The sequence below is a fragment of the Pseudophryne corroboree genome, chromosome 4, assembly GCF_028390025.1.
Source record: "Pseudophryne corroboree isolate aPseCor3 chromosome 4, aPseCor3.hap2, whole genome shotgun sequence".
NCBI classification, from domain to species: domain Eukaryota; kingdom Metazoa; phylum Chordata; class Amphibia; order Anura; family Myobatrachidae; genus Pseudophryne; species Pseudophryne corroboree.
The window spans coordinates 727,278,345-727,350,433 of record NC_086447.1 but is presented as its reverse complement, the minus strand read 5'-3'; positions in this window follow the sequence as shown (position 1 = coordinate 727,350,433).

Below are 72,089 nucleotides of genomic sequence, written 5' to 3'. Positions count from 1 at the left end.
GTTGCTTATCTTACTCACACAGCGACCTCGGTGCAAATTTTAGGACTAAAAATAATATTGTGAGGTGTGAGGTATTCAGAATAGACTGAAAATGAGTGTAAATTATGGTTTTTGAGGTTAATAATACTTTGGGATCAAAATGACCCCCAAATTCTATGATTTAAGCTGTTTTTTAGTGTTTTTTGAAAAAAACACCCGAATCCAAAACACACCCGAATCCGACAAAAAAAATTTGGTGAGGTTTTGCCAAAACGCGTTCGAACCCAAAACACGGCCGCGGAACCGAACCCAAAACCAAAACACAAAACCCGAAAAATTTCAGGCGCTCATCTCTAATATATAGATGATGCAGCACACTGGCCTGAGCCTGAGCAGTGCACACAGATATGGTATGTGACTGACTGAGTCACTGTGTGTATCGCTTTTTTCAGGCAGAGAACGGATATATTAAATAAACTGCACTGTGTGTCTGGTGGTCACTCACTATATAATATATTATGTACTCCTGGCTCCTGCTATAACCTATAACTGGCACTGCAGTAGTGCTCCCCAGTCTCCCCCACAATTATAAGCTGTGTGAGCTGAGCAGTCAGACAGATATATATAATATTATATATAGATAATAGATGATGCAGCACACTGGCCTGAGCCTGAGCAGTGCACACAGATATGGTATGTGACTGACTGAGTCACTGTGTGTATCGCTTTTTTCAGGCAGAGAACGGATATATTAAATAAACTGCACTGTGTGTCTGGTGGTCACTCACTATATAATATATTATGTACTCCTGGCTCCTGCTATAACCTATAACTGGCACTGCAGTAGTGCTCCCCAGTCTCCCCCACAATTATAAGCTGTGTGAGCTGAGCAGTCAGACAGATATATATAATATTATATATAGATAATAGATGATGCAGCACACTGGCCTGAGCCTGAGCAGTGCACACAGATATGGTATGTGACTGACTGAGTCACTGTGTGTATCGCTTTTTTCAGGCAGAGAACGGATATATTAAATAAACTGCACTGTGTGTCTGGTGGTCACTCACTATATAATATATTATGTACTCCTGGCTCCTGCTATAACCTATAACTGGCACTGCAGTAGTGCTCCCCAGTCTCCCCCACAATTATAAGCTGTGTGAGCTGAGCAGTCAGACAGATATATATAATATTATATATAGATAATAGATGATGCAGCACACTGGCCTGAGCCTGAGCAGTGCACACAGATATGGTATGTGACTGACTGAGTCACTGTGTGTATCGCTTTTTTCAGGCAGAGAACGGATATATTAAATAAACTGCACTGTGTGTCTGGTGGTCACTCACTATATAATATATTATGTACTCCTGGCTCCTGCTATAACCTATAACTGGCACTGCAGTAGTGCTCCCCAGTCTCCCCCACAATTATAAGCTGTGTGAGCTGAGCAGTCAGACAGATATATATAATATTATATATAGATAATAGATGATGCAGCACACTGGCCTGAGCCTGAGCAGTGCACACAGATATGGTATGTGACTGAGTCACTGTGTGCTGTGTATCGCTTTTTTCAGGCAGAGAACGGATTATAAAGTAAACTGCACTGTCCTCACTAGTAAACTCTCTCCACTCAGTCTCTACACTTCTACAGTAACAGTACTCCTCCTAGTCAGCTCCAGTAAATCTCTCTCAGTCTCTTATAATCTAAATGGAGAGGACGCCAGCCACGTCCTCTCCCTATCAATCTCAATGCACGTGTGAAAATGGCGGCGACGCGCGGCTCCTTATATAGAATCCGAGTCTCGCGATAGAATCCGAGCCTCGCGAGAATCCGACAGCGTCATGATGACGTTCGGGCGCGCTCGGGTTAACCGAGCAAGGCGGGAAGATCCGAGTCGCTCGGACCCGTGAAAAAAAACATGAAGTTCTGGCGGGTTCGGATTCAGAGAAACCGAACCCGCTCATCTCTAGTTCAAAGAACTGCTGGTGACAAAATTGTCAAGTCAAGCGGAACGCGACCTGTCAACATCTCCTCCTTCACATTCTCCCGCAACTGGGGGTGCGAGGAAAAGGCTCAGAATTCCGAGCCCACCCGCTGGCGGTGATGCAGGGCAGTCTGGAGCGACTGCTGATGCTGACATCTGGTCCGGACTGAAGGACCTGACAACGATTACGGACATGTCGTCTACTGTCACTGCATATGATTCTCTCCCCATTGAAAGAATGGTGGAGGATTATATGAGTGACCGCATCCAAGTAGGCACGTCAGACAGTCCGTACTTATACTGGCAGGAAAAAGAGGCAATTTGGAGGCCCTTGCACAAACTGGCTTTATTCTACCTAAGTTGCCCTCCCACAAGTGTGTACTCCGAAAGAGTGTTTAGTGCCGCCGCTCACCTTGTCAGCAATCGGCGTACGAGGTTACATCCAGAAAATGTGGAGAAGATGATGTTCATTAAAATGAATTATAATCAATTCCTCCGTGGAGACATTCACCAGCAGCAATTGCCTCCACAAAGTACACAGGGAGCTGAGATGGTGGATTCCAGTGGGGACGAATTGATAATCTGTGAGGAGGGGGATGTACACGGTGATATATCGGAGGATGATGATGAGGTGGACATCTTGCCTCTGTAGAGCCAGTTTGTGCAAGGAGAGATTAATTGCTTCTTTTTTGGTGGGGGTCCAAACCAACCCGTCATTTCAGTCACAGTCGTGTGGCAGACCCTGTCACTGAAATGATGGGTTGGTTAAAGTGTGCATGTCCTGTTTATACAACATAAGGATGGGTGGGAGGGCCCAAGGACAATTCCATCTTGCACCTCTTTTTTCTTTCATTTTTCTTTGCGTCATGTGCTGTTTGGGGGGTGTTTTTTGGAAGGGCCATCCTGCGTGACACTGCAGTGCGACTCCTAGATGTGCCAGGTGTTTGTGTCGGCCACTAGGGTCGCTTAGCTTACTCACACAGCTACCTCATTGCGCCTCTTTTTTTCTTTGCGTCATGTGCTGTTTGGGGAGTGTTTTTTGGAAGGGCCATCCTGCGTGACACTGCAGTGCCACTCCTAGATGGGCCAGGTGTTTGTGTCGGCCACTAGGGTCGCTTAGCTTACTCACACAGCTACCTCATTGCGCCTCTTTTTTTCTTTGCGTCATGTGCTGTTTGGGGAGTGTTTTTTGGAAGGGCCATCCTGCGTGACACTGCAGTGCCACTCCTAGATGGGCCAGGTGTTTGTGTCGGCCACTAGGGTCGCTTAGCTTACTCACACAGCTACCTCATTGCGCCTCTTTTTTTCTTTGCGTCATGTGCTGTTTGGGGAGTATTTTTTGGAAGGGCCATCCTGCCTGACACTGCAGTGCCACTCCTAGATAGGCCAGGTGTTTGTGTCGGCCACTTGGGTCGCTTAGCTTAGCCATCCAGCGACCTCGGTGCAAATTTTAGGACTAAAAATAATATTGTGAGGTGTGAGGTGTTCAGAATAGACTGAAAATGAGTGGAAATTATGGTTATTGAGGTTAATAATACTTTGGGATCAAAATGACCCCCAAATTCTATGATTTAAGCTGTTTTTTAGGGTTTTTTGAAAAAAACACCCGAATCCAAAACACACCCGAATCCGACAAAAAAAATTTGGTGAGGTTTTGCCAAAACGCGTTCGAACCCAAAACACGGCCGCGGAACCGAACCCAAAACCAAAACACAAAACCCGAAAAATTTCCGGTGCTCATCACTAGTAAAAACCAGTGGTTCTGATGGTTGACACCTGCGGTATTGTAGCATACATACTGGACACCAGTGCTGATTTAAGGTTGGAAGCCTTCCTGTAAATACACCTGGGTTTGTCCGGCAGTAATGGTCCAAGGATAGTGTCTTTTTTTAGAACATGCCAATGTTTACGCAATATCTTTTCTACATCCTTGTGTTCCTTGGAATATTGTGTAATAAATGCAAACTCATAGCCTTTGTTTATAATAATAATAATTTTATTTATATAGCGCTCTTTCTCCAATAGGACTCAAGGCGCTTAACAGATACATAGCATAATATAGTACAGAAAATAATGAAGTACATTTTCATAAAATACAGAAGCATGAAGATACTAAAAGGGACATTATGGAAATGCTTGAGTAAACAGAAAAGTCTTGAATCTACTTTTGAAGGATTCTATAGTTGGGGCCTCTCGCACTGTGCGGGGAAGTGAGTTCCATAGAGTCGGAGCCGCATGACTAAAAGCTCGACCCCCAGATGAATTACGGTAGATTCTAGGTACTGCTAAAAGTCCTTCATCTACAGATCGCAGTAATCGAGTGGGGCAGTATGGGGTCAGAAGCTGTTTCAGGTACCTTGGGCCTTGGTCATGTAATGCTTTGAAACTCAGTAAGCCAATCTTGAAGATGATTCGCCATCGTACAGGCAGCCAGTGAAGGGAGTAGAGGATGGGTGTTATGTGGCTAGAACGGGGCTGGTTGGTTAATAGCCTGGCAGCTGTGTTTTGCACCAGCTGTAAGCGCTGCAATTCTTTTGCTGGTAGACCAAGGTAGAGGGCATTACAGTAGTCTAAACGAGATGATACAAATGCATGTATGACTTTTGGCATATCATCTGAGGGAATTAAGTGCTTGATTCTGGCTATGTTCCTCAGGTGAAAGAATGAGGATTTGATTGTGGCTGATATCTGATGTTTAAGTGTCAAGCCACCATCCAGGACAACGCCAAGATTCCGCACATGATCACTGGTCTGTAATTCTGAATCCCCGAGTGTAAGTCCAGTTGGTTGGCTACGCTGCAGTCTTGTCCTTTGATGTTGCGGTCGTATCATAAGGACCTCTGTTTTATCCAGGTTCAGTCGCAGCCAACTGGCGCTCATCCACTCCTGTAGTTCAGCTAGACAGCCATTTAGGGTTGCTATTGGGTTATCAGTGCCAGGAGCAAAGGACAAATACAGTTGTGTATCATCTGCATAGCAGTGGTAGACCAGGCCATGGCGCCTGATTATTTCGCCCAATGGGAGCATGTATACTGCAAAAAGCATGGGGGATAGTATAGAACCTTGTGGGACACCACATGGCAATGGCACTGGTGGTGATGAGTATAATCCAGATGATACTCTCTGTGACCTGCCTGTGAGAAATTATTTGAACCAGCTTAGGACTGTGCCATCCAGACCACAGAAATGTATCAGTCGCTCAATCAGAAGCCCATGGTCCACGGTATCAAATGCTGCCGAGAGATCCAGAAGGATTAATATTGAACAGTCACCTCTGTCTTTTGCCATCAGAAGATCATTTAACACACACACCAGGGCTGTTTCAGTGCTATGTCTTCTCCTGAATCCTGATTGAAATGGATCATAAATATCATGGGTTGTCAGGCGGGTTTCCAGTTGATTTGCAACGACTTTCTCAATAACCTTTCCTAGGAAAGGAAGGTTTGATACCGGTCTGTAGTTGGTCATGCAGTCGGGATCTAAATTAGGTTTTTTAAGAAGCGGTCTAACAATTGCTTCCTTTAGGGGTTCAGGAAAAATGCCTGTCTGCAAAGAGCATTGAACAATTTTTGTAAAGACAGGACCAATTATATCCATACAACCTATTAGAAGCTTGGTTGAGGCTGGGTCCAGATCACAGGTGGTGGGACGCAAAATCCGAGCAATTTCAGCAGTGTCCTTTACATCCACTGGATCAAAGCTGGTCCATGAAGGCAGGTAGCTTATATTGGCAGGCTTTGTAGTTTGGTATTCCTTTGATGGCACTGTGGAGATTCCAGCCCGGATGGTGGATATTTTATCTGCAAAGAAGTTTGCAAACTCGTTGCATCTTGCCTGGGAGAGGGTCTCATCAGTCTGCAGGCATGCTGGCTTGCAAAGCATCTCCACTGTGCGGAAAAGTTGAGCTGGCCTATTGTTTGCTGCTGTGATCTCATTTGACAGGAACTGTGCTTTCTTACGAGTGATTGTCGATTTATATTCTTCGTTATGCTTTATTAGTTTTATTTTGTCATGTTTGGTTCATTCCCCAAGTGATCCCTTGGTGGAATGATGGGTTTCGCTACTCTTGGACTTCAAGGCTTTCTCAATCTTATTTTATCGTATCCACTGGAAGCTAAATGGATCCATTGTTTAGGGGTTGTTCATCTGAATGGTCTTAATGATAACGTACCTTATGCATGCTTTAGATGATGATTTTGGGCTCTCTATTATTCTAATCACTAAAGCATGATTATATGATATGATACTAACAGGATTTATTTATAGTTGCCTTAGTTTGTATTATGATTCATTTTTCCGTCATATATTTTTTGTGTATATATTTTGTGTTGTATCTTTTTTTTGGTTTGGTTTTGTGTAATAGATATTGTGCTGTATGTAATATTATACTCTTATCTTCTGAATGTGTTCTGCCTGGTGATATATTACAGGTGCTGCTAGTCTGTATAATCAGTGTTTCCACGGTGACAGATAAATACTTGTTACTAACTTACTATGGTGTCTGGCCATTATGATGTAAGCATTGTGTGCAGTGAGGGGACGGGAGTCTGGTTCCGGCCGCCTGACCGGCATTTCCATGTGGGTGATGATGTATATATATGGTATGTAACTCACCGTTTGTTTTATCCTGATGACAATACACAGCAATTGAAATGTTGAAGTTAACCTTCCGCCTCTGTGCCTTTTATTGAAAGTATGCTTTGAGTGCCGCACCTGCAATGCCACTATCTACTCCCTTGTGAGGGCACCGGCAGCAGCTAGAGTGATTTGTGTGGAATGCCTGACCCCCGGACACACACACACACACACACACACACACACACACACACACACACACACACACACACACACACACACACACACACGGCCAGATGCATCATCGCTTGAAAAGTGATAAAATGGAGACTGAAAAAGTAACAGCCAATCAGCTCCTAACTAACATTTTTCAAACACAGCCTGTCACATGGCAGTTAGGACCTGATTGGCTGGCACTTTTTAACTCTCCATTTTATCACTTTCCAAGCAATGATGTATCTAGCATAGTCACACACATCTGTAGTGATCACAATATAAAGAACAGGAGTTGGGCATGTTATAAACAGAATACGCCATAAGCCATAACTTACAGTAGCAGCACTACTTTCTGCAGTGACCAGTCCAGGTCTGAAGTTTCTTGCCTCTGCATCCACGTGGGTCCTCTAAGGGTGGCTCCTCTTCCCACTGCAGGAGAGAGTCAGAGAGAGACGTGTGATGAACGTCTCATTCCTGCCATCACCAGAGGAGGTAGACTGGAAGAGGTGCGCCGCCCACTTATCACGTCTATTGATATGGGCGATGCTTAGCAGGGCAGCCAGCCTAGGCCTCCAGGTTCTTCATAATCATGCAGAAGCCGCAGCTCCTGTACTAAGCTGGGCAAGATGGGTGGGCAGAGGCGGAACGCTTTCCACCTCCAATTACAACTGACGGAATGCAGTTCTGCCCTGTTCTGGCCCACTTTAACCCCTGCTTAAAGTACTAATTCTATATTGCTAGCTATTAGTTATATCCATGAAGTGTGCCTGACTTTTGGTTATGCCACACATGTACAGTAGATTAAGAATGTGGGGTCAATACAGAGTTGTTCACAGTTCACCCACAATTGTATGCAGACTGTAAGCATTTTTGCTACAGCACCTTCCCTATCCATACAGTTGGTTAAATAGCCATCATCCACTTGCACCAGCTCTATACTACTGTAGATACAGGAGGTGTGTTTGAATTCAGAATGATATCTGAATACACACAATTCTGCATAACTCACAATTGCGTCTACACACCCTTGACACAATCTCTCAAAATGTTGCTTATGTGTGTGTGAGCACCCCATTGCTGTCCATTTATGTCCATTCAGCTCCAAGTGGAGTTGGGAGTGAGACGCATATGAATTGTGCGTAGAACCCAGGGGCAGATTAAGGGGTCTATGCACTAAGCCTTGGAGAGTGATAAAGTGAACGGTGATAAAGTACCAGCCAATCAGCTCCTAACTGCCGTGGTACCTTGTCTCTGTCCACGTTATCTCTCTCCAAGGCTTAGTACATAGACCCCTAAGGGGGAAATGGACTAAGCAGGGAAAAGAGTGGAAAAGTGAGCCAGTGGAGGAGTTGCCCATGGCAACCAATCAGCACTGAAGTAACATTTATAATTTGCATACTATAAAATTATACAGAGCAGCTGATTGGTCGCCATGGGCAACTTCTACAGTGGCTCACTTCTCCACACTTTTCACTGCTTAGTACATCTCCCCCTTAGAGAAGAGAGGGCTTTGTGCCAGAGTCTACTGTGCACAAGATCCATCCATGGAACCGACTTCTGTTCTTCTCTGAATTGGCCCTTTTGTGCCTTTTGACAGCATGACTGACACATTTTGAGGTGGTATCCGGTCAGATGGTCGACAGTAATAATGTTGACATTCGTAATGGAATGTTGACATTGTACAACATGTTCACAATGTCAGCAAATGAAATGGCGCAATGTGAAATGTTTACATTCTCATAATACCAAAGGTTAGGTTTAAGTGCTGCCGAGAGGGTTGGGGTTAGGCTACTGGGGGAGGTTAGGGTACAGGCACTAAGAGGAGGGTAAGGGGAGAAATACTTACTAGGACCACCACTCATCACCGGTCTACAGCCGAAATGCTGCATACATCGCCGCCAGGACTCAGTAGATGACGTTGATGACACCACTGCCACTGGGAAGAGGGTGTCCTGATGCATGTAAACCTACCATACCACAACCTTTTGAGGTAGCGTGTTACTTTATGGTTGATTTTATATTAATTTATGATAGCATTTACAATTGTTTTTTATATGTCCTAGTAAAATTGTATTTCTCTGTAGAGCCAGCTCTCTGTTAGGCATATTTATTAAACTATTTTTAATCCATTTGTTTTCAGACATAGCAAAAAGTAGGCATCCTCAGGATGTATGACTGGAGTCTTAGAGATTCTGCTATGGTCCCTCCATTTTGCAATAGCTGCCATATACATGGTCAAGTCACGTTATCATTTCCACCAGCTAATAGCCAGAGTAACCGCCGTGTGCAGCACAGACAGCAGCTAGACGGGCTGAACTGTCATTTTAGACACATGTCTGGTAGCTCCCAGGTTCATTTTGATGGTGAGATTCTCCACTGTCGGACCTCACGCACCTTCGTAGCTGATGTTAACGCTCACATCAATGGCACATGGTACTCTGCAGTTTCCATGTCAGTTATTTGCAATGGTGCCATTTGTCCAGTAACGATACGCCTTCATCACAGCTGCACGCGAACAGTTGAGAACACTGTGTCAGAAATACTGCCATCCTTGGCCTGAAAGCCGATAATCATCCCTTTTTGCAACTCAGATAAATCGCCTCTTACCCATGACCGCAACAAGTGATATGTGTGCAGACAGCCTATCGCACACCTTACATACCCACCAAGCCTGAACACAACACGTGACGTACTTCATGGGCTAAGCGCTGCCGGCGTCAAATGTAGGAGGTAGTCATAATAATGTGAACCGACCGTGTATGTTTCTATAGCGGCAGCCATATTGTGAGCTTTACCAAGCAGCGTGGCTCCAACTGCTAACTCCATCTTTAGATGGCACATTTTACTGATAGATGGATCTTCCCCGGTAATGGCTGCTCGCACATGCACAGTCTGATGGCCGCACTTCAGGGGCGTTTTAACAGAGGAGGGGGCTCATGTGCAGACTCCAGGTGGGCCCCCTCCTCTTCATGAAGCCATAGTGTACTGCGCATGTGTAGGTCTCCGGAAAACATGACGCACACCATGTTTGGAGACTAAATTCCTACTTCACATGCACGGCTGACATTTTGCCAGTGATTTTTTAACCATGGCTGCAGCTCCGGTGTGGGACTCTGGAAAGGTAAGTAATGAACATGGGTGCAGTGTGTGAGGTGTGGGTCCCCCTGGACCCATGGGCTTTTGTGCTCTGCACACATTACACCCATTATAGAAACAGCAATGCCGCTCATGCACAGTCTGACAGCCACACATGCACAGTCTGATTGCCCCACATAAACAGTCTGATAGCCACACATGCACAGTCATGAACGCTTATGGCCACACATGCACAGTCTGATGGCCCCACATGCACAGTCTGATGGGCGCACATAAACAGTCTGATAGCCACACACGTACAGTCATGAACGCCCATCGCCGCACATGCACAGCCTGATTGCCGCACATAAACAGTCTGATAGCCACACATAAACAGTCTGATAGCCACACATGCACAGTCATGAACGCTTATGGCCACACATGCACAGTCTGATGGCCCCACATGCACAGTCTGATGGCCCCACATGCACAGTCTGATGGCCGCACATGCACAGTCTGATGGCCGCACATGCACAGTCTGATAGCCACACATGCACAGTCTGATGGTCGCACATGCACAGTCTGATGGTCGCACATGCACAGTCTGATAGCCACACATGCACAGTCTGATGGTCGCACATGCACAGTCTGATGGCCACACATGCACAGTCTGATGGTCGCACATGCACAGTCTGATGGCCAAACATGCACAGTCTGATGGTCGCACATGCACAGTCTGATGGTCGCACATGCAGTCTGATAGCCACACATGCACAGTCTGATAGCCACACATGCACAGTCTGATAGCCACACATGCACAGTCTGATGTTCGCACATGCACAGTCTGATAGCCACACATGCACAGTCTGATGGTCGCACATGCACAGTCTGATGGTCGCACATGCACAGTCTGATAGCCACACATGCACAGTCTGATGGTCGCACATGCACAGTCTGATAGCCACACATGCACAGTCTGATGGTCGCACATGCACAGTCTGATAGCCACACATGCACAGTCTGATGGTCGCACATGCACAGCTATGACCGCACATGTGCAGTAGCACACCAGGAGTTCCACAGCAGAAAATAACGTAATTGCAGGAATCCTGTCCCTAGAAGTCTTTCTTAATACATCCCAGCAGTACATAACTTCTTATAGCTGCGAAAAAGTGGTGGTAAGATATTCTAATTATTGGGTCTAAAACGCGATAATAAATTGCTCTCTGTATAAAAGAGCATAGTAACAAATATATTTTGAAAAAGAATATGCTGAATATACTCAGTGGCAAACGCAGGATTTTCATTGGGGGGGGGGGGGGGGGGGGTGTTTCCGACCATATACAATATTGATATCTATAACTATATTTATATATATCTATATATCTATATATCTATATATACACATACACACACAGCACAGTATATATATATATATATATATATATATATATATACATACACACACACACACACAGCACACTGCACGAGTTATGTATGTGTGTGTATATACTGTGTGTGTGTATATATGTATATATATATATGTACACACATATAGTACATACTGTACAGTAGCATACTTACAAACACAACATACATACATATATACATGCACACAGCATACGTACTTGCACAGCATACATGCAAGCAGCATACATACATACATGCAGAGACACACAGTATACATGCACACACAGTATACATACATGCACACACAGTATACATACATGCATAGACACACAGTATACATGCACACATACATAAACACAGCTTACATACATACATACATAAACATAGTATACATGCACATAGCATACATACACAGTATACATGCACACAGCACACATATATACACACAATATACAGTACATGCACACATACATACATACATACATACATACATACACAATATACATGCACACATGACATACATATGGGTCCATGGTTATCTTGGCTAGTTTGCTGCCCTAGGCACAACATGGTTTATTAACATAAACCCTTCATCTATTGTTCTCAGATGCAGTACAATACAATACAGAGAACAGTACAGCAGGGGATTAATGTCTTTACAGCAGGGGATTAAGTCCGATTTCCCAGTCTCAGTTAATCCTATTAAAGGTCAAGATAAACATGGACCCATCTGTATACTGATAAAGCTAATTATTTACCTTTTAACATAAGCTATATACTTATTATAGACAATGTACGCAATAGGCGCATGAGGTGCCGTAATGGTACGCACTTAGAGTAGCAGACGCTAGGCCGTGGTCGAGACGCACGAGCGGCACGTTCGCTCACAGTTTACGCTTAGTATCGAGCACGCTATAGGCGGCCCGAGTACCGTAATGCTACGCTATTGGCGTTGCGGACGCTGTACCGCGAGAGTGGGATACGAGCGGCGCTGACGCTCACTGAATTACACACAGAAAACCTTATTAACAACACACTGAAAGGGTATGCTTATGCTGTAAGCCTTAGTACTGTAATATTACCACAATGTAACGCTGATTAACCTGGATGATATGAAAGCTGTTTGAGCGATTGAGACGCTCAGAAACCCTATATAATAACTAGTAAAACACACACTACTTGCTAAGGTTCCAACACCTTTATAGACGATATTTTGTAAGTAAAGGGAAAAGAAAAACAGTTTACAGCTCATACACTACAGTCCTAACATTAATAACTAAACAGAATAACTAAACAAAAATATACACAATAGCGAACGATCGTAAACACAAATACATAGAATAAGAATGAATGGCTTACATTAAACGGGTAACAAAGTGGCCACAGAGAAACATACCATACGGGGGAACACTCGCTAGCGCAACCGGATCCAGTCCTCCAATTATCAGAGATAAATGTTGATGAGAGAGAGTACTGGCTGGTCAGGGGACAGTGGCCTTTATATACACAACATACAGTACACTACAAAGGGCCCTACAATCTCATTGTTCATTGGACACAGGAATGTCCCTCTGCATTATAACAAAAGGTCATAGGTGGATTCGAACAGGTGGGCTGTGACTATTTCAAACTGCTCAGATGGGAGGTATCCTCAGGATTCCCGCCGCATGGATAATGAACTGCAAATACAGTAAATGTCCATAAACTACTCATAGACATAACTATACGCAGGAGCGATTAATCTCTTCCTAACCAACACCGGATTGTTTCTAATAAAATACTCTTCAGTTAGGTACTAGACACCACTGTTCAACCTTTGTCAGACCCTTCGTATCATGCAAAGAGGAATTCCCAAGTCCCTGAACTATTTACACTAAACATACTTGCAGTCATTATTAACGGGAATATTATCTACAAAACACACTATAAAGGTTAAATATGTTGCGATCGAGTCGCTCGCTAGTCGCTCACAAACACCGCCGTAAATACACATCTCCGTGCGCAGGCAACGTCGGAGCGTCCCTTACGCAACCTGAGGGGATGCGTACGCACGGGGGAGTCGGTGCACGAGCAGCGGGCATGTGCATTGGGGTTAGTACAAGGCAATAGTGAATAACGAAATTTTTTGTTTTTGACAGTCCACCCTTTGGCAGTCACCAATAACTGCCACTTCTTAAACAATTCCAACAGAAAAATATATGTCATCATGGAATACCTTTTTATGATTGGGTAGAGGGAGAAGGGGAGAAGGTGGGAAAGATATGACCTAGTGAGATAGTGAAAGCATGTGTGTATGAAATCCATGTTTGAGGGGTCATGTATCATCGTGCCGTACGTGTTCTAAATCAAGCTTCGAGGTATTGCGAAGTATACATTTGAATCCTTCTTATCCCGTATTAAGGGTCTGTGGATGGGCTGTCAAACTCTACCGAGCTCTTTTCGGCTTTTGGTTACAACAAATGGGGTGCACATTAGTTGATGATACATGAAGGGGGAGAGTATGTGGATGCTAATATGTGAAAATCACCTGTCGACTATGTGGGATACTACCTGGAGGTTGTAGAGATGAAGATAAGAAACAAGCGTTATAAATGCAGTCATATAACTATGTGAGATTTAGTTGAACAGTGGTGTCTAGTACCTAACTGAAGAGTATTTTATTAGAAACAATCCGGTGTTGGTTAGGAAGAGATTAATCGCTCCTGCGTATAGTTATGTCTATGAGTAGTTTATGGACATTTACTGTATTTGCAGTTCATTATCCATGCGGCGGGAATCCTGAGGATACCTCCCATCTGAGCAGTTTGAAATAGTCACAGCCCACCTGTTCGAATCCACCTATGACCTTTTGTTATAATGCAGAGGGACATTCCTGTGTCCAATGAACAATGAGATTGTAGGGCCCTTTGTAGTGTACTGTATGTTGTGTATATAAAGGCCACAAGCGTTATAAATGCAGTCATATAACTATGTGAGATTTAGTATGCAGTCGCCGATTGTGGTCTTGTTGATGTCTTGTCTGATGTCTTGTCTGGATGGTCGTATCTTTACTGTAGCTTTAAGGTTTATTGGCAAACAAAAGCTTCTTCAAGTGTCCATAAAAAGAATTACAGTCTCTAAAAAGCTCATTAGGTGTCTTGTGACACAGATCATCAGTGGTCTTGTATAAATGGTCATCACATTCTTCTTCCAGGTGGATCTCTTGGTACCTCGGAGAAAATCAAAGGAGAAACGGGTGAAAGAAACGGACCGTGGAATCACATTTTATCACAACATTGTCTCGATTGACGGGTCATAAATCAAATTAGTTGTTGTTACAATGCCCTCACTCCTCAGACTCATCAATTTGGTACTACGCTTGCAATTTGTTAGAATCCGAACACATCTGAATATCAGACCAATCATTACGACAATTCCTAGGATACATAGGAGGAACTTCCCTACAGTAACGATAACATTTTGAGCCCATTCTCCTAAACCTGAGAACCAATTTCGTGGGTTCAACCATGATACCCAGCTGGTTAGTTCATTACCCACAGAAGCAAGGGTTAGGTTGTGCCTCCTTTGGAACTCCCACTTTAATTGCAAGATATCGTCCATCTTTTGAGCTATGATCTCTGTTGGGTCCTCAGTGCTGTTTGTGATATATGTACAACATTTCACACCATACTGAGTTGCTAGGGTGACACAATACCCTCCTGTCACTGCTGTGAGGTAATTTAGAACCATCCTGTGCTGTACCAGTTCCGTTTTGTAAGCTTGCAATTCTCTCCCGGTATACCTGAAGGTGTCATCATACATCTCGGTGATATTATCTAACAGGTTCGCTAGCGCAGATATATACCTATAATTTATAACTCCTCTGGCGGTAAGGGTGATATCTAACGCGAGTAGGAATTGAATCCCGGTGGATTCGTGAATCAAATCAGAGGCCGCATGCTCTGTCCTATCTACAAGGTGTCTTTTAACGATGTGTTCATAATGAGTGTGAGTGTAAGGAGCTTGGGCACTGCAGTGAATGTCTTTCATTTTGTTATGGGTAATGGTCATTACTTCAGGCAATACTTTTCCAACGTAACACAATCCCTCTGAGTTTGGGGCAACCCACTTATACGCCTTCCTCCCACATATGAAATATGCATCATCGGGGAGAACATATGGGATGGAAAATGACATAACCATATTACAAATCTTCCATGAAAACAGTCCTATCCCTAACTCTCTCATTTGTCTAGTACACGTATCAGGCTGTATGACATGTGCACAGTATCCTGGTGATACTTCTCCAACTCGGATGATCCTATTTCCTAGAGTGTACCTATACTGGAAATATTTTCCACTTTCGGCTATGTGGCGTATAAGTTCTGAGTCTAGGGGCATTCTGTCGGCTCTGTGTGAGAATGTCATGGTTTGGTTGTTCCATGACACTTCCCAATTTCCCGGCTTTCGGGGATTGGAAATGTTAAAACATATTAGGGACCTATCTACATGGTATTGGTGGAGCTTTAAACTAGGAGGACTAGAAATATTAAATCTCTTGTCCACCGGTCTCCCACCCTTTAACTCAAGTACCTCATCTACCGTTAAAGGGTATGGCACTAGTCCTGACTTTCTATGACCTTGAGGTACTTGTGAGCACACCCAACAGTCTGTCTGGTTTAACACTTTACCCACCAATGAGTGGTAGTCACTCAATGGATGCCAGTCCATATTGATATTAAAACGGGACTGGCATTCCTTGATGCAGCCGTCCTCAACTATGTTGTCACAATTTCTACAGATACAATTCTCTTCAGCTAACAATCCTTCACAATGTCTATTAATAACATGGCTACCAGATCGTTTTCTGATACTCACCTTTTCTCGGTGATTGTGTTGCTCTTGGAATTCTACGCCTCCATCCTGATCATCAGATCCCATTCCAGATCCCTCTTTGGCCTCTCTGGTACTCTCACCGAAACAGACTGCTCTGGTCAACAACAGGGTCAACAGGAAAATCCGGAATACAGTCTCTTGGGGCAAGTCCATCTTTGAGGAGGGAGAGGAGAAAAATAAGAAGGGGGGAGGAGAATAGGAGGGAGATGGGAACTGGAGAAAATAACAAAAGGGAAAAAGAAATCTGGCTCGACAACCGCCTCCGATTTTATTGTTTTCAGTGCTCAGGTGCCGTCTCAACCTTCCTGGAACAGACACTCTAACGATACAATTTCCTCTACCGTCTGTTCTTTGTCACGGGACCTCTCTGGGTCAGCGACTTTCTTACAGTGAGACGAATGGACCCAAGTCTCTCTCTCAGCAACCTTTAACGCTACAATATGTAAATTATATAGAACTACTTCGTGCGCAAAGACAGCAGCTGTAAAATGTTACTCTCCCAAGAGGTTTCCTTTTACCCTCACCACAAGTGCATCAATATAAAAACGGGGAGTACACTTAACTAGCGCTATCCGTATTTCTTTCTTTTTTCTTTTTCACTTCAGTCCACTGTTATTTCTTATCCCAGGACGTGATAATACGTAGACATGTGAAGAAAATTTCATATAGTGAAATACTGTTTAATGTACATATACAATTTACAACAAAAAAGTCCAATTAGATCAGTTTTTTGACACAATCCTTTAGGGAGTGAATAGAATGAGTAATTACCGGAATCGGTGGGAACTATAATTAAACAGTCCCAAACAGCACTTTTGTCCCAATATGGGTGCTCCAGATCAGTCCATATGAGTACAGATGGTAAATGCTGGATCCTGGTCGCTTTACTGTAAACACTCTCGCCCCTTCAGGAACACCAACGCGTTTCCACCCCTGGCTAGGGGTCTTTTTCAAGGTAGGTCAGAATACTGATCACTCCAAACAATCCCTTATTTAAATGCCTATCCACCAATCACTTCACAGATAACACACATGAATCCAATGTTAAAATTACACTTCCCCGAATTGGTCCACTTGTATTGCCGTCTCCAATACGGAGTGTTACTTCCGCATTCACGGGTTTCCATGGTGACCGGCCTCCCGAGTTCCGTACGTCGCGTCACTTCCTCTGACGCGATTTGAGGTCCTGGCTCCCATTACAGTATACACCGGTTGTCAAGGTGACGTGACTCCACGATTGTCTCCGTCACGTCACTTCCGGTGTTATTTTTTAAGATGTACAAATCTCATTAGTTCATGCTCGTTTTTCGGATTCGAATAAACTCTTACTCGTCTATTATCCTTTATTTACTAAGATTTTATTCGAAATGTGATAATTTAAAACCTAAGAAAAGGGCCGAAAGAGGAGAACACTTATCACTTCCGGTAACCTCGGAGAACAGTGTAAACAAACATGCAAGTTTTCCTAAAAATGATTAATACCTAAAATCTTCCCCATATAGAGTAATAACAAAATTAGCAGCATTATTTCATTTGCCATAGCCATAACAAGAAGATAAAAGCAACAACATTTGCTCTTGAAACATAAAAATTAATAAATGATTATTAAAAAAGGGCAATAATATAAGAATCTTAAATCACAGCAAATGTATAAACATGCAGATAAAAAGTTATAAAAACCATTTTACTTCAAAATCCAGATTTAGGCCACCTGGTTTGAGTGTTCCCAAATCAAAGATGGCCTTCATTTCTGCCTTAGCCAATTGGTTGGTTTTATCATTCCGCCTCCAATGGCCCTTTATATGTCTAATTCCACAAAACATCTTAATTGCACCTGTATTCCCTTGATGATGCGTGCGGAAATGGTCCGACAAGGAATGTGTTGTCAACCCATTTTTAATATTTCGCAAATGTTCACTAATACGGACCTTTAAGGGTCTCGTCGTACGTCCTATATACCATAATCCGCAACTGCAGCCTATGGCATAAACGACGTTGGAGCTATTGCAGGTGATAAAATCATTTATTTTCCAATTATTCCCGTTAATGGAAACTTCGGTAATTTTGCTCGTCCCCACTTTTATACCTTTACAACCCATACATAGCCCACACCAAAAGAAACCCTTGGACTTGATGGTACACATTGGTTTCTTTGAAGGTAGGGCACTTTTGACAAGTGTGGTCTTAAGATTAGGGGCCTTCCTGAATATACATTTTGGTTTAGTGGGTAAATGACTCCCAATGATAGGATCTTTCCTTAATACTCCCCAATGTTTCCTCAGAGTTTGTTCAATATTCTTGTACTGGCTGTTAAATAATGTGATAAATGCCCATTCGAATTTATTGGACTCTCTATTCATTGTACGAGGTTGTAATAAATTTTTCCTTTCTATAGTTTCCACCTTTTCTAAAACATCTTGTACTTTGTCTTCTTCATAACCTGATGCTATAAATTTTTCTTTCATTTCCTCCGCTTGTATTTTAAACACTTCTGGTTTAGTACAATTACGTTTCAATCGTCTAAACTGTCCCTCTGTTATGGCCCCCAGCCAATTTGGGTGATGACAGCTGGTGGTCCCTATATATGCCCCTGAATCCGTGGGCTTGACAAAATTAATAGTTTGAATACAATTATTCTCTATATATAATGTTACATCCAAAAAATTTATTTTATTGTGACTGTACTCGAAAGTAAAAAAGATATTCAAAGAATTATTATTTAAATAATTCATAAAATCCTTTAAAAGTTCCTCACCCCCTTTCCATATAAAAAATACATCGTCTATATATCTTCTCCATGACACCAGGTTCGCTCCAAAGGGGCAGTGGTTCCAGATATAATCCTCTTCCCACTGACCCATAAAGATATTAGCATAACTTGGAGCGAACCTGGTGCCCATGGCAGTGCCAACGTTCTGGAGGTAAAAAACGTTATTGAACGAAAAATAATTATTTTCTAAAATGAATAAAACTCCCTTTTGTATAAAATCCCGTAACTCGGTATCTAGATCACTGTTATTCAATGCCAAGGATAAAGCTCTAACACCTGCAGAGTGGTCAATGATCGTGTACAGGGAACGGACATCTGCTGTCACTAGTATATAGTCCTCTTCCCAATTAATTCCATCCACCAAGTTAAGAAGTTCCTGAGTGTCTTTTAAGTGGGCCTTATTTTTAACCACCAGGGGTTGTAGGAAAAAATCTATGAACTCAGATAGGTTAGACGTGATGGACCCTACCCCGGAAACGATCGGTCGTCCCGGTGGTTTTATCGGGTCCTTATGAACCTTAGGTAAAATATAGATAACTGGGATTATGGGTTCCTCAACCAAAATACATTTCTTTTCCCTTTCCTCTAATATCCCTTTATTATAATATGTGTCTACCAATTTACCCAGTTCAATCTTAATCCTATTCGTGGGGTCTGCCTTTGGAGTGATCAGTATTCTGACCTACCTTGAAAAAGACCCCTAGCCAGGGGTGGAAACGCGTTGGTGTTCCTGAAGGGGCGAGAGTGTTTGCAGTAAAGCGACCAGGATCCAGCATTTACCATCTGTACTCATATGGACTGATCCGGAGCACCCATATTGGGACAAAAGTGCTGTTTGGGACTGTTTAATTATAGTTCCCACCGATTCCGGTAATTACTCATTCTATTCACTCCCTAAAGGATTGTGTCAAAAAACTGATCTAATTGGACTTTTTTGTTGTAAATTGTATATGTACATTAAACAGTATTTCACTATATGAAATTTTCTTCACATGTCTACGTATTATCACGTGCTGGGATAAGAAATAACAGTGGACTGAAGTGAAAAAGAAAAAAGAAAGAAATACGGATAGCGCTAGTTAAGTGTACTCCCCGTTTTTATATTGAAACCTTTAACGCTGTTGTGCTGGTCAATAAGACTTGATATGGTCCTTCCCATCTGTCAATAAGGCAACCTGAGCGTAGAAAGTTTCGGATCATTACATAATCCCCAGGTTCAATGTCATGACAATTACTGTCTGGCAGATCAGGAATCACTAGCTTTAAGTTGTCGTTTTGATTCCTTAACTGTTTACTCATCTTAACCAGATATTTTACAGTTACTTCATTGTTACATTTCAAATCATCCTGGGGGTCAATCATTACATGGGGTTGTCGACCAAAAAGAATTTCAAAGGGAGACAGATTAAGAGGGGACCTAGGAGTGGTTCTGATGCTGTATAATACAATTGGCAAAGCTTCTGGCCACAACAATCCTGTGTCAGCCATCACTTTGCTCAACTTGTTCTTAATAGTGCTGTTTACTCTTTCCACTTTCGCACTCGCCTGGGGGCGATACGGAGTATGCAGCTTACTATTAATTCCCATCAATTTACACATTACCTGAAAGACTTCACCTGTAAAATGAGTACCCCTATCGCTTTCAATTTTCCTAGGGATACCGTACCTGCACACAAATTCCTGCACAATTTTCTTTGCAGTAAACGTAGCGGTATTTGTGGCAGCGGGGAATGCTTCAACCCAATTTGAAAACACATCAATACAAACCAATACATACTTTAAATTTCTACAAGGTGGTAATTGTATGAAATCAATTTGTATTACCTGGAAAGGACCATCTGTAGGAGGGATATGGGATGGCTCTGTTGGTATTGCCTTTCCGATATTCTTCCTCAAGCAGGTGAGACATGTCATCGCTCTTTTACCCGCATGGGAAGAAAACCCTGGCGCGCACCAATAGGCTCTTACCAACTTACACATTCCTTACCTAGATGAGTCAGCCCATGTGCCGCTTCTGCTAGACTTGGAAGATATGCTCTGGGTGCCACTGGCTTACCCTGTCCATCTGTCCAGAGTCCTGAGGACTCCTGGCCATATCCTTTTGACCTCCAAACTGCCTTTTCTTGTGGTGAACACAAATTTTGCATTTCACACAATTTCTGTATGCTTACAGTATTAATACCATCAGTTGTGTGGTGTCTGTCTGCATGGGGGTGCTGGCTGCTGATTTAGCAGCTTCGTCTGCTCGGCTGTTACCAAGTGACACTGGGTCTTGGCTGTACGTGTGGGCTTTACACTTGATAACAGCCACTCTGTCAGGTTCCTGTATTGCTGCTAAAAGTATTTTGATGTGGGTTGCATGTGCCACGGGTGTGCCAGCTGCCGTCATGAAATTTCTAAGGCGCTATAGGGCCCCGAAATCATGAACTACTCCAAAGGCGTACCTAGAATCCGTGTAGATATTGGCTGATTTACCTTTAGCCAATTCACACGCTCTGGTTAGGGCGACCAGTTCAGCAACTTGTGCTGAGTGAGGTGGGCCCAGGGGTTCCGCTTCTATGGCACCTCTGTCATCTACGACTGCGTATCCAGTACACAAGTCTCCCGAGTCCGTCTGTCTGTGACAACTACCGTCAGTGTAGAAAGTAAAATCTACACCTTCCAGTGGGTTGTCACTGATGTCAGGCCTTGCCGTGAAATTTTGGGTCAAATATTCCATACAATCATGTGAGTCAGTGTCTGTACTAAATCCTCCTTCGCCATCACTCTCATCCCCACCCTTTGTGCCTGTCCAGGCACACCTGGGAGATATGTTGCAGGATTTAGTGCGCTGCATCTCCTTATGGTGATGTTTACAGGGGCCATCAATGCCAATTCCCACCTTGTAAACCGTGCGGATGAGACGTGTCTGGTTTGGGCAGAATTTAATAATGCTGACACTGCATGAGGTGTATGAATTGTGAGGCTGTGTCCCAGTACTACATCTTCGCTTTTACTCACTAGCAATGCTATCGCTGCAACACTTCGCAAGCATGTGGGGAGGGATCGCGCTACCGTGTCTAGCTGAGCGCTGTAGTAGGCTACCGGCCTGCTGGCATCACCGTGCTTCTGGGTTAAGACACCTGCCGCACATCCAGCATTTTCTGTACCGTACAGTTCAAAGGGTTTTCCATAATCTGGCATACCTAATGCTGGTGCCTGCGTTAGGCACTGCTTGAGTTTCTCAAATGCCAGCTCGGACTCATCTGTATGCGAGATCCGATCTGGTTTGTTTGATGAGACCATCTCCTGCAAAGGTAGAGCTAGTATGGAAAATCCTGGGATCCAGTTACGACAGTACCCACACATTCCTAGGAATGTGCGAATCTGTTGCTGAGTTTGCGGTAGAGTCATGTCGTGAATTGCCTGTATCAGTAGTGAGGTGTCTCAGTCCTTGTGTCAAACAATGCCCCAAATATTTTTCCTTGGTCTGGCATAATTGCAACTTGTCCTTTGAAACCTTGTGTCCTGTATCAGAAAGATGAAACAGAAGCTGTTTCGTGTCTCTCAAGGACGATTCGAGTGAATCAGAACACAGCAGTAAGTCGTCTACATACTGTATTAATATTGATCCACTCTCAGGTTGAAAGGATTGTAAACAATCATGCAAAGCCTGTGAGAAAATACTTGGGCTGTCAATGAAACCTTGTGGTAAACGAGTCCAGGTGTACTGTATTCCTCTATATGTAAATGCGAACAAGTATTGGCTGTGAGGGTGCAGAGGTACCGAGAAGAAGGCGGAGCAGAGGTCAATTACAGTGAAAAAATTTGCAGTGGGAGGGATTTGCATCAGTATGACAGCTGGATTTGGCACTACGGGGAATTGGCTCTCAACTATTTTATTGATCCCCCTTAGATCCTGCACTAACCTGTAACCCCTCCCCCCACTCTTTTTCACAGGGAAGATGGGACTATTGGCAGTGCTGGACGTCCTAACCAGAATGCCCTGTTGTAGCAAGCGCTCTATTACTGGGTAAACTCCTAACTCCACCTCTGGCTTCAGAGGATACTGTGGGATTTTTGGAGCTATCCTACCATCTTTTACTTGAACTACTACAGGAGCTACATTTGCCATTAATCCAGTGTCTTGTCCATCTTTGGTCCAAAGTGATTCCGGTATCTGGGAAATCATTTCCTCTACCTTGGACGGACACCTATCTGTAACAGCAGTATACGTCATTAACCTTTGTGGGGTATCTAACATATCCTGCACTTCCTGAGTATGTTTCTCAGGTATATCTAAGAACACACCTTCAGGAGTACAATATATGACACATCCCATTTTGCACAGTAAATCTCTACCAAGTAGATTAGTCGGAGCCGATGCAGCCAGCAGAAAAGAATGCTTGGTATGCAAAGGCCCTATCATAATCTCTGCTGGTTTGCTTAAAGGGTAGTGTTGTACTACTCACGTTACTCCCATGGCTGGAATTGTCTTACCAGTGGTCTTCATACCCACTGTTGAATTTATCACTGATTTGGCCGCCCCCGTCTCTACAAGGAAAGGTAGAGATCTACCAGCTACATCAATTGTGACCTCGGGTTCACTTCCAAGGCTCGCAATTAATTTCACTGGCTGCAAACTACAGGTGTGGCCCCACCCCTATTGTAAATTGTGACCTTCCCGCAGCGCATTGGTTGCTACAATATGTGAGGGAGGTAACTGGGAATTTTCAGAGATCTGCCAGTCTCTTTTTGGTGGGTACCTCCTAGTTTCCCCTGCGTGTGGCTCATCACTCCTCCTCTGCGGTCCCTGCTCCCATCTACGTGTGCCATACTGTGTGTCATGCTCTGGTTTAGGGGGTCGATATACATTGTGTGAGTTTCTATTGGTGCAGTTACATGCAAAATGTCCTTCCCTGCTACAATTGTAACATTTTACCATATACGGCTTACCACCAGGGGTCTGAGATTTAAACTGAGGCGGCCTTGTTGTAAGGGCTTGGATACTTATGTCCATCAGCTTATCACCCTGTGACTCCCTGCGTCTTGTGATGTTCCTGTCGTGCCCGACTGCAGTCTCTCTTAAGGCGGCCACCGACATACCTCTCCAGTTAGGTTGAGTGGTTTGTACCCTATTCCTTAATACTTCCTTCAAACCGTCCATCAATACGGACACCGCTACCTCTCTATGATGTACATTTGCCTCAATGTCCATGATCCCAGTATATCTAGCCATTTCCTCCAGTGCCCGGTGGAAATAATCAGAAGCAGTTTCTCCTTCCATTTGCTTAATGGAGACAATTTTGTTCCATTTTACAACGGCTGGGAAATATACTCCTGGGGAAAAGATATTTTTGTAAACACTACAAACGTGGCGCATGGGGATGCAGCCTATGGAAACTCTTGACTCTAATGGATATCACCCCTAATCCAACTTTTAACTAAATGGACAACAACGAAATGAGTCAATTGATTCCCTTGGTGCATGGGGAGATCTATATAACAATGTTTATTTTCCTAAATTCAATAGTTGATTTCTACTTTTCTGCGTACCCCCACTCACGTTGGTCTAAAGTGGGTGGCACACATAAAGGTATCTTTATCCTTTCCTACGCAGAGCTCAGAGTCTGAAAGTAGTCTATAAATGTCGTACCCCAACTCACACGGCAAAAAAGGTCTGGACTCCTATCAAGGTTTCTTTCAGTCGCCATCTCAATACGGTCCAGAAAATCCTTCCTCGCCACACGGTGGTTACATTGACATGAAAAATAAAACAAGGGTATCCAATGTGTAGTATTCCCCTTATTATATCTCGTATATTGTAATGCAAATAAATAGCTTCCGTGCCTTAAATACACCCTGGAAAACTCCAATGTGTCCGGTGCTTTTAAAGAATATGTGTTGTTGGTATATCACCCCTTCACCAGTTGTACCAAATAGAGTTTGCGTACCCCTAACTCACACAGTGAACGTTGGTGTAAATCCTATCACGGTATCTTTATATAGCACACAGTACATCAAATGGGCGTACCCCAACTCACACGTGGGTATGTTGTCTAAATCGCATCAAGGTATCTTTTTACTCGTTCCTTACTTCATAAAATAGTCTCAAATCAGACCCTGAAACAAAAACCTTTGGCACGGAAGTTCTTGATCTTCAATACCAATTTAGTCTTCAAGTAATCAATCCTTAAAAATCATATGTGAAGGTCCCAAACAAGCACACATGTGCAGAAAAAAGTTCAATGCAGTTTATTTTTTTTTAAAATTATTTTCAAAGAATCACATATAACAAAAAAGATAAAATAGTCCATAAAAACATTAATCCATAAAAGTTATCTGTCAGAAAAATGGCTACTCACACAGCAGTCGACGCGTTTCGGTCTCTTGGACCTTTTTCAAGACATGACCTGCTGTGTGGGAAGCCAGATATTTATAGTGCTGGTAGCCAATTATGTCCTAACAGGAAATAGGTATACAGGAAATGACCTCATCGAGAAATCTCTATATAAATAAGAAAAAGAAATTGATGCATCAAATTATTCCTCCACTTAAACTATAAACTATAGACTACTTTCAGACTCTGAGCTCTGCGTAGGAAAGGATAAAGATACCTTTGTGTGTGCCACCCACTTTAGACCAACGTGAGTGGGGGTACGCAGAAAAGTAGAAATCAACTATTGAATTTAGGAAAGTAAAACATTGTTATATAGATCTCCCCATGCGCCAAGGGAATCAATTGACTAATTTCGTTGTTGTCCATTTAGTTAAAAGTTGGATTAGGGGTGATATCCATTAGAGTCAAGAGTTTCCATAGGCTGCATCCCCTTGCGCCACGTTTGTAGTGTTTACAAAAATATCTTTTCCCCATTGTATTTGCTCTTCTTTCACTCCATTTTTTGTAAACGTACATATTTTAGGCAGCACTCCATACTAGTCAGCACAGTCTGGGTCATGTTTGCTTGTAGAGATCAAAGAAATGGGATATTGGAGAGAGCGTTTGGAATCCAATCCTCAAGCAATGATCTCCATGATGACGACTTAGAGGGAATGATGAACAAATTGTCATCAATCCTGACTAAAGAATGTAAAATCTGGTGGGAAGTAATGACTCTAGAGAAATATTTGATGGAGGATCTAATTCCGAGAGGACTTAAAATTAATAAAACCTCTACATTTACATCCTCTAATGAAGATTTCAAAAGGGAATGGGATAGCATTGTGAAAACATGTTCCATTTCCTTGATGAAATTAATTGTTAGAGAGAGGAATGGAGAATTAGAAAAATTAGATGGGGATATAACCATATATAAATCTTTGGTAGACCCCCTATGTGAATTCTAATGAATATAAAACTCTAGAGAATAAAATTGAACTAAACCTTAAGAAAACACAAAAATTCCTCATAGAGAAAAAAGTAAGGAAATATCAAAGAGATAAGAGGGATAGTAAGGAACAACCCACACAGAAAGATCAGGAAGAATTATTAGAGGATGAACTAGAAGCCCAAATACCTACAAAAAGACCACAGAAGATAAACAAGAGATTTAAAACAACTTTAATGACTGGAGGAAGGAGACCTTTCAGGGAGAGGAGTCCACTAGGATATACATCACGAGTGGATGAAGTTAGATCCTCAAACAGAAATCGACGAAGGGAGGCCTCAGTAGAACCCCATTCTAGTAGGGCATATAGGGATAGGACACCTGAGTGGAGAGGCATTCAATTTAAAGAACCCAGTGAACGGCCTTTCTTCCCAGATAGAGAACCTCTGGCTCTTACCAATCAGTTTTTTCCACTTAATAATTTGAGACGTTCCACACGTTTTTTAGGGAAAAACAGACCACCAATCAGATACAGATAACCTATAGGAAATACAGAGGTAAGCGGGTGGTAAGAAAAAGTTGCGGACATTGAGATTGGGGAAAGTTAAAAAGAAAAGAAAGAAGAAAAAGAATAAACAGATGGAATGTTCCTCTGCTGATCATTCAAATCCGATTATTCCCAAAGTTAAAATTTTTAACTTGAGTTCCCACATTCTTACCACTAGTGAAAGTACAGTACTGGAAAAGGGGCTTAAATTTGCCCCCAGTTATACCCCCAATACATTTGATATATATTTGGATGTGCAAAGACTTTTACGCAAAATTACTCTAAAAAATTTTTTTGTTAATCATGTAAGCACTGATACAGCACTAGAGGTTCAAACTACACCATTCAAACCTAAATCAATCTTTTTTCCCAAATATGTACAAGGTCCCTTCATTGAAACATTTGGGGCATTGGTGGTAGATGATGTAGAAAAGATGAAAAAGAGGGACAAAAAGAGATCCAATCTGACGTATAAAGAACGTAGGGCATTGCAAGATCTTAAAAAGGATAAAACCCTTATAGTGAAGCCAGACGACAAGGGAGGAGGCATTGTATTAATGGACATCAATAAGTATGAATTGGAAATCATGAGGCAACTGAACGATATAACTACGTACAGAAGCCTCAGGAATGATCCAACTGAAGTGACCATCTCTAAACTTAAAACTTTAATTGATGTCTATGAGAAAAATGGAACCATTAGTACAAAAGAAGCTCAGTTTATTGTGAATGAAAATCCTATAACTCCTGTGATTTATGTACTCCCCAAAGTCCATAAGGATGTTGAAAATCCCCCGGGGAGACCAATAATCTCCGGTGTGGATTCAATTACAGCCAATCTGTCTAAATTTATAGACTTTTATTTACAACCGCTGGTACTTCTTAATAAATCCCATTTGAAAGACACAAGTGCTTTCCTAACTTTGTTAGATGAATTGACATGGGAAGAAAATTGCTTTATGGTTACGGCAGATGTAAATTCACTTTACACTATAATTGACCATTTACATGGTGTAGAAGCAGTGAAACACTTTTTAGGCCTTTCAGACTTGGATGAAAATCTTCAAAAATTAATCCTGGAGGGTATCAACTTTATTTTGAACAATAATTTTTTCTTGTTCAAGGACAAATTTTACGTCCAAAAAACCGGAACAGCAATGGGCACCAGGTTCGCGCCAAGTTACGCTAACCTTTTTATGGGGGCGTGGGAACTGGACAATATTTGGTCCAATAATCCTTTTGGCGCGAACCTGGTGACATATGTACGTTATATTGACGATATATTTTTCATTTGGAGAGGTGATAAAGACTCGCTGGATGATTTCTGCACAAAACTCAATTTGAATAACAGGAACATTAAATTGAGTTTTGAAAGCAGTAAAGAAGTGGTGAACTTCTTGGATATCACAGTCTACATAGACGCAGGAAAAATAAACACCAAAACTTTTACGAAACCCACAGATTCGCAGTGCTATATTCCGGCGGATAGTTGTCATCATCATAACTGGCTCCAATCAATCCCAGGTGGTCAGTTTAAACGACTAAAGAGGAATTGCACAGATGAAGTGGTGTTTCAGATCCAAGCTAAAGGATTAGAGGATAGATTCACAGAGAGTGGATATTCCAAGCAAAATATAGAAAGAGCAAAATCCATGACAGCCTTAGTACCCCGCCAGGAATTATTGAAGAAAAAAATCAGACAACCCACACTAGAAAAGAAATCAGATTGGGCATTCATTACTGAATATGGTACACATCATAGACAGATAGAGAACATTTTCAAAAGGCATTGGAACCTTTTAAAAAAAGATCCTACCATTGGTCCATTAGTGCCTGACAAACCCGTCCATATCTATCGTAAAGCTCCTAACATTAAATCTAAGCTAGTAACCAGTTCCTTACCAGTCCCTTCAATTTTTCCTAAGGTGACATCTAAAGGATTCTACAGATGCTTGAATTGCATAGGATGTAGGAATATGAAAGGTAGTAATAAGGTCAATGAGGTTTGCATTAACAACCAAATCTTGAAAATCTCGGATTTTATTACTTGTGACACCAAGAATGTGGTGTATGCCATTAGCTGCAGTTGCGGTCTGTTTTATATTGGCCGCACGTCACGCTCTTTAAAGACCAGGGTGGGTGAACATGTTAGGAATGTGAGAAAGGGGTTAACCACACATGCATTATCCGCACATTTCAAAGAATACCATAATTGTTCCCCATCAGAGTTAACGGGCTTTTATGGTCTTAAGCAAATCAAGTCTAATCTTAGGAATAGAAACACAGCTACAGCATTAGCAAAAGCCGAAATGAAATTGATACATCAGTGTAAAACTTTAATTCCAGGAGGTCTGAATTCAGATTTTGAATTAAAGTGGTTTTTGTGAATATACATCATTAATGTGTAATTATCAGTAATGACACTGTTTCTATTTCGTTTTTTCCATATGACCTCTTCAATGAAACATGATTGACCATCTGAATTTAGAGATTTTCATGAATAAATCTCTGTTGAATACATCTGAATGCATCAAAATCTGCCATTATAAAGTAAAGACAGTAGCGATGTTTGTATTGTGAAAACTACATCTCCCATAAAGCACCACTACAATAAGAATAATTATTCAAGAAGACGCATGCGTGACTCAAAGAGGGACAACTCTATGGAGGACGATAATCCGGAGAAGACGCATGCGCGAACAACATATACAGAACTACATCTCCCAACACTCCCGGCAACGGATGTTTACGAACGAACACTTCCGTTTCCGTTTCCGTTTTTGATATCGGAATAGGACGTATTCTTTTATAATTTCTAACATGCAGATACAACTGGAGAGAACAACATTGAAACATACATATAAGATATAGAAGGTCATTTATTTGTTTGGGCAAGTATCGTCAAAATAGGATGATAGACTATTCAAACATTGAACTACATCATCCAGAATCCTTTGCGCAACCAACCAAAAATAATATATGTTAAAAAGTAGAAGGTGGATCATAATTGAGTCTCCAGTGAATAAAACATCATACTGAAGTGGGATAATAATGTAGATGTGTAAGTGGAGGAATAATTTGATGCATCAATTTCTTTTTCTTATTTATATAGAGATTTCTCGATGAGGTCATTTCCTGTATACCTATTTCCTGTTAGGACATAATTGGCTACCAGCACTATAAATATCTGGCTTCCCACACAGCAGGTCATGTCTTGAAAAAGGTCCAAGGGACCGAAACGCGTCGACTGCTGTGTAAGTAGCCATTTTTCTGACAGATAACTTTTATGGATTAATGTGTTTATGGACTATTTTATCTTTTTTGTTATATGTGATTCTTTGAAAATAATTTAAAAAAAAAATAAACTGCATTGAACTTTTTTCTGCACATGTGTGCTTGTTTGGGACCTTCACATATGATTTTTAAGGATTGATTACTTGAAGACTAAATTGGTATTGAAGATCAAGAACTTCCGTGCCAAAGGTTTTTGTTTCAGGGTCTGATTTGAGACTATTTTATGAAGTAAGGAACGAGTAAAAAGATACCTTGATGCGATTTAGACAACATACCCACGTGTGAGTTGGGGTACGCCCATTTGATGTACTGTGTGCTATATAAAGATACCGTGATAGGATTTACACCAACGTTCACTGTGTGAGTTAGGGGTACGCAAACTCTATTTGGTACAACTGGTGAAGGGGTGATATACCAACAACACATATTCTTTAAAAGCACCGGACACATTGGAGTTTTCCAGGGTGTATTTAAGGCACGGAAGCTATTTATTTGCATTACAATATACGAGATATAATAAGGGGAATACTACACATTGGATACCCTTGTTTTATTTTTCATGTCAATGTAACCACCGTGTGGCGAGGAAGGATTTTCTGGACCGTATTGAGACGGCGACTGAAAGAAACCTTGATAGGAGTCCAGACCTTTTTTGCCGTGCGAGTTGGGGTACGACATTTATAGACTACTTTCAGACCCTGAGCTCTGCGTAGGAAAGGATAAAGATACCTTTATGTGTGCCACCCACTTTAGACCAACGTGAGTGGGGGTACGCAGAAAAGTAGAAATCAACTATTGAATTTAGGAAAGTAAAACATTGTTATATAGATCTCCCCATGCGCCAAGGGAATCAATTGACTCATTTCGTTGTTGTCCATTTAGGGAAATATACTCCTAACTGCAGATTGATCTGTTTAACATTTTCCTGATTGTACTCGTCAGTGAGGGGTACCTCAGCATCCAATTTACAATCTGTAATGAATTTAACAGGGTCAATACTAGAGGGCAGACATGCCCGCAGTAGTGTCCGCCAATCTTTGTTATTGGGTTCAGCGGAGTTACCTAGGTCCTTAATGAACCTTTGACATGCAGCTAGATCTTTTCTGGGATCAGGAAATTCAGACAAAATTGTTCTTAATTCTGCCCGGGACCAAGGACAATGCATTGCAATATTCCTTATGGGTGTGACTCCATTTGCGTCGGTCTTCCCATTGGGGACCGCTATCACCCTGACAGGATTAAGATCAATTACCTCACTCTGGGTTGATTCTTCACTGTGTGGTGTAACAGTTTCAGCATATTGTACAGTGCCGTACTTACCTGTAGACACAACCTCACCTGTCCCTTTACTATGGGCCTTCGCTACTGCTCTTACTGGTTGGGCCCTGCCCACTGGAGTATCGTTTATGGTGGCCGCTAGAGAGAGAGAGCTGAAATCGTAGTGGGCTCATCTTCCTGGTCGCCTTCCTGAGGGAAGTTTAAAATGGGATACAACTTGCACGGGTTAGCATTAGCATCAACATTTGCATTAACATTCATTTTACTCTTATCACTACTACATTTGTTAAGTGCACTCTTTTCGTATACCCGTATGCCATTCTCTGCAGCCACTTTTTCCCCTACTATATACGGTGGTGGTGCCGTTGCTATCAGACTTCTACCAGGATGTGAATTTGCTTTTTGAGCTAATTCCTGTTGTATTTCACTCTCTTCACTCTCCTGTTGCCATAACTGTAAACAATCATAAAGTCTAATCCTCTGTTTTGCAGATTTTATTAGACCTATCCTTTTTCTTAGATTTTGCAATACCTCAGGATTCAAACTGCCCACCCTGGGGAACTGTTCTCCATCATCCTCAGTCATTCGTTCCCATTCTTTGCATAATACCTGTGTGTGTGATCCGTATTTCTCACACATTATATACCGTGCTGACCCTTTGGGCCAACAAACACCAACGTGAGCCCTTGTTGGTCGTCCCTTACTTGAGCAACTGGCCCCCATCATTTGCAGATATTGCTGTCTCAGCGAATTCTTACAAAACAAACCAAGTTCCCAGAGATAAGGCGACGGTGAAAGTTCAACGATTGCCTTCACTCACTCACGCCCACGTTGACCAATACACGCAGTAGCGCTGCTGTACTCAACCCAGGGCCCCTGTGAACCGCTATTTACTGGGGCTTGTGGGAGTATGCTACCCTCCCCAGTGAGTATTGGTTGTTGGAGATTTCCTGAGTGAACAGCGAAACTCCCTTAAAATAACAAAAACCTACACAAATCACGTTAAAATGTACAAATAGCGCCTATGATCCCACAGCAAATTTTAGTGGGTATCAAGGTGAACTAACTAATGTACACAGTAGCGTGCGGTCCAGTCGCACTTCGTATAAATAACTATTATTTATTCGCCGTGCGACCAATGGAATCGGTTGATTAGGCTGCGAAACCTTCAGCCGGAGCTTTATTACTGAACGGAATATGGGTAATACGCCAACCCCCCGGGCTGCGCTTTCTAACCTTACTACTTGCTCCTTTACCTTATATAATGTTAACGTGGGCAAGCCAGTCCCACGCCACCAAGTGTCCACTCACCTGATGTGGTCTCCGACGGGATCCCGATTTCTGGGTTCACAAAAGAATATCTTTATTTGCACACTCACTCCTATTCACTCATATGCACACTGATTTTTCTGTACAGAAATTGCTTTCATTCAGGCAGTAGTTCAATCCCCGGGTTTTGCAATAGAAAAAGGTTCTCTTTAAACTAAAACTTTTGGAAACTGAACAAACTTGTGCTATTATCGCGTGGCTGCTATACCGCCCACACTAAATCAATGCTATCGTGTGATTTGAGTTTAGTGGGCGTATATGTACGCAGGTTGCGTAATATACGCTACGTGTGTACGCCTTTGCGTCACGTACGTAATCTCGCACGTTGCCCGAGACACGTATGCACAAAGTCCAGATACGCTCACAGTAACGCAAATAACACTCTTCTATAAATGTAAACGATGTTCAACTGTAATCGCTTACCGAGCACCACACAGTATCTGCTATGCTGCGTGCGTGCTTTTTATAATTACTCCCTTAAAATATTATTCCTTATAATATTAACTGAATAGCACCAAATTTCCTCAGCACGTGTCTAACAATCAATTCTTATGGCAACAAGAGAGAGACTATGCGAAAATACACAAAATAAAAATACAGGTGTGTGTGCGTGTATTGTGTGCGCAATTGGCGCCAAACAGAGAGAGAGAGAGAGAGAGAGAGAGAGAAAGAAAACAGATTTAAAACAATAGCTGTATGTTCTTACCTTCCTCGGATTCCACCAGCATCCCTACAAACCAAGAGAATCAGACGCAGACGCACATCCGATCAGCACTACAGGATACTACCTATCCGCCCTTTGCTGATCGATAAAGTCTGTGTGTTTTCGCCTGACTGCGGATATGAGGTGGACCGGACGAGTCCCCAATTGATAAAGCTAATTATTTACCTTTTAACATAAGCTATATACTTATTATAGACAATGTACGCAATAGGCGCACGAGGTGCCGTAATGGTACGCACTTAGAGTAGCAGACGCTAGGCCGTGGTTGAGACGCACGAGTGGCACGTTCGCTCACAGCTTACGCTTAGTATCGAGCACGCTATAGGCGGCCCGAGTACCGTAATGCTACGCTATTGGCGTTGCGGACGCTGTACCGCGATAGTGGGATACGAGCGGCGCTGACGCTCACTGAATTACACACAGAAAACCTTATTAACAACACACTGAAAGGGTATGCTTATGCTGTAAGCCTTAGTACTGTAATATTACCACAATGTAACGCTGATTAACCTGGATGATATGAAAGCTGTTTGAGCGATTGAGACGCTCAGAAACCCTATATAATAACTAGTAAAACACACACTACTTGCTAAGGTTCCAACACCTTTATAGACGATATTTTGTAAGTAAAGGGAAAAGAAAATAAGAATTTACTTACCGATAATTCTATTTCTCGTAGTCCGTAGTGGATGCTGGGAACTCCGTAAGGACCATGGGGAATAGCGGCTCCGCAGGAGACAGGGCACATCTAAAGAAAGCTTTAGGATCACCTGGTGTGCACTGGCTCCTCCCCCTATGACCCTCCTCCAAGCCTCAGTTAGGATACTGTGCCCGGACGAGCGTACACAATAAGGAAGGATTTTGAATCCCGGGTAAGACTCATACCAGCCACACCAATCACACTGTACAACTTGTGATCTGAACCCAGTTAACAGCATGATAATAGAGAAGCCTCTCGAAAAGATGGCTCACTACAACAATAACACAAATTTTTTGGTAACAATAATTATGTACCAGTATTGCAGACAATCCGCACTTGGGATGGGCGCCCAGCATCCACTACGGACTACGAGAAATAGAATTATCGGTAAGTAAATTCTTATTTTCTCTGACGTCCTAGTGGATGCTGGGAACTCCGTAAGGACCATGGGGATTATACCAAAGCTCCCAAACGGGCGGGAGAGTGCGGATGACTCTGCAGCCCCCAATGAGAGAACTCCCGGTCCTCCTCAGCCAGGGTAACAAATTTGTAGAATTTTACAAACGTATTTGCTCCTGACCAAGTAACTGCTCGGCAAAGTTGTAAAGCCGAGACCCCTCGGGCAGCTGCCCAAGATGAGCCCACCTTCCTTGTGGAGTGGGCATTTACAGATTTTTGGCTGTGGCAGGCCTGCCACAGAATGTGCAAGCTGAATTGTACTACAAATCCAACGAGCAATAGTCTGCTTAAAAGCAGGAGCACCCAGCTAGTTGGGTGCATAGAGGATAAACAGCAAGTCAGATTTCCTGACTCCAGCCGTCCTGGAAACATATATTTTCCGGGTCCTGACAACGTCTAGCAACTTGGATTCCTCCAAGTCCCTAGTAGCCGCAGGCACCACAATAGGTTTGGTTCAGGTGAACGCTGAAACCACCCTAGGGAGAAACTGAGGACGAGTCCTCAATTCCGCCCTGTCCGAATGGAAAATCAGATAAGGGCTTTTACAGGATAAAGCCACCAATTCTGACACGCGCCTGGCCCAGGCCAGAGCCAACAACATGACCACTTTTTCTGTGAGATATTTTAACTCCACAGATTTAAGTGTGTCAAACCAATGTGACTTTTGGAACCCAAAAACCACCTGGAGATCCCAAAAGTGCCACTAAAGGCACAAAAGGAGGCTGTATATGCAGTACCCCTTTAACAAATGTCTGAACTTCAGGGACTGAAGCTAGTTCTTTTTTGGAAGAAAAGTGACAGAGCCGAAATTTGAACCTTAATGGACCCCAATTTCAGGCCCATAGATACTCCTGTTTGCAGGAAATGTAGGAAACGACCCAGTTGAATTTCCTCCGTCGAGCCTTACTGGCCTCGCACCACGCAACATATTTTCGCCAAATGCGGTGATAATGTTTTGCGGTTACATCCTTCCTGGCTTTGATCAGGATAGGGAAGACTTCATCCGGAATGCCTTTTTCCTTCAGGATCCGGCGTTCAACCGCCATGCCGTCAACGCAGCCGCGGTAAGTCTTGGAACAGACAAGGTCCTTGCTGGAGCAGGACCCTTCTTAGAGGTAGAGGCTACGGATCCTCCGTGAGCATCTCTTGAAGTTCCGGTTACCAATTCCTTCTTGGCCAATCCGGAGCCACTAATATAGTGCTTACTCCTCTCCATCTTATCAATCTCAGTACCTTGGGTATGAGAGGCAGAGGAGGGAACCCATACACTGATTGGTACACCCACGGTGTTACCAGAGCATCTACAGCTATTGCCTGAGGGTCCCTTGACGTGGCGCAATACCTGTCGAGTTTTTCCCAACGGTTTATAATCATGTGGAAGACTTCTGGGTGAAGTCCTTACTCTCCCGGGTGGAGGTCGTGCTGAGGAAAACTGTTTCCCAATTGTCCACTCCCGGAATGAAAACTGCTGACAGTGCTATCACATGGTTTTTCGCCCCGCGAAGAATCCTTGCAGCTTCTGCCATTGCCCTCCTGCTTCTTGTGGCACCCTGTCTGTTTACGTGGGTGACTGCCGTAATGTTGTCCGACTGGATCAACACCGGCTGACCTTGAAGCAGAGGTCTTGCTAAGCTTAGAGCATTGTAAATGGCCCTTAGCTTCAGGACATTTATGTGAAGTGATGTCTCCAGGCTTGACCATAAGCCCTGGATATTCCTTCCCTGTGTGACTGCTCCCCAGCCTCGCAGGCTGGCATCCGTGGCCACCAGGACCCAGTCCCGCATGCCGAATCTGCGGCCCTCTAGAAGATGAGCACTCTGCAACCACCACAGGAGGGATACCCTTGTCCCTGGTGACAGGGTTATCCGCTGAAGCATCTGAAGATGCGACCCGGACCATTTGTCCAGTAGGTTCCACTGGAAAGTCTTGCGTGGAATCTGCCGAATGGGATTGCTTCGTAGGAAGCCACCATTTTTACCCAGAACCCTTGTGCATTGATGCACTGAGACTTGGTTCGGTTTTAGGAGGTTCCTGACTAGCTCGGATAACTCCCTGGCTTTCTCCTCCGGGAGAAACACCTTCTTTCTGGACTGTGTCCAGGATCATCCCTAGGAACAGAAGACAAGTCGTCGGAACCAGCTGCGATTTTGGAATATTGAGAATCCAATCGTGCTGCCGCAACACTACCTGAGGTAGTGCTACACCGATCTCCAACTGTTCCCTGGATCTCACCCTTATCAGGGAATCGTCCAAGTAAAGGATAACTAAAATTCCCTTCCTTCGAAGGAATATCATCATTACGGTCATTACTTCAGTAAAGACCCGGGGTGCCGTGGACCATCCCTACGGCAGCGTCTGAACTGATAGTGACAGTTCTGTACCATAACCTGAGATACCCTTGGTGAGAAGGGTAAATTTTGACATGAAGGTAAGCATCCTTGATGTCCCGAGACATCATGTAGTCCCCTTCTTCCAGGTTTGCAATCACTGCTCTGAGTGACTCAATTTTGAATTTGAACCTCTGTATGTAAGTGTTCAAAGATTTTAGATTTTAGATTTTAAAATCGGTCTCACCGAGCCGTCTGGCTTCGGTACCACAATAGTGTGGAATAATACCCCGTTCCCTGTTGCAGGAGGGGTACCTTAATTATCACCTGCTGGGAATACAGCTTGTGAATGGCTTCCAAAACTGCCTCCCTGTCAGCGGGAGACGTCGGTAAAACAGACTTTTGGAAACGGCGAGGGGAATACGTCTCGAATTCCAATTTGTACCCCTGAAATATTACCTGAAGGATCCAGGGGTCTACTTGCGAGTGAGCCCACTGCGCACTGAAATTCATTGAGAACGGGCCCCCACCGTGCCTGAACTTGTAAAGCCCTAGCGTCATACTGAGAGCTTGGCAGAGGCGGAAAAGGGTTTCTGTTCCTGGGAACTGGCTGATCTCTGCAGCCATTTTCCTCTCCGTCTGTCACGAGCAGAAAAGAGGAACCCTTTTGTCCGCTTGCCAACCAGGACTGCGCCTGATAATACGGCGTCTTATTTTGAGAGGCGACCTGGGGTACATTCCCTTTTTTTTTAAGGCAATACTTCCAAATGCCGTTTGGAATCCGCATCACCTGACCACTTTACTGGTATAATTGGACAACGCACTTATACTTGATGCCAGTCGGCAAATATTCCGCTGTGCATCATGCATATATAGAAATGCATCTTTTAATTGCTCTATAGGCAATAATATACTGTCCTTATCTAGGATATCAAATTTCCAGTCAGGGAATCCGACCACGCCAACCCAGCACTGCACATCCAGGCTGAGGCGATTGCTGGTCGCAGTATAACACCAGTATGTGTGTAAATACATTTTAGGACACCCTCCTGCTTTCTATCAGCAGGATCCCTAAGGGCGGCCATCTCCAGAGAGGGTAGAGCCCTTGTTCTTACAAGCGTGTGAGCGCCTTATGAGCGCCAACGCACCCTAACCTCTGGCGGGAAAAGGTATACTGCCAATAACTTTTTAGAAATTATCAATTGTTATCGGGGGGAAACCCACGCATCATCACACACCTCATTTTATTTCTCAGATTCAGGAAAACTACAGGAAGTTTTTCCTCACCAAACATAATACCCCTTTTTTTTGGTGGTATTTATATTATCAGAAGAGTGTAAACTTTTTCCATTGCCTCAATCATGCAATGTGTGGCCCTATTGGAAATCACGGTTGTCTCTTCACCGTCGACACAGGAGTCAGTATCCGTGTCGGCGTCTGTATCTGAGGTAACGGGCGCTTTAGAGCCCCTGTATGAGACGTCTGGACATGCACAAGCTGAGTAGCCGGCTGTCTCATGTCAACCACTGTCTTTTATACAAAGCTGACACTGTCACGCAATTTCAACAGTACATCCACTCAGGTGTCGACCCCCCAGGGGGTGACAACACTATTACAGACACTCTACTCCGTCTCCTCATCATTTTTCTCCTCATACATGTCGACACAAACGTACCGACACACAGCACACACACAGGGAATGCTCTGATAGAGGACAGGACCCCACTAGCCCTTTGGGGAGACAGAGGGAGAGTTTGCCAGCACACACCAGAGCGCTATATATATACAGGGATAACCTTATATAAGTGTTTTTCCCTTTATAGCTGCTGTATTGTTTATACTGCGCCTAATTTGTGCCCCCCTCTCTTTTTTAACCCCTTTCTGTAGTGTAGTGACTGCAGGAGAGAGCCAGGGAGCTTCCCTCCAACTGAGCTGTGAGGGAAAATGGCGCCAGTGTGCTGAGGAGATAGGCTCCGCCCCTTTCTCGGCGTCCTTATCATCCGTTTTCTTGTATGTTTTGGCAGGGGTTAAATGCATCCATATAGCCCAGGAGTTATATGTGATGCATTTATTTTAGCCATAAAAGGTTTTCTATCGATTTATTGCGTCTCAGGGCGCTGCCCCCCCAGCGCCCTGCACCCTCAGTGACCGGAGTGTGAAGTGTGCTTAGAGCAATGGCGCACAGCTGCGGTGCTGTGCGCCTACCTTTATCTGAAGACAGGAAAGTCTTCTGCCGCCGATTTTTCCGGACCTCTTCGCTCTTCTGGCTCTGTAAGGGGGCCGGCGGCGCGGCTCCGGTGACCCATCCAGGCTGAACCTGTGATCGTCCCTCTGGAGCTAATGTCCAGTAGCCTAAGAAGCCCAATCCAGTCTGCACGCAGGTGAGTTCGCTTCTTCTCCCCTTAGTCCCTCGATGCAGTGAGCCTGTTGCCAGCAGGTCTCACTGAAAATAATAAACCTAAACTAAAACTTTCACAAAGAGCTCAGGAGAGCCCCTAGTGTGCACCCTTCTCGTCGGGCACAGAAAATCTAACTGAGGCTTGGAGGAGGGTCATAGGGGGAGGAGCCAGTGCACACCAGGTGATCCTAAAGCTTTCTTTAGATGTGCCCTGTCTCCTGCGGAGCCGCTATTCCCCATGGTCCTTACGGAGTTCCCAGCATCCACTAGGACGTCAGAGAAAAACAGTTTACAGCTCATACACTACAGTCCTAACATTAATAACTAAACAGAATAACTAAACAAAAATATACACAATAGCGAACGATCGTAAACACAAATACATAGAATAAGAATGAATGGCTTACATTAAACGGGTAACAAAGTGGCCACAGAGAAACATACCATACGGGGGAACACTCGCTAGCGCAACCGGATCCAGTCCTCCAATTATCAGAGATAAATGTTGATGAGAGAGAGTACTGGCTGGTCAGGGGACAGTGGCCTTTATATACACAACATACAGTACACTACAAAGGGCCCTACAATCTCATTGTTCATTGGACACAGGAATGTCCCTCTGCATTATAACAAAAGGTCATAGGTGGATTCGAACAGGTGGGCTGTGACTATTTCAAACTGCTCAGATGGGAGGTATCCTCAGGATTCCCGCCGCATGGATAATGAACTGCAAATACAGTAAATGTCCATAAACTACTCATAGACATAACTATACGCAGGAGCGATTAATCTCTTCCTAACCAACACCGGATTGTTTCTAATAAAATACTCTTCAGTTAGGTACTAGACACCACTGTTCAACCTTTGTCAGACCCTTCGTATCATGCAAAGAGGAATTCCCAAGTCCCTGAACCATTTACACTAAACATACTTGCAGTCATTATTAACGGGAATATTATCTACAAAACACACTATAAAGGTTAAATATGTTGCGATCGAGTCGCTCGCTAGTCGCTCACAAACACCGCCGTAAATACACATCTCCGTGCGCAGGAGACGTCGGAGCGTCCCTTACGCAACCTGAGGGGATGCGTACGCACGGGGGAGTCGGTGCACGAGCAGCGGGCACGTGCATTGGGGTTAGTACAAGGCAATAGTGAATAATGATATTTTTCGACTTTGACAATACACACACCCATTAACAGGAAGCACAGCCCCTAGCACCTTTACACATGACATGCTACTTAGTTGGAATCAGCAGAAGCAGGAGCTGGAAGCCGAGTGAAAAGGAGGTGCAGTGAGCTGGAACAACTGCAACTGCTAGGTGGAGTATCGGTGCCGTAGGAGAGGTCCCACTCAGATAAGTATTGATTACTTACTTATTGTGTATTGATTGTATTGGTTAGTTGGTTTTTATTCTCTTTATTGTACTTTCGAAAGGTAATAGGGAGTTGAGTTCTCAAACAATGGGAGGGGCCGTGATTGAGAGTCCCACTCAGTGCGTGTCGTGCAAGATGTATGCGCACCTGGAGCAGCCGACCCAGGGCGAATACACATGCACAAGATGTGAGCGAACAGTTGCCCTGGAAGCCCAGGTAACTGATCTAGAGCAGACCGTTACGTGACTGAGGGATATTTACAATCTCGAGCAAAGTTTAGATAGAACGGTGGAGGAGTTGCAGTAGGGGTCACTGGTAGATGAGGAAAATCAGGTAGGCAGTTGGGTCACTGTTAGAAGGGAGAAAAAGAGGGGGAGGCACGACATCTCGGATCTATCAAACCCGAACAAGTTTGCCCGATTGGACGAAGATTCGGTGGATGATAGCGACGAAATGACGGAGCCGGAGGAGACTGCTCCCTCTAGCAACCGGAGGAGTGGTCCCTCTGGCTCAGATGGGATGAAAGCTAGAGAGGCGCCCAGGCAGATGGTGGTGGTAGGGGACTCTATCATTAGGAAGGCAGATAGGGCAATCTGCTACTGGGACCGTGATCGCCATAAGGTCTGTTGTCTCCCGGGTGCTCGGGTACGGCACATCACGGACCGGGTAGATAGATTTTTGGGAGGGGCTGGGAAAGACACGGCGGTCTTGGTGCACGTTGGCACCAACGACAAAGTTGGTGGTAGGTGGGATGTCCTTGAGAAAGATTATAGGGACTTAGGCCAGAAACTAAAAAAAAGGACATCTAAGGTAATTTTCTCTGAAATATTACCAGTGCCACGCGCTAGCCCAGGGAGACAGAGGGAGATTAGGGAGGTAAATGTGTGGCTCAGAGACTGGTGTAGGAATTTGGAAAGAGGGGTTTGTGTTCTTGGAACACTGGGCGGACTACTCAGTCAGGCGCCATGACGGATTGCACCTGAATGAGGAAGGGTCTGCGGTGCTGGGGGGTAGGATGGTTAGTAGGTTGGTGGAGCTTTTAAACTAGGAGCCTGGGGGGAGGGTTTAGCTAGAAACTATGGGTCATGCAGCGAGTATAGTAGGGATGGTGGTAGTGAGATAAATGGGGGTGGAGAAGGGGGGAGGGAAAGTGCAGCCGGTAAGGGTATTTACATGGGTTCTATTAAGGGTGTTAAGAAAGGTATTGCTAAAGCATTTAATAATAACAATTATGTGTCATCATTACAGACTATAGAAAATGTTGTACGGGACTTAAGGGAAAATACTTATGTCAGGGCGGTGATTTTAGATGGGAACATTGGGTTGACCAAAGAGAAAAGTAAGGTGGGCAATACTAAGTACGGTGGGGTTGGAGAGGGAGCGAGAAGGACAGTCTGTATCAGTAACTCTAAGGATGCACTAGTTAACCAGGATGGGAAATCTTTAGGAAAACAAACAAATAAAGGAACCGATAAACTAAAATGTATGCTTGCAAACGTATGAAGTCTAGCAGGTAAAATGGGGGAATTGGAATTGTTAGCATCAAAGGCTGAGTATGACATTACAGGTATTACGGAAACATGGTGGGACGACTCTCACGACTGGGTTGCTAACTTGGAGGGGTATTCTCTTTTTAGGAGGGACAGGGCTAACAAAAGAGGAGGAGGCGTATGTCTTTATGTTAAACCATCACTTAAACCATACCTAAAGGAGGTTATCTATGAGGAGACTGGCGATAATGTGGAGTCACTATGAGTAGAAATCTCAAGTGGGGGAATTGATGCAAAAAAACTAGTCATAGGCACGTGCTACAAACAGCCGGATATTAGCATACATGAGGAAGAACAACTATTGCAGCAAATCAAAACGGCTGCGGGATTGGGGGACATCCTTGTCATTGGGGATTTTAATTACCTGGATATAAACTGGAGTAACGATTCATGTGCTAATGCGAGGGGCAGCAGGTTCTTAAATATGATTAGGGATCACTACTTGTCTCAATTTGTCGAGGACCCAACTAGGGGTAAAACTACCCTGGATCTAGTAATTACTAATAATGTGGACATTGTATCAAACACTAAAGTTGGGGAGACTTTGGGTAACACTGATCACTATATGATCACATTCGACATCAGTTTCAGGTAACATAGCTACAGGGGTTTCACCAAAACTTTTAACTTTAGGAAGGCTAATTTCAGTATGCTTAGATGTGCACTTAACGACACAGGGGTAAATTTACTAAAATTCGTATTTGTACCGATTTGGGGAGAGATTCATCACGAATGACATCGAAAGTGTAATTTTGCAACTTTTTGAATTTGTTACGCCTCATTTACTAAGCTGTCGTATTTTTATTTTTCGTGTTTTCCGATGTCGATGTCATTCGTATTTTTGTAAGGTATAATGCGGCCGATTTAGTGGTTTTGCGGCCGTGTTATGAGGTTTTTTTTACGACTGCGTCACATTTCGGTTACGGCAGTGTTTATCCGTTCCCGGACGCGTTTTTTTTCTAAGTTTCGATTTTGTCACTCGTCCGTGATTGGTTTGATTCGTGATGGAGGAGTGTCTGTGCTCATTACTATAAAAACGCCCCAAACCGGCCGCACCTCGTGGGTTAAGCTAGTGGAGAGGAGAGAGGAAGGTGTGTTAGGAGTTGGTGAGTTTTGTGGAGTTTGTGGAGGATTTGAGGAGGAGTTTTGCGATTGTTGAGTGCTGTACTGTGTGTGTGTAAGTAGTCTTGTCATACTTGTTGTGTAGTTATTTAAAAGTCTGTCTAGTTTTTTGTCTTTGTTTTTTTTACGTCTATTGTCATTGTGAGTGACTGTGTGTGTGTGTGTGTGTGTGTGTGTGTTTGGTGTGAGGTGTGTAGTGGTAGTGGAGGAGTGTGTTAATTGTTTTTTTTTCTTAGTGTTATTTGTTGTTTGTCCTGATTATGTCCCAGTCAGAGGTGAGTGTGGTGGAGGAGGTAAGTGAGGTGGAGGAGGTGAGTGAGAGGGAGGAGGAGAGTGAGGTGGAGGAGGTGAGTGAGAGGGAGGAGGTTAGTGAGGAGGAGGGGGGGGGTGCTGCAGCGGCTTCCACTAATAGTGATAGTGATGGTGTTGTGGCTCCGCAGCCACGCACCACTACAAAGACGGGCCGCAATGTTAAGTTCAGTTACGCTGAAAATATGGCTCTGGTGCGGGAGCTGATAAGGCATCATCGCCAGTTGTTTGGACATGATGCTGCAAAGGTGTCGTCACGCAGGAAGACTGTTCTGTGGGGGAAGGTCGTTGCGGCTGTGAATAGTGAGGGTGTGGTGAGGCTGACCGAGGACACCTGTCGTAAGCGCTTCTACGACATCAAGCGCCTTGTGAAGGCGAAGATGTCGAAGGAGGCTAAATCAGCCCGCCAAACTGGGGGTGGACACCCCTTCCGAGCGTCTTATCGGGATTGGGAGGAGCCTGTTCGTACGCTGATTCCGCCTGAAGTGGTTGGTGCGACTCATGTCCGGGATTCGGATCGACCAAGGCAGGATGGTGAGGTTTTTTTTTTTTAATTTAAACATCTGTGCTTTGTCCTTAGTTGTGTGAAATGTCTTTGCGCTAATTGTGATTGTAAGTTGGTTCATTCTTCTAATGTGTTGGTGATGTAGTGCAGGCCTGGGCAACCTGTGGCTCTCCAGCTGTTGTAAAACTACAAGTCCCATCATGCCTTGCCACAGTTTTGCTATTAGTGAATGCAAAATGTGTTGCCGGGCATGCTGGGATGTGTAGTTTCACTACATCTGGAGAGACACAGGTTGGCCAGGCCTGATGTAGTGTTACTCTCAATTCTGTATGTTTTTTGCCTATGTATTGTCAATGTTTCTGGTTGCCTTGGCCTTTTTCTGGTGTCTTATTTCCCAAATGTTAGTTGGTGGATTTTAAAGAAGTGTGATTACTGTGTTTTATGCATATGTTTTTATTTTTTAAATTTCAATGGACTTATGTTTATTTTGTGTTGTTCTGGGTTGTCATTTGTGCTGATGATGTGATTTTTCATGCATTTTTGGATTTGATGTTTACAATTTTGTGCAGATATTTGTGGCTAGTGTTTTCTTGTTAGCGTCTAAAATTGGTAACTTAGCGTGCAATATTGTGGCTGTGTCAAGCTACGACGTTTGGGTTTTAAGTAGTATAATATTGTGCATTATGCGCCTTTGTGTATGTATTGTTTGGTGAAATTGTTTCGCATTTAAAGTATACACACCCAATGAAGTCATGCATTCAAGCCTAAGCATCGTTTAGTTTACTTCTCATCAGGTACCACATATGTTTACATCCCAATAAGTAATTTGCATAAACATATCAACAAAAGAGTATGTTCCTAAGGACATTCTTCATATTTCTACAGTACGCCGGAGAAGCAGCACAGCCAGGCCACATCCAACACTGCCAAGAGATGCAGATGGTGGCAATGCAGGTAAGATTTAACTGTAAACACATATTCTGCAGACACATAGAAACACAAAATGTTAATGATTATCTTATCACATAGGTTCTTCGGCTAATCCACCTCCACTAAGGCGCCCATCACAGGGCTCGGTTACTGTGACTACGAGGCCACCCAAGAGGCCCTGTCTTGAGGCTTAAGCTCCAGCACCAGCATCACCACTCCAACGACGCATCTCCGCAGTGTCGGCTGTGCCACCACTAGCTCTTTTGGCCAGCCCAGAAAGTGAGGATCCACAATCCCCTCAGTTTTCTGGTGAGTAAACCTAACAATTACGTGTAAATAAGTACAAAAAAAGTGGGGTAGATTTATTAACCTGGAGAAGGCATAAGGAAGTGAAAAAACACTGATATGTGCAAGATGATAAAGGCAGCAGTACAAAATAAACACAACTGTTAATGTACATATTGGAGCTGTTTGCCTTGTGCCTTTATCATCTTGCACATATCACTGGTTTTTCACTTCCTTATGCCTTCTCCAGGTTTATACATCTGCACCACTGTTAGTACAGAAAAAAAAAATGACACAAATGACCAGTAATCCTTGCAAAAATCAACAACAACAAGCAGATGGTGTTAAGGTAATTTTAGATGGTTAATTGTCAGATGTGATGTTGGCCATATCAACACATTTTTTAAACAGAATTTTTGGCCAAAAAACCCAACATAAATGTTAAGTCTCATCCAATTGTTTTGCATGGCCAACAACACCACTTCTAAACATAGGGCACCTTAAAACTTTTTCACCCATTGTTAATGTGTACATTTTAGACCACTATATTAGTTAACGTTTGGGCCAGACCACTGACTGCCTTGAACAATGTATGAGTGTATTGGTCAACACATTAATTGTATTGTGTGTGTTATTCCAAAGGAAGCTTCATACCCAATATGTAAATGTAGTACTTTGTATTTGTTAGAGTTCTTCGTGTTTAAACAGTAATTATGGCCCTGAATCCTACTATTCCCACAAACTTTAAACAACTGAGTAGTGAACGTTAGAAGCCACATATTTTTAATAAAAGGTGACCAACATAGTTAAGTTTAGGCCACAATCTATTTAGCTATTACATTAATATTAAGAAGTAATGCATGTTGACGTAAAGCTATAGTAAGACCAATGCTACATATGTACTAAATAGTTGCTGTCTTCAACCCCATACAGACCCAGGCATCATCACCGAGGATGTCCAGCAGAAACATGACCAGGAGACCTTCACACTCCACCTGCAGCCCATCGATCCGACACAGCCAACCATGCCTCAGGACATTCCCCAACCACCCCAAACATCCCATTGCCCCCAATTGAGCACAACACAAGGCGACACACAAATGGGCCCTGAGTTTTGGAGCCGTTAATCGTCGGAACAGGCACAACACTACGCGTGCCTCACCACCCACAGTCAATACCTGTCAAGTCTGCCCCATCATTTGCCTAGACTGAGTCGCAACTCAGGCAGACTTATAGTGCAGGTGGGCCGAATCGCTAACTCCATGGAACAGATGAGGGCAGACAACACCCAAATGCAGTCAAACCTCCAACGTATCTTGGATGAACAGCAGCGCCAGCAACAAACACTCATCCAGATCATCCAACATAATCAAATGATAAATGATAACCTATCAAGAATGATCTCAAACAACACTGCCGCTAATACGCAGCTCACAGCAAGCTTGAACAATCTTAGTCAAAGCCTAAGTGTGTTGGCATCACACCATGTGACATCGAGCTCGGGGACAACTACACCAAGCAACACCCCAGTTCAATCCCCAGTTCGACGCTCAAGTCGAAGCCGCGCCAACGAGCCGGCACAATCCTCCGCACCCAGGACACACAAAAAAAAAAGATAATAATGCATGCACAGAATATGGTGACCATTTAACTTTTTTCTGTTTTTTGGGTAATAAATTGGTGTGTTAAATAAAAAAAATTGTTAACACGGAATATGTGTATTGCTTAATTCGCTACACAAACAACCTCCACATTAGTGTCTAGGGCCAGATGTGTATTGCTATAAATATATTGCCTACCCCTAGGTGTCCTCAGCTCAATGTGTGTCTAATCTATGGCACCCAGCACATTGGCCATGGCCGCAAGATCACATAAAGCTACCCTGACTGCATGCCACTGCGACTCCTGGGTAGGGAAGCAGAGAGAGGCATTTATGTAGCCATTCAAGACATCCAAAACCTGAGTGGCCATTCAAAAATTAAAGGTGAGTGTCATGACCTGTAATCAATACAATACTGTGTTCTATTACATTACAGAAGCACCACTTAGACATAGACGTGTATGTATGTTTTAACTCACCTGAATTACATATTTTTAAAAGGTAGCCTGTGAGATACTAATTACATCGCCAGTCACAGGCTGGAAGCTGCCAGTAGCCAGAAAGTGCTACACAGGCAGGAGTTTGTGCAGGCCTGAGACAGAGCGAGAGCGTACTATCTCAGGGTCTAGGTTCAGTTTGACAAGGTCATACAGAGTAAAAATATTATTTACATTTAGTCTGAGCATCTGTATAACATGGTCATCAGCAATTTTGTTATCGTTTAAACGCCCACTAAAAAAACAAGCCATGGCCAGCCTACGCGGAACATGTACAACCTGCTGACCCTGTTGATTTTCCTGGCCTGGGTTTATTGTAGCCTCATGGAGCAGTGTCAGGTATCCCCCCAGCAAACAAGACAGCAGTACTACACACAGTAGCAGCCATTTCAGATTGAGAGTGGTGAAAAATGTGTTGGGGCCCCTTTTAAAGGTCCAAAAAGTCAGGTGTGACTAATGTAGAATTGACAACACATGTAAACACGCTTCTCAAAAGCAGGTCTACTTTTTTTTAGGCTTTTTGTACGATTAGTAATTTTTTGCGGCCGCAATTCCTTTTTCACGGTAGAAATTACAAATACGAATGCTTAGTAAATGACCGAGTTCTATATCTAAACAGCCGCGTTTGACCGATGGTGTATTCATTTGTATTTTTACTACACAGCCGTAATAAAAATACGAATGCCCTCATCACTGCCGAGATTTGTGCTTAGTAAATTCCCGAGATGACACTTTGAAGAAAAAACACCAAATCGGTCAAAATCGGGACCTTAGTAAATATACCCCATAGAGTGGGAGGTTCTGTTTAATAACAAGAACACTTCGGAAATTTGGGAAGTTTTAAAAGGGTTGCTGGATAGCAATATTCATAACTTTATTGCCATGGGCAGTAAACGCAGGAGTATTAAACTAAAAACCGATGTGGCCTAACAAGAAGGTTAAGGCAGAAATGGATAAAAAAAAGCGGGCTTTCAAAGCATTTAAATCTAATGGAAAGAAGGAGTCTTTCAAGTATTACAAGGAGTGTAATAAGAAATGCAAAAAAGCAATATGAGCAGCTAAAATGGAAAATGAAAAGCAAATCGCTATAGAGAGTAAAACCAATCCTAAAAAGTTTTTTAAATACATGAACGGTAAAAGGTTAAAAAAGGAGAATATAGGTCCATTAAAAGATGAATTAGGAGAATTGATAAATGATGACGAAATTAAAGCAGAAATACTAAACAAATTCTTTTCATCAGTATTCACCAGTGAAGAACTGATGGTAGGAGTAGAGCATAACAATTGTGGCAGTAATGATTCATGGTTAGATACTTGTTTAAGCGAAGAAGTAGTCCGGGAGAGACTAAGCAAAATTAAGATTAATAAATCACCTGGTCCTGATGGACTTCCCCCCAGGGTTCTTATGGAGCTTAGTTCACAACTAGCACGACCCCTATACTTGATTTTCAATAGTTCAATTAGATCAGGCATGGTACTGAAGGATTGGCATATAGCTGAGGTAGTGCCATTATTTAAAAAGGGATCCAAAAATCTTCCGGGAAAATATTGGAAGGAATTCTAAGGGACATCATACAGGAGTATCTAAAGTCCGCTAGGATTATTAGCAAGAACCAGCATGGGTTTGTGAGGGACAGGTCATGTCAGACTAACTTAATTAGCTTCTACGAGGAAGTGAGCAATAATCTTGATCAAGGAAAAGCAGTGGATGTGGTCTTCCTAGATTTTGCAAAGGCCTTCGATACAGTTCCTCACAGGAGACTAATGATCAAATTAAAGGAGATTGGCCTAGGAAAAACTATTTGCACATGGATAAGCAGCTGGTTGGATAGCAGGGTACAGCGAGTAGTGGTCAACGGGAAGTCCTCAACCTGGTCCCCAGTAGTCAGCGGAATACCACAAGGGTCCGTACTCGGACCACTACTGTTCAACATATTTATCAATGACCTAGAAATAGGCCTGGAAAGCACAGTGTCAATCTTTGCAGATGATACTAAACTGTGTAAGGTAATTAGTTCAGAATTGGATGTGGAGTCCTTGCAGAATTTTCTATCTAAACTTGAACTCTGGGCGTCTAAATGGAAAATGAGGTTCAATACAGACAAATGCAAGGTTATGCATTTTGGGACTAAAAACAAACTTGCATCCTACATATTAAATGGGGAACGCCTAGGGGAAACAGAGTTGGAAAAAGATTTGGGGGTATTCATTGATAATAGGCTTAATAACCGTACACAATGTCAAAACGCAGTAAAGAAGGCAAGTAAGGTGCTAGCGTGCATAAAAAGAGGAATTGAGACAAGGGACTCGGATGTAATCATGCTGCTGTATAAGGCATTGGTACGTCCGCACCTGGAATATTGTGTTCAGTTTTGGGCACCATAGTATAAAAAAGACATCAGTGAACTTGAAAGTGTTCAAAGGCGAGCTACTAAATTGATTAAAGGCCTAGAAGGACTGGACTATAAGGAAAGACTTACTAGGAATATGTAAAGGGACATCACAAAGAGTTATCAGAGGAATTATTTATTAAAAGAACACAGTTTAGGACACGTGGGCAGTGGCACTCGCTGCGACTGGAGGAGAGAAAGTTTTGAACGCAACGGAGGAAAGGGTTCTTCACTGTTAGGGCAATCAGGATGCGGAATTCCCTGCCAGGGAAGGTGGTAATGGCGGACTCTGTAATTGGATTTAAAAAAGGAATGGATAAATTTCTGAATGAAAAAGCTATCCAAGTTTTAAATCTTTAAAATATCAACGTGGTTAATCCGGGGGTAACATGAGTTATAGTAGCTAACTAGTCATAAAACATTATTTAGCAAGTATGTAGAATCATCACAACTTAAAACAGGTTGAACACGATGGGCAATTTGCCTCTATTCAACCTCAAACACTGTGTTACTATGTTATGTTACTTGCACAAACAGTGCTGGCTGGGGGAGGTACATGCTGCACAAATCACTGCAGCAATTTATTTTCAGAGTGCCCCCTCCTTCAACCCCTGACATACAGTATGTGGTAGACGCACCTGGCTGCTGCAGATTCACTGTGTGTGCGTGATGAACACAGCAGACACTGCCTCACCCGACTCTTTTTCAAAGTCCCTTGGCTTCTACTGCCTGAGAGGAGCTGCGCGCTTCGCTGCAGCTCCCCCTACAGGCAGCCGGCAGCCAGCTTCTCACTGTCATTCGGACACTGACAGTGGAGCCGAGGAGGGAGCTGCAGCAATGGGAGCTTCTCTTACTAAAAAAACCAAAAAACATCGTCCACTAGCACCAATAGATCGGCGGCCAGGGGGGTTTTCTAGGTACTCAGAACCCCCCCCTGCGTGCGCGTATGAATATACTGTATTTTAGAGATCATTTTGGCCCTTCATTGATCATTTTGGCCCATGATTGCAGGACTATAAGAGAAAGAACTTAGCAGTGCTGTAGTGTACCTTATATAAAAAGGATATATGGAAAAATAAAATACAGAAACAAGTGTAGACAGAAAATCAGCAGCATTTGTTTTTAAATATTAAAATAAATGATTTAAGCTTTTACCATTAAATGTAGATCTTTAATATAGGGAGCAAAAAAAGGACATATGCTGAATAAATCAATATAGGAACACAACGTCCCAGATCTTTGTATCCTCAGGAGAGAGCCCAATTAGTTGTAGTTCTAATGTATGGAGCAAAGAAACAGACCAACAAAAGTCAATCTGGTAATTAGCTTAACTCGGCAAGTAGACCCAGAAATGTTCTCACCACTGAGAGAAAATGGAACACAGTTCTTAAGATTCATGCAAAACAAAAATGTTTGCTTTTAGTTCAGCAAGATGTGCCACAGAAGCTCTCAATGTCTGGCTATGTGCTGTTCCAATTACATTTCTACTATATTTATTGGCTTGACTAGCAGTTTCAGCGCAAAGGTTATAAAGATATCTTTCTAATGAAACTGCTAGTCAAGGTGAGAAACACGTTACGGATATCATAATTTGAATCCAAACTTCTTGACTTTTAGAGCTACTGAACATGGTACAATGGGAAGGATATAAGCAGATTTCTCTACAGTAAATGTATTGTCATTTGAAAATCATTTCCCTGTTTGGCCTCAGTGAGTACTATGCGATTGCTCACCTTCTGTAGGTATTTTAACACCACCGCACCACCAAATAATCCCCCTCCTTCTCTTCCCTGTCCGGCCTCTCATGCTGCCCTCTCAGTGCTGTAAATGTTGGGACAACAGGCCAAGCCCCGTCCGCTGCATGTTAAATACATAAGGTTTGCAGGGATAGGCTGACTCTATTCCAAAGGGCCCTAGGTCCCCTTGCTTAACTTCTCGCTCTCCTTAGGGCTCCTCCTTTGAGGTAAAAAGGTAAATATTTTCGCACAACACTTAAGGTCACTGGGAGAGCTGTTGGTACCCTTTACACAGCAGATAAGCAGTTGTTTACTATCAAGCCTTCCTTTACTGCATTTAAGAGTCAACATATCTATCTCTCCTTTTCCCCCTATTGCTCACTGAGAGGTTTGGCAATGTTTAGTTCAAGTGACAGGTTATCCTCTGATACTTGAGACACTATCCTCTCCTGACTGGAAATAGGCTGGTTAAGTACTTAAAAAGCAAATACCACTGACTCGTCACAAAATCTCCTGAAGCATAAGGCTGGACTTCTTTCCCAGTGGCAGTTGCAGAGTAGGCCATTATTCAAATAGGGGAGCCACACCCAGCGATGTTTGACAGTGTATATACTGTGTATATTGTGCTCTGATGGCATTCTTTATTATTTTGTGTATGGTAAAGTATTACTCAGTAGTACACTTGCCTAGTTTGGTTCTTTATTTTATGAATGAGCAGATGGCCATATTTATCTTAACCATTTTTTGCATTATAATTCTGGAATCATATATTGAGGAGGAGCAGTGTAAACAAACACTGCTTACTATTCAACACATATTTATTATTTAATCCTTTACAGACATTGATCTGATTTGTTTAAAATTCCCAGTACGTCTACTGTATGCCTGTTTTTAATATATGAGTAGTTCAACCCAGCGGAGGCTCATACTTACTTTAAGTACGGGGGCTGCCGCTACTCCCAGCCTGGGGAGAAGAGACATGAAGCCCCGTGTCCCGGCACCTGTGCAATGGATCCAGCAGGTGCCGGGACCGGCACATGCCCAGACGCTGCGGTGCAACTGTGCATGCATAATCCCCCCAAGCCAGCTCTCTGTCTATCGCAGCTTGGTCTTGTAGTCCCAGAGTAAGGAAACACCTCCCAATGGGACTGCCTTGTGTGTCTGTGACTGGCAGGTAGGACTTCCATTAGGAAGTCACTGCCAGTCACAGTGAAGCCAGTGCAGTCTTGTATTGCATCTGGCTTTACTGACACTGAGAGGGGTGGCAGATTTTAACTGGGGTGGCTGCTGTCGTGCAGCCCATAGGTAAAATCCGCCACTGGTTCCATCTATTAAGAAAGATTCAGGATTCAACTCCTGAGCTCTGTCCCAATATAACAATTTAGACCCCACCCTTAAGGTTTCCTTGTTTTACTGTGTCTGTTCCAACCTGTCATAGCCTGCATCAGTTTGTAGTTTTAGCAAGGGGGTGACTGTACGGATCGTTGCCCTAGTAGTCCACAGCACTGGTTGTAGACCTTGTGGCGCCCAGAGCGAAAGTTTCCTTTGCCCCCCCTTGACAGGCAAACCAGGGTTAGTCCGAAGGTGCGCTTAAAAAATACTGAAGGGGCATGGCCACAGTTATGTCCCCTTTAGTTGTGCCCCTGGTAGATTTGCCCCCAGCAGTTGTGCCCCCTGTAGATGTGCTCCTGTAGTTATCCCCCCTGTAGTTATGCCCCCTAGTAGCGCCGCATACAAACACAAAAAAACAATACTCACCAGCCCCGCTCCTACTTCCCAACCACTGCAGACCTCCGTCTCTGGCCACCCGCTCCTCTCTATGGGAGAGACGTCTCTCCCATAGTGCCGCACAGACACCAGAGGTCAGTTAGGACCTCTAGCATCTGACAATGGTGCTGGCTGCAGCGGGCGCCCACACAGACCACGGCGCTTGCTGCAGCCGGAGTGTGGGGTGCGGGTGGGAGGTGGGCACCCACAGGCTGCAGTGCCCCAGGCGCCTGCCCTGCTTGCCCGTGCCTAGATCCACTCCTGGTGGTCCAGCATAGTAAACAGATATTCCTCCCAACAGCTGTATATGCAGCAAGGTCCAACTCTGTTAGTGTTGACCACCCTTTAACTGTCCCATCTCAATCAGTGTAAGGAGTCACAGGTATAATATGCAACCAACTGTGCATATGGTATGCTGCAGCGTGTACATTTTATGTGTGTATGCAGAGTACAAAGAGAAATTGGCATACTGAATTTTATATAATAACTAATACTGCTTTCACATCGCTATAGCGGGTCACACCCGGGACTTGCGCATGGCTCCTTCCTGGCTGCGAACCACTTGAGACCGCTTTCACACTGCCAGGTTGGGGACATGTGCGGTGACATGTGCAGATGCAGCACCTGGAGATCAGATCATCTCCAAGAGCCACCTCTCCCTATAGTGCCACCTCTCCCTATAGTGCCACCTCTCCCTATAGTGTGAATGGGTCCCGGGTTGAAATACTAGGTCAGTCAGCCCGGGAAATTGTAGACCGCCGGTCACAATATCAACGCCGGGATCATGAATGCTGAATAGCCCACCGGTCGGCATGCCGACCAACAGGGACTATTCCCACTCGTGGGTGTCTACGACACCCATAGAGTGGGAATAGAACCTGTGGCGAGCGCATCGAGTCCGCTGCGTGGCGAGCGCAGCGAGCTCGCAAGGAGCTTCATTGCGCTGCCCCCGTCCCGGCGTCGATATGGTGACCGGCGGTCTCCCGATCGTTGGTCACATGAACCCAATCCTTCTAAAGTACAGATTCTTACAGCCAGTTCTAGAAACTGAAAAAAATCTCTGAAATCTTTTTTTTTTCTTTTTTAAAGAATTGAATATAAGAGAAATGTGTACAGAAATAGAGAACCACCCACATTTGAGTTTTATTTCTAAATTTAACCATGGTGCTGAGCTCTCAGGAATACAATAAAATAATGTGGTTGATGAATAGAGTAAGCTTGAATACATATTCATAATCTGAAAACCCAGGAAAAATTCTGCAGTTAATTACACCCAACACAATATAATGATCCAGCCTTTTGTACACAGCATCCCACAATCAGTCATGTTGCTATTTGGCCTTGGATTGTTTTGTGTTAGCAATCATTACAAATATTACAAGAGGAAAAAAACAGTCATATTTCTGAGAAGAAAACATGAGTATCAGCGCTAGGAAAGAGAGTGACTGGTTGTGCAGTATGTTAACCTAAAGGAGGTCTTCTGCTATTAATAACCAGAATACTAAAATTCCCTCTGGACCAGTACAAAATATAACTCCATGTTAAAGTTTCTTTTAAAGGTTTTTAGTACTTTAGTAGTTTAGATTTCTAACAAAATGCACGTTAGTCAAGTGTTAATAATGTGTGCAATACTTTTCCATACCCATAATCAAATCCAAACAGAGGCGTTTCTAGAGAGGAGAAGGCCTGTGTGCAGGCTCCGTTTGTTTCCCCTCCTCTCTAGCCGGCAGCACTGTATTTCCAGGCACTAGGGTTCCTAGGGGACCCTTACGCTGTCCCAGAGTCTACAGCGCATGTACAGATAGCCGGGAAAATGGTGCCACGGCCATTTTCCCAGTGATTTTCCTACCGCCCATGCGCGAAACACCTGGAAAATGGCACTGCGCCATTTTCACAGTATTTCTCTTACGTCCTAGAGGATGCTGGGGACTCCGTAAGGACCATGGGGTATAGACGGGCTCCGCAGGAGATAGGGCACCTAAAAAGAACTTTGACTATGGGTGTGCACTGGCTCCTCCCTCTATGCCCCTCCTCCAGACCTCAGTTAGATCTTGTGCCCAGAGGAGAATGGGTGCACTGCAGAGAGCTCTCCAGAGTTTTCTGTTGAAGAAGAATTTTGTTAGGTTTTTTATTTTCAGGGAGTCCTGTTGGCAACAGGCTCCCTGCATCGTGGGACCGAGGAGAGAGAAGCAGAGCTGGCTTGTCAAGTTGGGCACTGCTTCTAAGGCTACTAGACACCATTAGCTCCAGACAGAGCCGGATTAAGGGGGGGGGGCCCGGGGGATACGTACCCCGGGCCCCCCTTTCCAAAAGGGCTCCCTGCTACACCGCAGATCGGATCTCTCTTCCTATCCGATCTGCGGTGCTGTGCTCCGCTCCCCGGCTCCCTTAGAACAGATTGACATGCGGACGAGCGTCCGCATGTCAATCTGCGGTCTCCTCTCCCTCCCTGCTGTGTTGGAGGGACACGGAGCGCATCGCGCGTCTCTCCTGTGTCCCTCCCTGGCTCTCCCCCGGCCGGTCTAAGGAAGTGCCGTTCGTGAGCTCTGATTGGCTCACGAACCGGCACTTCCTGTATTAGACCAGCCGGGGGAGAGCCAGGAGGGACATAGGAGAGACGCGCGATGCGCTCCGTGTCCCTCCAACACATGGGTGGGGGGGGGGGAACAGGCACTTGGGGCATATACCTGGCACTGTGGGGGGCAGATCTGGCACTGGGGGCATATACCTGGCACTGTGGGGGGCAGATCTGGCACTGGGGGCATATACCTGGCACTGTGGGGGGGGAGATCTGGCACTGGGGGCATATACCTAGCACTGTGGGGGGCAGATCTGGCACTGGGGGGCATATACCTGGCACTGTGGGGGGCAGATCTGGCACTGGGGGCATATACCTGGCACTGTGGGGGGCAGATCTGGCACTGGGGGCATATACCTGGCACTGTGGGGGGGAAGATCTGGCACTGGGGGCATATACCTGGCACTGTGGGGGGCAGATCTGGCACTGGAGGGCATATACCTGGCACTGTGGGGGGGGAGATCTGGCACTGGGGTAATATACCTGGCACTGTGGGGGGCAGATCTGGCACTGGGGGCATATACCTGGCACTGTGGGGGGCAGATCTGGCACTGGGGGCATATACCTGGCACTGTGGGGGGCAGATCTGGCACTGGGGGCATATACCTGGCACTGTGGGGGGCAGATCTGGCACTGGGGGCATATACCTGGCACTGTGGGGGCAGATCTGGCACTGGGGGCATATACCTGGCACTGTGGGGGGAAGATCTGGCACTGGAGGCATATACCTGGCACTGTGGGGGAATATCTGGCACTGGGGGCATATACCTGGCACTGTGGGGGAATATCTGGCACTAGGGGCATATACCTGGCACTGTAGGGGAATATCTGGCACTGGGGGCATATGTGGCACTGGGAGCATGGCCCTAGCAACAAGCACTCCCCCCTAGCAACGAGCATGACACCCAGTGCATGAAACCCCTGGCAACGAGCATGACACCCTGAGCATGAAAACCCCTGACACCGTGCATGGAACCAAGAGCATGAAACCCCTGGCAACGAGCAGGTAATTTAAAAGTAATTAGAAGCCTTACTGTAGAACTTAATGTGTAATGGGCATTACGGTGTGTGGCATAATGTATCACGGACATTGCGGTGTGTGTCATAATGTATCAGGCATTACGGTGTGTTGTATACTATATCACGGGCATTGTGGTATGTGGTATAATGTCTCAGGATCATTGTGGTGTGTGTCATACTGTGTCACAGACATTGTATGTGCTATAATGTATCAGGGGCATTGCAGTGTGTAGCATAATGTATAACGGGCATTGTGATTCCTGTCATAATGTGTCACAGGCATTACGGTGTGTGGCATAATGTATCTGGGGCATTACAGTGTGTGCATATTGTGTCATGTGCATTATTGTGTGTGGAATAATGTCTAAGGGCCATTGCAGTATGTGGAATAATGTATACTGGGCATTACTATAAGGAGGAAAAATTACAAATAATGTAAGGGGCATGAATCAGGATTATTTTTCTTTCCTGTGGTGGCCAACGTATGGGCGTGCAGGTTGCAAAACTGGGGTATAAGGTAGTCTTTTCCTGCAATGCCACGCCCTCCACGCAAAGCCACGCCCATTTCGACAAAGCCACACACCCTTTTTGCCGGCGCGCGCCTGCGGCGTGCACATTTTTCTACCTTTGCTAGTGCCAATTTACGGGGGGTATGGGGGGGGCGCCGAAAGAATTTTTTGGCTTGGGGGAGAAAAATTTCTAGTTACGCCACTGGGCTCAGCTGTCCAATAATGTATCAATGAAACAGCCTGCGTGCCCAGCCAATGACTGAGCGGCAGGCTGCTTCATTCATACTTTATTGGACAGCTGAGCCGTCGCTCAGCTCAGCTGTCCTGTCTGTGCGCCCGCTGCTGCAGTGAGGACGGGATCCGGGGAGCACAGCACCGCAGATCGGATCGGAAGAGAGATCCGATCTGCGGTGTGGCAGGGGGTGTGCTGCTTGGGGAGGCAAATATATATATATATATGTGTGTGTGTGTGTGTATATATATATATATATATATATATATATGTATGTGTGTGTGTGTGTGTGTGTGTGTGTGTGTATATATATATATATATATATTAGTGGTATAGCCTGCCGCACACAGTATTGTCCATGTTAGGAGTGCTGGATACATAATATGTTGCAATAGTCCCAGAAGAAAAGAAATCAGCACCTCCAAATTACTGCATAATAAAATCTTTATCAAAAAATAAGATCTTAAAAGCACCAGAGGCAAGAAACATTAGTAGAAGCACATGGGGTTTCAAAAAACTGCATAATATCATATCACCATTTCAACGTGGTAAGTAGTGCAAGCCTCCAGCAACAAACAGGTAGGTCGACAGCTGTTTCGGTGCTCAGAGGCACCTTCCTCATGGACAGTCAACCTGTAATGAAAAGTGTGTCTCTTATACCCACCAGAAACGAGTAAAGTATGCTCACCTAATTGGAAACTGGGCGCAGCTGTATCAATCCGGCATCATCTCCACAAAACAAACTACAACCTACTAGTAATGGGCAATATTATAGTAAATCATTAATTAATGCCCCAAAACAACTAGATTACAATACTCTATATACTGGCAGGTATATTAGACACACCTAAACATGCTAAACAAAAAAGTGATATAACAAAAACCAAAAAAACCAAGAATAGGAACAAAATAACTTAATCAGGCTATATAGAGTCCCTAACAGATTATTGTATCCTATAGAAAGCAACCAAATCCTTGACTCTCATTTAGTCCATTCGGTGCAACAGAATTGAGTCGGGCTATCCAATGGGCTTCACGCTGGAGTAAAATACGTCCACGATCACCCCGTCGTCTCAGTGGGGGGACACAATCTATTGGCATGCAGCGAAAATCTTTAATGGTATGTCCACTCATCACAAAGTGCTTAGCCACTGGTGGTGTATTCAAGTCCAATGTAACATAGGCTTTTTTTATAGAGGAACGGTGCATTGAAATTCTCTCCTTCAATGTCCTAATTGTTTTCCCAACGTATAGTAGACGGCACGGACAGGATATAAGATATACAACATACCGGCTGTTGCAATCCAAATGATGCTTTATTTTGAATCTCTTGCCATTCTGATGATCAAAAAAAGAATCTCCTAGCGTCAGGAAACTGCAGTTTGCACACCCATGGCATTTGAAAACACCCAACTTGGGTTGTAACCAACATTTAGATCTGATCGGACCAATATCTGATGGTGCTATAATATCTTTAATGTTCTTACTCCTCTTGTAGCAAAAGAGTGGAACATTTTTGCATAATGTTCCTATAGTCGCATCAGCCTGAATGATGTGCCAATGTTTAAGTATGACATCACGAATATGTCTTGAGGCTATAGAATAAGTAGAGGAGAAAATCATTCGATCAGTTGTGGCATCCTTCTTTCTGGATTCCAAAGCATCCTCCCGTTTGGTATTCATACATGTTGTAATAGCATCATTGATTTCATTTTGTGCATATCCCCTTTGTACAAAGCGTGTGCCCATTTCTTCCAATGCCCGTGGTAGCTCCGCCACATTAGATGTAATACGTACTACTCGTAATAGCTGTGAAAGAGGAAGACCCCGCTTTAAAGGGGCCGGATGGAAGCTATCTGCTGATAGCAACGTATTTTTGTCGGTTGCTTTCCTGTAAATTTGTGTGGATAATTCATCCCCCTGTTTAACTATACACACATCAAGATAGTTGATAGAAATCTCACTAAATGATAATGTAAATCTAATCTTGGTGTCCAGACTGTTCAAAGTATCTATGAAATCAGTGAGGAGCCCCTCACCACCAGTCCACACCATAAAGAGATCGTCAATATAACGAACATAAAAATGAATAAACTGTGAAAAAATTGGGTGTGCCATAATGTGTTGAATTTCATACAGATGCATATACAAATTGGCATACGCGGGGGCCACATTCGACCCCATCGCGGGCAACATTTCTATGCCAACCAGCACCAGATATTTTTAATTAAACATTTTTTTGGGGAGTTTGTATGTTCTCACTTTTTTGTTTTTTGGAACCGAAAAACCAGATGATATGGATATATCTAATACATATGCTAACGACCTGACTCAGATTAAACGATTTGCTGATAAGGACATTTCAAAGATATTATTTCAGGACACTAATTCACTTGCATTTGATGTTGATAGCCCCACTGAAATTTTTTCTGATTTGCTTAAATTAAAGAAACGGAGAGTGGAGCTGAATTTGCATGGATTGACGCTTTCACAGTACTATAAAGAAAAGATTATACCTAAGGGCCTCCGCATCAGAAATCAGCCCACTATAGGCAGATCAAATGCTTTGTTTTGTAAACAGTGGTGTCAGATTTTGAATGATTGTTCTTTCCAACTTATGGTTCTAGTTATAGAGCAGGTCAATACTGATTTGGCATCATTAGATAAGGAAATTGCTAAATGTGAGGACACAGGCCTAGAGAGTCTACAAGCTGACAAGTCAGTTGATTGGTTGTCCAGACTGGAGAGTTCTGTGGAATTATTCCATACCGACTTATTGGCGTTTAAAAAGAACAAATATAAAAGGGTTAAGGAGGATTATAAGGAATCCAGAGTTTATAGTTGGTTATCTGGTGGTGATTCTAGATCAAATTGGCGCACAGGTAATAGATTCAGAGGTAACCGTACAGGACGCAATTTTTCAGATATTGATACACACTCGGCGAGTGACTCTGATCACTCACAAGCAACCACTTCGGCTGCTTTTTTTCGGAAAGGCTCCATTACAAGGAGCAAATACAAGGATTTCATAGAAAAAGGCGATGCAGGAGGGGAGGTAAGAAGCGAAATAAAGCAAAAATCAGGGACAAATTACAAAAAGAAGTAGTGGTCTTTAACTTGTCTAACTACACACCTACTGAAACGGAGATGTCTGTTCTCTCAAAAGGTTTGTCTTTTGTTAAAACGTACAAACAGCCCACATTTGAGTTTGAAGTTGAACTGTATCGCTTTTTTCGTTCACTCAGGTTAAAAGATTTTTTTGTTAAACATCCTATATCCACTGCTGATCAAAGAGGCTTTAGGCCTAAAAGTATTTTTGATCCACCTAGCTTGAATCCATCTATAGAGACCTTTTCGAATCTTGTTAAAAGGGACATTTTGCCTTTTATGCAGACACAGAAGGTTTCTTATACCAATTTATCCAAGGATGAAAATATGGCGCTTATGTCCCTTAGAGATAATAAAGAGCTTGTTATACGCCCCTCGGATAAAGGGGGCGGTATTGTACTGCTCAATAGATGTGATTACATAAAGGAGATTGAGAGACAGCTTTTGGACACTGAGTGTTATAAATGTCTTACGTATGATCCCACTTATTCTTATAAGAAAGAGATCGATACCGTTATCAATTTGGGTCTGTTGAACCATTGGATTGATGAGCCAACAGCGAAGTTTCTTACGCAGGTTCATCCAAGAGTTCCTTTGATTTATGTACTACCAAAGGTACACAAAACCCTCATTAGTCCACCTGGCAGGCCTATAATTTCATCTTGTGGATCCCTTTGCCAACCTTTATCACAATTTATAGACTTCTGGTTACAACCTGTCGTGCAGAACACCACGCATTATTTGAAAGATACCACTGTTTTCATTAAAAAACTTTCAGATCTGGGTTCCTTACCTCCGGGGAGTCTGTTGGTTACCTTGGATATCATCAGCCTGTATACCAACATTGATCATTCTGCCGGTATTGAAGCAGTCAGGAGTCTGGTATCCACCAGTCCACACTATAGGGGTCCCAACATTGAATTTCTGATTTTGTTACTGGAGATTGTGTTATGTAAAAATTATTTTCTGTTTGAAAATTCTTTTTATTTACAGCTATGGGGGACCGCGATGGGGTCGAATGTGGCCCCCGCGTATGCCAATTTGTATATGCATCTGTATGAAATTCAACACATTATGGCAGACCCAATTTTTTCACAGTTTATTCATTTTTATGTTCGTTATATTGACGATCTCTTTATGGTGTGGACTGGTGGTGAGGGGCTCCTCACTGATTTCATAGATACTTTGAATAGTCTGGACACCAAGATTAGATTTACATTATCATTTAGTGAGATTTCTATCAACTATCTTGATGTGTGTATAGTTAAACAGGGGGATGAATTATCCACACAAATTTACAGGAAAGCAACCGACAAAAATACGTTGCTATCAGCAGATAGCTTCCATCCGGCCCCTTTAAAGCGGGGTCTTCCTCTTTCACAGCTATTACGAGTAGTACGTATTACATCTAATGTGGCGGAGCTACCACGGGCATTGGAAGAAATGGGCACACGCTTTGTACAAAAGGGATATGCACAAAATGAAATCAATGATGCTATTACAACATGTATGAATACCAAACGGGAGGATGCTTTGGAATCCAGAAAGAAGGATGCCACAACTGATCGAATGATTTTCTCCTCTACTTATTCTATAGCCTCAAGACATATTCGTGATGTCATACTTAAACATTGGCACATCATTCAGGCTGATGCGACTATAGGAACATTATGCAAAAATGTTCCACTCTTTTGCTACAAGAGGAGTAAGAACATTAAAGATATTATAGCACCATCAGATATTGGTCCGATCAGATCTAAATGTTGGTTACAACCCAAGTTGGGTGTTTTCAAATGCCATGGGTGTGCAAACTGCAGTTTCCTGACGCTAGGAGATTCTTTTTTTGATCATCAGAATGGCAAGAGATTCAAAATAAAGCATCATTTGGATTGCAACAGCCGGTATGTTGTATATCTTATATCCTGTCCGTGCCGTCTACTATACGTTGGGAAAACAATTAGGACATTGAAGGAGAGAATTTCAATGCACCGTTCCTCTATAAAAAAAAGCCTATGTTACATTGGACTTGAATGCACCACCAGTGGCTAAGCACTTTGTGATGAGTGGACATACCATTAAAGATTTTCGCTGCATGCCAATAGATTGTGTCCCCCACTGAGACGAGGGGGTGATCGTGGACGTATTTTACTCCAGCGTGAAGCCCATTGGATAGCCCGACTCAATTCTGTTGCACCGAATGGACTAAATGAGAGTCAAGGATTTGGTTGCTTTCTATAGGATACAATAATCTGTTAGGGACTCTATATAGCCTGATTAAGTTATTTTGTTCCTATTCTTGGTTTTTTGGTTTTTGTTATATCACTTTTTTGTTTAGCATGTTTAGGTGTGTCTAATATACCTGCCAGTATATAGAGTATTGTAATCTAGTTGTTTTGGGGCATTAATTAATGATTTACTATAATATTGCCCATTACTAGTAGGTTGTAGTTTGTTTTGTGGAGACGATGCCGGATTGATACAGCTGCGCCCAGTTTCCAATTAGGTGAGCATACTTTACTCGTTTCTGGTGGGTATAAGAGACACACTTTTCATTACAGGTTGACTGTCCATGAGGAAGGTGCCTCTGAGCACCGAAACAGCTGTCGACCTACCTGTTTGTTGCTGGAGGCTTGCACTACTTACCACGTTGAAATGGTGATATGATATTATGCAGTTTTTTGAAACCCCATGTGCTTCTACTAATGTTTCTTGCCTCTGGTGCTTTTAAGATCTTATTTTTTGATAAAGATTTTATTATGCAGTAATTTGGAGGTGCTGGTTTCTTTTCTTCTGGGACTATATATATATATATATATATATTTATTTTCTGCCTTCTCTATTAGGGGCCCCACTCTCTTAAGTGCCCCGGGCCCCCCATGGTCTTAATCCGGCTCTGGCTCCAGAGGGAGTCGGAACACAGGTCTCACCTGGGGTTCGTCCCGGAGCCGCGCCGCCGTCCTCCTCACAGATGCCGAAGATAGAAGCCGGATAGAGAAGGCAGAAGACATCTTAGGCGGCAGAAGACATCAGATCTTCATGAGGTAAGGCGCGCAGCAGTAAGCTGCGCGCCATTGCTCCCAGTCACACACACACAGAGCAGCACTGAAGGGTGCAGGGCGCAGGGGGGGGGGGCGCCCTGGGCAGCAATAAACCTCACATTTTGGCCAAATACAGTTTGATTAGGCTGCGGAGGCAGTAAATCTATGATCCCCCGCCATTTTATTGAAAAATCACTGGGACCGAAGCCCGCCGTCGGGTGGGCGGGGCTTGATCCTCAGCACTAACCAGCGCCATTTTCTCCACAGAAGCTGCATGAGGAAAATGCTGGCTCCCTGGTCTCTCCCCTGCTGAACTTCACAGGCTTGAAAAAGAGGAGGGGGGCACATTAGCGACGCAGTGAGTGGAAATTGGCATATTATATATAAAAAAGCGCTATCTGGACATATTTTTTCCAGTGTTTTTAAGCGCCTGTGTGTGCTGGCATACTCTCTCTCTGTCTCTCCTTAGGACCTGGTTGGGGTTTTGGTCCCCTTATAGGTTAATCCCTGTGTGTGTGGGGTGTCGGTACGTGTGTGTCGACATGTCTGAGGCGGAAGGCTTCTCCAAGGAGGAGGTGGAGCAAATGAGTGGTGTGTCCCCGTCGATTGTGCCGACTCCAGATTGGATGGACATGTGGCATATGTTGAGTGCAAGTGTGGCATCTTTACATAAAAGGCTTGATAAGGCTGATTTAGGGGGGACATCAGGGGGTCAATCCTCGGATTGGACCGACTCACAGGGCCCGTCGGGGTCTCAAAAGCGTCCCTTAACACAAGACACTACTACCGACACGGTTTCTGATTCCAGTGTCGACTATGACGAAGTAAAATTGCACCCTAGGGTGACTAAAACCATTCAGGGTATGATTGTGGCAATAAGGGATGTGTTGCATATTGTGGATGAACCCTCGGTCCCCGACACAAGGGTACACATGTTTACGGAAAAGAAACAGATTATTAACTTCCCCACATCTCATGAATTAAATGAATTCTTTGGAAAAGCTTGGGAGACTCCGGATAAGAGACCGCAGATCCCCAAAAGAATTTATATGGCATACCCCTTCCCTAAGCAGGACAGGGAAATTTGGGAATCATTCCCCACTGTGGACAAGGCCCTGACGCGCTTGTCCAAGAAAGTGGCGCTACCGTCTCCTGACACAGCAGCCCTTAAGGACCCTGCAGATCGCAGGCAAGAAACTACCTTAAAGTGTATTTATTCTCATACGGGGGCTGTGCTACGACCGACAATTGCGTCGGCATGGGTGTGTAGCGCAATTGCAGCTTGGACAGATGAGCTGACAGATCAATTTGATAATATGGATAAGGATACTATATTCCTAACTCTAGCCCATATTAAAGACGCAGTCTTATTTATGAGGGATGCTCAAAGGGACATTGGATTGCTAGCTTCTAGGGCCAATGCCATGTCTGTCTCAGCGAGAAGATCCTTATGGACTCGCCAATGGACGGGTGATGCGGATTCCAAAAAACATATGGAAGTACTACCCTATAAGGGGGATGTCTTGTTTGGGGATGGGCTGACGAACCTGGTTTCCACAGCTACAGCAGGTAAATCTAATTTTTACCCATATATTCCCCAACAGCAAAAGAAAGTAACACCCTATCAGATGCAGTCCTTTCGGTCGCACAAGTCCAAAAGAGGTCGGGGATCCTCTTTCCTCGCCAGAGGTAAGGGCAGAGGCAAGAGAGCACCTGCTTCGGCAGGTGCCCAGGAACAAAAGTCCTCCCCGGCTACTCCAAAACCCACAGCATGACGCTGGGGCTCCCCTGAGGGAGTCTGCACCGGTGGGGGCACGTCTTCGACTTTTCAGTCAGGCCTGGATCAGTTCGGACCTGAATCCCTGGGTGTTGGAAATAGTTTCCCAGGGTTACAAATTGGAATTCGAGGAGGTGCCCCGCGCCGATTTTTCAAATCGGCCCTACCAGCTTCCACATCGGAAAGGGATATAGTGTTAGCTGCAATTCAAACGCTGTGTATACAGCAAGTGATAATCAAGCAGGGAAGAGGTTACTACCTATTTGTGGTCCCGAAACCGGACGGTTCGGTCAGACCTATTTTGAATCTGAAATCCCTAAACCTGTACATAAAAAGATTCAAATTCAAAATGGAATCTCTCAGAGCGATAATAGCCAACATGGAGGAGGGGGAGTTTATGGTGTCTCTGGATATAAAGGATGCGTACCTTCATGTCCCCATATATGCCCCCCATCAGGAATACCTGAGATTCGCTGTACAGGATTGTCATTACCAATTTCAGACGTGCCGTTTGGACTGTCCACGGCCCCGAGGATTTTCACCAAGATAATGGCGGAAATGATGGTGGTCCTGCGCAAGCATGGAGTCACAATTATCCCATACTTGGATGATCTCCTGATAAAAGCGAGATCAAGGGAGAAATTGCTGAGCAGTGTGGCGCTCTCTCTGAGAGTGCTCCAGCAACACGGTTGGATTTTAAATCTACCAAAGTCACAGTTGATTCCGACAACTCGACTACCGTTCCTAGGTATGATACTGGATACGGAACAAATGAAGGTCTTCCTCCCAATAGAGAAAGCCCAAGACATCCAGAACATGGTCAGAGACCTGCTAAAACCGAAAAGGGTGTCAGTTCACCAATGCACTCGAGTTTGTGGAAAATGGTGGCGGCCTACGAGGCCATTCCCTTCGGAAGGTTCCATGCAAGGACTTTTCAATGGGACCTTCTGGACAAGTGGTCCGGGTCCCATCTGCACTTACATCGGAAAATAACTCTGTCCCCAGGGACCAGAGTGTCCCTCCTGTGGTGGTTGCAAAGTGCTCACCTCCTAGAGGGTCGCAGGTTCGGAATTCAGGATTGGATCCTGGTTACCACGGTCGCGAGCCTCCGAGGATGGGGAGCGGTCACACAGGGAAAAATTTTTCAGGGTCTTTGGTCAGACCAGGAGTCCTGTCTACACATCAATGTGTTGGAACTCAGGGCCATTTACAACGGCCTTCGACAAGCGGAGAGTTTTCTTCGAAACCTACCGGTTCTGATTCAATCAGATAATGTCACAGCAGTGGCTCATGTGAACCGCCAAGGCGGGACAAGAAGCAGAGTCGCAATGGTGGAAGCCACAAGGATCCTTCGCTGGGCGGAAAATCATGTAAGCGCTCTGTCAGCTGTCTTCATTCCGGGAGTGGACAACTGGGAAGCAGACTTCCTCAGCAGACATGATCTCCATCCAGGAGAGTGGGGACTTCATCAAGAAGCCTTTGCAGACGTAACACGTCTTTGGGGAACTCCTCAAATAGACATGATGGCGTCACGCCTCAACAAAAAACTTCGGAGGTATTGCGCCAGGTCTCGGGACCCTCATGCAATAGCAGTAGACGCTCTGGTAACACCGTGGGTGTTCAAATCAGTCTACGTGTTTCCTCCTCTTCCTCTCATCACAAAGGCGTTGAGGATCATCAGACAAAGAAGAGTACGAACGATACTCGTTGTCACAGACTGGCCTCGAAGGGCTTGGTACTCGGATCTACAAGAGATGCTCACAGGAGATCCCTGGCCTCTTCCTCTGAGGGAAGACCTGTTGCAGCAGGGGCCCTGTGTATTTCAAGACTTACCGCGGTTACGTTTGACGGCATGGCGGTTGAACGCCGAATCCTAGCAAAAAAAGGGATTCCGGAAGGGGTCATCCCTACTTTAATAAGGGCTAGGAAGGAGGTGACGATAAAACATTATCACCGTATCTGGCGAAAGTATGTGTCTTGGTGTGAGACCAAGAATGCACCTACGGAAGATTTTCATCTGGGTCGTCTTCTCCACTTCCTACAGACAGGAGTGGATATGGGCCTGAAATTAGGCTCTGTTAAGGTACAGATTTCGGCCCTCTCGATTTTCTTTCAAAAGGAATTGGCTTCTCTTCCAGAAGTCCAGACGTTTGTAAAGGGAGTGCTGCACATCCAGCCCCCTTTTGTGCCTCCAGTGGCACCATGGGACCTGAACATGGTGTTGCAGTTCCTAAAATCACACTGGTTTGAACCACTTAACAAGGAAATTTCTTACCTGGAAGGTGGCCATGTTGTTGGCCTTAGCATCAGCAAGGCGAGTGTCAGAATTGGCGGCTTTGTCACACAAGAGCCCCTACTTGATTTTTCATGTGGATCGAGCTGAATTGAGGACACGTCCGCAATTTTTGCCTAAAGTGGTTTCTTCGTTCCATATGAATCAACCTATTGTGGTGCCTGTGGCTACAAGTGACCTGGAGGATTCTAGATCCCTGGACGTAGTCAGGGCCTTAAAAATTTATGTAGCCAGGACGGCTAGAATTAGGAAAACAGAGGCTCTGTTTGTCCTGTATGCGGCCAATAAGATTGGCGCTCCTGCTTCGAAGCAGACTATTGCTCGCTGGATCTGTAATACGATTCAGCAGGCTCACTTTACGGCTGGATTGCCGGTACCAAATTCGGTTAAGGCCCATTCCACTAGGAAGGTGGGCTCTTCTTGGGTGGCTGCCCGAGGCGTCTCGGCATTACAACTTTGCCGAGCGGCGACTTGGTCGGGGTCAAACACTTTTGCTAAATTCTACAAGTTTGATACCCTGGCTGATGAAGACCTAGCGTTTGCTCAGTCGGTGCTGCAGAGTCATACGCACTCTCCCGCCCGATTGGATGCTTTGGTATAAACCCCATGGTCCTTACGGAGTCCCCAGCATCCTCTAGGACGTAAGAGAAAATATTTTAAACCTACCAGTAAATCTATTTCTCCTAGTCCGTAGAGGATGCTGGGCGCCCGTCCCAGTGCGGAAACTCTGCAAGACTTGTATATAGTTGTTGCTTACATAAGGGTTATGTTACAGTTGACATCGGTCTTGGGCCGTTACTGTTGTTTGTTCATACTGTTAACTGGTTATGTATGTTCCAGGTTACATGGTATGATTGGTGTGGGCTGGTGTGAATCTTGCCCTTGGATTGCTAAATCCTGCCTTGTATTGTCCATCTCCTCTGGGCACAGTTCTCTAACTGAGGTCTGGAGGAGGGGCATAGAGGGAGGAGCCAGTGCACACCCATAGTCAAAGTTCTTTTTAGGTGCCCTATCTCCTGCGGAGCCCGTCTATACCCCATGGTCCTTACGGAGTCCCCAGCATCCTCTACGGACTAGGAGAAATAGATTTACCGGTAGGTTTGAAATCTTATTTTTCTGCAGTGCTGCTACTTCGCCATGGGACTCCAGAGGGTAAGTCTTAAAAATAATGGGTGCAGGATGTGCAGTGCTGCCATTATAAATGCGTTAGTGAATCCAAATCATTAGTTAATTCTACGAGTGGTTTCCCATATATCTACATTATTAATTACAATGAGGATATTATTGATATCCACTGTCATTGCAATGGAGAAAAATAAGAATTTACTCACCGGTAATTCTATTTCTCGTAGTCCGTAGTGGATGCTGGGTACTCCGTAAGGACCATGGGGAATAGACGGGCTCCGCAGGAGACTGGGCACTCTTAAAAGAAAGATTAGGTACTATATCTGGTGTGCACTGGCACCTTCCTCTATGCCCCTCCTCCAGACCTCAGTTAGGGAAACTGTGCCCGGAAGAGCTGACATTACTAGGAAAGGATTTGGAATCCAGGGTAAGACTCATACCAGCCACACCAATCACACCGTACAACTTGTGATAACTATACCCAGTTAACAGACTATGAACAACAACTGAGCCTCAGTAACAGATGGCTCAGAACAATAACCCTAAAGTTAAGCAATAACTATATACAAGTATTGCAGAAAGTCCGCACTTGGGACGGGCTCCCAGCATCCACTACGGACTACGAGAAATAGAATTACCGGTGAGTAAATTCTTATTTTCTCTGACGTCCTAGTGGATGCTGGGTACTCCGTAAGGACCATGGGGATTATACCAAAGCTCCCAAACGGGCGGGAGAGTGCGGATGACTCTGCAGCACCGAATGAGAAAACTCAAGGTCCTCCTCAGCCAGGGTATCAAACCTGTAGAATTTTGCAAAAGTGTTTGATCCCGACCAAGTAGCAGCTCGGCAAAGTTGTAAAGCCGAGACCCCTCGGGCAGCCGCCCAAGAAGAGCCCACCTTCCTCGTGGAATGGGCTTTTACTGATTTAGGATGCGGCAGTCCAGCCGCAGAATGTGCAAGTTGAATCGTGCTACAGATCCAGCGAGCAATAGTCTGCTTTGAAGCAGGAGCACCCAGCTTGTTGGGTGCATGCAGGATAAACAGCGAGTCAGTTTTTCTGACTCTAGCCGTCCTGGAAACATAGATTTTCAGGGCCCGGACTACGTCCAGCAACTTGGAATCCTCCAAGTCCCGAGTAGCCGCAGGCACCACAATAGGTTGGTTCAAATGAAACGCTGATACCACCTTTGGGAGAAATTGGGGACGAGTCCTCAATTCTGCCCTGTCCATATGGAAAATCAGATATGGGCTTTTACAGGACAAAGCCGCCAATTCTGACACACGCCTAGCTGAGGCCAAGGCCAACAGCATGACTACCTTCCACGTGAGATACTTCAACTCCACGGTCTGAAGTGGCTCAAACCAATGTGATTTTAGGAAATCCAACACTACGTTGAGATCCCAAGGTGCCACTGGAGGCACAAAAGGGGGCTGAATATGCAGCACTCCCTTAACAAACGTCTGAACTTCAGGCAGTGAAGCCAGTTCTTTTTGAAAGAAAATAGACAGGGCCGAAATCTGGACTTTAATGGATCCCAATTTTAGGCCCATAGTCACTCCCGACTGTAGGAAGTGCAGAAATCGACCCAGCTGAAATTCCTCTGTTGGGGCCTTCATGGCCTCACACCAAGCAACATATTTTCGCCATATGCGGTGATAATGTTTTGCTGTCACATCCTTCCTAGCTTTTATCAGCGTAGGAATGACTTCAACTGGAATGCCCTTTTCCATTAGGATCCGGCGTTCAACCGCCATGCCGTCAAACGCAGCCGCGGTAAGTCTTGGAACAGACAGGGCCCCTGCTGTAGCAGGTCCTGTCGGAGCGGCAGAGGCCAAGGGTCCTCTGAGATCATTTCTTGTAGTTCCGGGTACCAAGTTCTTCTTGGCCAATCCGGAACGATGAGTATAGTTCTTACTCCTCTCTTTCTTATTATCCTCAGTACCTTTGGTATGAGAGGAAGAGGAGGGAACACATAAACCGACTGGTATACCCACGGTGTCACTAGAGCGTCCACAGCTATCGCCTGAGGGTCCCTTGACCTGGCGCAATATCTTTTTAGCTTTTTGTTGAGGCGGGACGCCATCATGTCCACCTGTGGCCTTTCCCAACGATTTACAATCAGCTGGAAGACTTCTGGATGAAGTCCCCACTCTCCCGGGTGGAGGTCGTGCCTGCTGAGGAAGTCTGCTTCCCAGTTGTCCACTCCCGGAATGAACACCGCTGACAGTGCTAGCACGTGATTCTCCGCCCATCGGAGAATCCTTGTGGCTTCTGCCATCGCCATCCTGCTTCTTGTGCCGCCCTGTCGGTTTACATGGGCGGCCGCCGTGATGTTGTCTGACTGAATCAGCACCAGCTGGTTTTGAAGCAGGGGTTCTGCTTGACTTAGGGCATTGTAAATGGCCCTTAGTTCCAGAATATTTATGTGTAGGGAAGTCTCCTGACTCAACCATTGTCCTTGGAAGTTTCTTCCCTGAGTGACTGCCCCCCAAACTCGGAGGCTTGCATCCGTGGTCACCAGGACCCAGTCCTGAATGCCGAATCTGCGGCCCTCGAGAAGATGAGCACTCTGCAGCCACCACAGCAGAGACACCCTGGCCCTCGGGGACAGGGTGATCAGCCGATGCATCTGAAGATGCGATCCGGACCACTTGTCTAACAGATCCCACTGAAAGATCCTTGCATGGAACCTGCCGAAGGGAATTGCTTCGTAAGAAGCTACCATCTTTCCCAGGACTCGCGTGCAGTGATGCACCGACACCTGTTTTGGTTTCAGGAGGTCTCTGACCAGAGATGACAACTCCTTGGCTTTCTCCTCCAGGAGAAACACCTTTTTCTGTTCTGTGTCCAGAATCATGCCCAAGAACAGCAGACGCGTCGTAGGAACCAGCTGCGACTTTGGGATATTCAGAATCCAGCCGTGCTGTTGTAGCACTTCCCGAGAAAGTGCTACTCCGACTAACAACTGCTCCTTGGACCTCGCCTTTATAAGGAGATCGTCCAAGTACGGGATAATTATAACTCCCTTCTTCCGAAGGAGTATCATCATTTCGGCCATTACCTTGGTAAATACCCTCG